Below are 72,089 nucleotides of genomic sequence, written 5' to 3' on the forward strand. Positions count from 1 at the left end.
TACCAACACAACAAATAAGAACATGTGGACAAATAGATAGATGGGTAGATATTTATTATAACAATTTTTACAGATTTTTGTAATAGCCAATTGATAAAAATCAGTGATATATTCAAAGCTAACACGACTATTGGAAATTGGTTTGATAAAGAAAAATGGTAATTTTGGAATGTGAATTGATGAAATGCTATATCATGGTATACAACACCTGTAATCAGGATTGCGTCGCCAGTTTCCATCCGTTTAATTTGCCATTTGTAAATAGTCTGTATACCAATGTCAACATAAAGCCTAAAGATAATAGAAGTGAAATCACAACAATTCTGACTTATTGAGTAACATTCGATTGACTTCGGGTATTGTATTATGTTAGCTCACTGTGTTTATAAATGCATACGTGCTTACGTGTTAAAACTAAACGATGGTACACTCTTGTGTGTTGTATATCTATTGGTATTTCTAGTCGCTATTCACTAAAATCTAATAAGTTATAATCATTATTAGGTTACAAACTAATTATTATAACTTTACATATCTGCCAGTTATACCGTCCTATGTCGTGTTAAACTCACATTAATGTTGTATACACATTACTCTCGCAGTACAAGTTACAACTGGTACGATAATATACAATCATGACAAAAAAACGAACAAATTATAACCGAAATGTTGTTTGAAGTGCTGGTTTGCACGCCATCGTGTTCATTACCATGTTCGCCACAAGGTCTCGTAATAGGAATATCCGTAAACACCATATAATAATCGTGACGTCAATCATCTTTTCTTTCCTATTTAGTGAACATAAATGAAAAGCGCTTTCACCCGTGTATAATACGACGATCCAATTTGTAGTGGAGAAATCGACCATGAAAGAAACAGCATATTAATATATATGTTCCTACAGCTATTCATTACTTTATTAATATTCTTTTCTATAGTGAATATGTAGCGTACATTTCAAAGGAAATTAACGTCTACTATACCTTTGAAATAGTTGCATGTTATCAACAATTCATGCTACACTCCTGTTAAAATATGTTTCACGTCAGCCGTCTTAACTCACTCATATCAAATATAGTTGGAGTATTTAAATTCTTGATATTTGCGTTTATCACAATGTTCTGTGGGTGGGTAAATAAGCTCTGTTTCTCATCTTTCGTTCGGAACCTAATATACGTGTATTGAGGACAGGTAGCTATAGAGAGAGAGTGTTGCCTTTAAGGTATGCTCTCTAGTTGACTCAAATCCACTCGTTTCGAGACTAGTACCTGATTAATGAACCAATTCTTGTAACAACCTCTTTATATTTCTGTGTTTGTTTGTTTTTCAAGCGTACTTTGTTCTGCACTGATCTCTTCTCTTCTTTTAACTAATTGTCCATGCATGGATAGACCCAATGAAGGGATCTAGTTTCTACGTCATATTTGCCGTAACAGTGCCACACAAACGGATATGAATAAACGGGTCAATCAAAATTGCACACAAAACAGTATACTATAATAGTGTGTTGAATAATGAAAAATTAGATTGTTCATTAAAATATTTGTATAACCGTAAGGAACATGTGATATATTTCTGCACCCGTAAAATGTGTGGTGGTACTCTTCTTCTTTGTGGATCTGAATACTCACAGTACACATTTGCTTTTAGAACACATGATATTCACATGGTAATGTACGTTTCACCACACAAATATCTTGTGCACTTTACAGACCTTTCTTGGAGCTGCTTTTATAACACTTTCTAATTATATACGATACTGATGCTCAAATTATAAGTGGCAGTAGTCATTGTTATAGAACATGGCATAAGTTTATCATTATACCGTTTTGGTTTTCAGTAAACTTTCATTTCACTTGACCATGCAATGTTTTTTTGTTAGGTAATACCTTGCTCCAACATCGGAACAGTAACATACCTTTTTTTTCTTTTGTAGATGTATTACGTAACACATGACAAACTTTATGGAATATAAGATGAATGCAGCTTTTTTTGTATATGCCAGTGTGTATTTTTAATTTGGTTTAATTCATTTTAGTATTATTCTCTAGACTTACAGGAACACATACATCAAGATTTTTTGATCAATAACTTAAAAGCTTTGAAACAAAAATGGCATTAATTGTTCACCCCTATTTAATAGAGACCAATCCTCGGGGGCGGACATCCGGGCATTTTCCACCGCCTGGCAACCCTCGCGGTGAAAACAAAGACCAAAAACTCGCAGAAAACGGTACTTTGCGATGGTTATTGAGAGTCCCCTGAACAGTGTAATAAGATTAGCTCTAAGTGTGTAACTTATATGAATTTGGTTGTTCAGGATTACTTCAAAGTTGAGTTTGTGTTGTTTTCTCCGGCTCCACCGGCGTTCCATAGCAGCGCGCACAAAGCCCATAGAAATACGTGGTACAGTGGTGCGCGTCTTAGCAACGTAGAACGTCCGTGACGTAGCTCCGCCCCCGAGGATATAAGCGAACGACTTTATGAGGGCGCTAATGCAGTTCATGTACATGTACAAATTATTCTACTTAAGAGCGCACGCATGACTTTGTAACATGCTGTCTGGAAAAAATGCTAATTCATGATCAGTACAGGCACAAGCATTTATTTACCATAAGAGGGCGCTAATCCCTTTGAGAGGCACGCATTGTTAGTTACAGCATTATTGTTAATAAGAACATTGAAATTACCTTGAGGATGTGAGATTATTTTATCTGCTTAAATATAAGCATCTAAAAATACTAACTCATACTAACAATTTTGAATTCTAGCACGTGTTTTGCTATAAAGCTGTGTTCTAAAATGTTTGGATAATATTTAGTCAAACATTTATCAAAATGCGGTTTTGTAAAACACACAGAAATTCTTTTTCATGTTACCATGGAACTGTAACTTCATGATTGTACATAATAAACTGATAAACATATTCATTTATTTTATGACCAATTTTCACACAAAATACGAGACGGTTTCTACCTCAGAGGGCGGTAATTCAGTTGTGTTTAAGCACACACTACTTTCGTTGTAATAAAAAAACACACGCACATCAAAAATAAAACTCTAGAGGGCGCTGAATCGCCCCTTACTTTCAAAGTGACGTATCAATTAATTAAATCGCATTGCAAACAATTCCACATATGTATTTCTATTCAGGGGTGTAGTTTGCGCTGATATACATATTTTGAAAATTAATCTTTGTTCTGTTATTATGCTTTTTGCACTATATAACTTTTGTGATTTCTACAATCGTGACTTCATTATACTGCTTTGCTCATATTCACTTATGCAGGGTTAGGTTGGTATTTCAGAGTTCATTGAACTTCCGTTTATTTTGTGTTCATTCGTTTTGCCTCTGCTGCTGTCGTTACTTTTTTTCAAATAATCATCTGTTTCGCATTGTCTCCTGAATACAAAACATGTCATTTGTTTGTTTGTTTTCATTATTTTCTCATGTATGTAACCTTTATTGGCGATTGATTAAATTATACTTTTACATTCTCACAGGTTAATGACCTGTTGATTCTCATTCAGGGTGTACAGTTGGATTGCGAATAAATCATTATGCTGATAAATAAAAAAAATTCTGTGGAGTACTTGTATCTGTACAAAGAAGAAATTTCACTGAGCGCCCGCCCATTCCACCCACTCTCTGTCAGATTAACTCCGTACGGTGAAAATATACTTTCCTTGTACATGTAATATTATGTTGTGTAAGAGTCAGGTCATTTTTACTCGTTCATATCATTTGAAATATATAAGGCATGTGTGTGTGTACTTGTTTGTATGTTGACTACAATTAGTTTGGATATTCACAGTGACGTTTAATCGCGCAAAATCATGCTTTAAAAATAGTATTACGTGTGTAGAATGAGCATACTAAACAATAAAATGCAGTTGTTATTATGGTCAAAAGATGACAAATATACGTTTTCGCTATATCTTACCACATGAGCCGTACAATCATCCGTCTGTGAAATTAACAACATGGGTGTGGATTGCAATACTTGTAAGTAGTCGATTACACAGAAACAATGGGATTGTCAATAGCAAGTAGTACTTTCATGATTTACGTGGTGGAAATTCTCGATTAATATCGCTCAAATCTCCGTTTTTAAAAGAAATGGCGTTGAAATCTCTTGTCTCGGTTGAAGGGATAGACGGACAATTTGCTGTATTTCAACATCCCTGGCTGACCGACTGCCTCAATCAGTGCCCTTGTAAATAATCAACAAACGACAATGCGTTACAAGTCATAAAATCCACAGGTTAAATACTGGAATTGTTCACAGTGGTCACGCCATAAGTAATCGCCCGATGGCCGACGACTGCGTCGCAGCGTGGACAGAAATGATTCATTAATCATAGATGTGCTAGAAAAAAAAATTAAAAGAATCATTGTTTAAGTGTTTAACAAGGGCGTTCGCGATTACCGATCCGGTATATGTTATTGATGACTGGAGCACAGAATCGCTGGAAATAAACAATTTTAAACATTCCGTTCTGAGAGCTATACAGGCCATTAAACGTAAGAAATTAACACTAATGTAGCAAGGTGGGTTATTGACCTTATATTAAACCAGCGGTCGTTGAAGTTGCAATATACTACGGTGTAAAGTTCACTTAGAATCTATAATTTCAATGTCGATTGTTTTAATTACGATGTAATATAAATATTGTAGTATAAATATTGAACCATTAAGCTAAAAAAAACAAAAAAAACAAACATTTAATACCAACAAATTATCAACATCAATATACTATATGTATATCAAGTAAATTATATTCTTTTTATTTTGGTAATCTTTGCTTCTTCATTTAGTCTATACGCCCATGATATGTAAGAGCACACCGCTGAGAGATATCCACGCTTCCAGATTTTCAGTCCCGTCATAGTTTAATGAACAAAACTAAAATATATCAATTAAATTTTAAATTCTGGACGTGGAGCAAGGTGTATTAACTGCGTGTAAATCGACAATCACTTGGTCTCGTCGCATCAAGCGTACACGTCGTATTTTATTGATGTCAATGTATGGTTTACAATAATCATGGTTTTAAACATACCGCGATTTCTTGAAAAGTAAACAGTACGAATTTTAGATACAGTCTGATTAAAACTCGATTTTGAACCCAATGACTACATGTGACGTCATAATGAGCTGAAATTGTAATTTAGTAAAACTCGTTCAAATGAATGCAATTTTTGCAACTTTACTCGTATAATGCTCTGCCTGTGGTTTGGGTTAAGGTTTCATAGTGCTTTCGCATTAAGGCAATCTCCCAAACATACAACGCATCGACACACGAACGACTTTAGTGTGTTTTACGTCCATTTACAAACAGTACATGACAAATTTGGCAAATATCTATCTTATCACAGTACTGTAAAATACTTTATTTCAGCTGGAATTAATATTCGCTGGAAAGACATTTTTAGTGTTTTGTATGGAATTTAATTTCACTGATTTTTGACGAGTTGAACGCAATATATTCTGACCCTGTATTATTTTTTGATTCCGAGGTTATTTTTTGACCCAGAGTCAAAAAGGCACGCTGAGCGTAGATAAGTCCATAGATAACATAATTTCTCTGCAACAGTGTCAGTGTTGATCACTTTGTAGTAATCCGAGTGAGCATTATCGATATTGACAAAATAAAGTTCTTGTCATATTGTTTTGTTGTTTTTTTACAAAGAAAATCAAGAGTGGTCTCTGCCCTCCACCGGTGCATTTTTGGGTAAAAAATCCACTTTCTTGCGTTAAGCCCTCGGCTCAGCCTCATGGTTGTCTTGTTCATGCAGTTGCACATATAGTAAAGAGGTCATTCGAGAATAACGCCGGAGACGGCATGTGGTATTGCTCGGAGCAGTACTGATATTTTTCCCTGCGCTACGCTCTCGAAATATCAACACGGCTTCTCGCGATGCCACGTGTTAACCGCGCATAACCTCTAATTATTTCTTGGTTTTCACAAACAAAAGGTTCAACACCCTCCTGTCCGATTGGTTTGGTATTCGGTATTTTCCACTTGGTGTTTCTCATCAGTACGGCGTCAACTTAAATCTTAAAGAGAACAGAAATGGACATATCAATCACTCGAATTGTGACGAATACAAAACATCGAATTAACCAATGTTGATTGAATGTTTAACGGTTAATTTGGTGTCCACATCCAATCCGTGGAATACATAGTACTCCCTGATGACGAAATTGACATGCGTTTCATGCCAGGGGAAACGTATTTTTGTGTTCTGTATATAAACGGCATCACAATGAATATAGGTCAATAGTCTGTCAAAAATGCTCCGTGATGTTGCAACAAATGGTGGAAACGTTACATGTCGCATCATGAAACATGTATACTGCCACCAGTGGTAATTTTTTAATTCTTTCTTTTTACTAACAGTAACTGAAGGAATAAGTATGGGTATGCAAATTCGTTATTACAACAAATATAAATCTTCCTTCGTAAAATGCGCCATATTTGAATATTTTCTATTATTGTCTGTTTTTTATCTCATATATTTTATTGAATCCAGGCTTCAAGATTCCTGGTCAGAGTGCAACCCCATCGCACATACATGTGTACATCGTATTTGTCTAGATCGAGAAAAAGCCATACGCTAAATATGTAATCGTCACCAAAGCTGTGAATCAATGCCAAGAAAAATGCTCTAAAATCCATCAACGACAGTTTAGATAATTAACGACACTATGTATTAAATTAGTATTATAAATGCCTGAACTTTAGATCGCTAAAAATGAAACAGCGCCACCACAGTGACTGTCTACGTTTTTTTACTGGAGTTCCAAGCTGCGAAAAAGTTTAGAATCCGCAAATCGTCCACAGGCCATACAAAATACTGAGGGCTTACTATAATAAACATGAGGGACAATTGGACATTTAATTACAATAATTTTGATTTAATTATTTAATTACACTGTTTAGTTTGTGAAATGAACATGATAGGAGATGAAATCACAGTGCCGTACATTATTAGGAAAAACGTTGGATAATAAACAACTAACTTATGAGAGTGGTTGGTGGTTGCGGATTATAGCCATCGAAGACTAAGTGAAAAATAAAACATTTATAGGGAATAGTCGTACATAAGATAATTAGATATATGGGTATGTGTCGAGGGCCATACAAATAAATATACAGTGCATGAGCTTAAATATTAAAATATGTAATATGACAAACGACAGTATAGTCATGTATAATTGTAAACACAGCAATCATTTTAGTTTTTTTAAATACATGGGACGCAACTTTCCTAGAAAGTACAATGGCATGTTTAAGAACAGTTATTACATGAAATGATGCAACACCTACTATCACCTGACCAGTGTAATATGGACCACACACAGGTGTAAACAAAAGGGGTCGTAACGTGTCTTCGCTAATCCACGAAACGCGACTATAGTTGTTAGTCATATCCACGTTATTCATATGGCCAAATAGTATACACAAAAGTAACTGTCTACTGGTGTATTCCATTTCTATCACATGCCATCGCGATAATGGGGTTTGTATTTTTCAATTGGCTATATTAAATAAAGTTATCTCTGAATTGTTGGAGTTTTTGAATTTAGTTGTTTATTTGGCACTTCGACACCGCCATTTTCATACAGAACTGAAGGGGAAAGTTCTGGGTATCTTTAATATTTTCTTGATTGTTTTTTTTTTAATACACTTGTTTGTGTGATTACGTTGTTATGTGAGTTCGTTTACTTTCGACAAACTGTGTTCAATCACATGTTAGAGGATAATCATCATTTTTGTTTGTCGATTTCAAGAGTTTTTAATTAGAGATGACGCCATGGGAAAACTTGAAAATTTGGCTTTCAAAGTGGACATAAACCGTACTTAGACTATCTGCAGGAGAGCATCGCGAATAAACAAGAAATCAATAGAGTCTATAGAATTCTCCATCAACTCAGAAAGTCCTAAACATTTGACGTGTTGTTTTTTTATATTTTTACCCCCGTCTACATCATTATAAATTCATTGTTTATCTTCAGAATTGAAGTCCTTTATAAGGTGGTTTCGTTCATTCAAAGTCTGTAAAAGAAGTGAGGTTTCATGGCGGGATAATCAATAATTGAAAAACAAGATATTGGTTCTACGATTTATGCACATAAACTTAAACAACATTGTGCATAATATGATAAAAGACAACAGAGTTATAGGCAAGGCATTATTAGCCGTGTATCGAAGCTTGTGTGATGTAGAATATATGTTATAAAGTGTCAATTTCAGACGTTTCAAGGGAGCAAAAATAAAACATAACAAATGTATAATTCGTTACATGTTTAATTGCACATATTTATTTTTGTTTTACAAACTGATACCTGATACGCGGACTAGCAGATTTACTGCGTCCAGTCGTCGCTATCTAAGTCATGTATACCGTGTGGATTTTTGTCGGTTGTATTGTGGTCCGATCAGCTGACTAGTAGTACTGTATGGTGCCTCTTTCTATAAAAGAAATTGACCAAATCCATCATCAAGTTCATTCTTTAAGTCACAAAAATAATAACGAGAGCTATGCAATGTACATTCCAGTCATTTCAAAAATTCCGGTGCATCACCAAAGCGTTCAATTGAAATTATCTGGAAATATGCGAAGATGAAAACATGACAGTTTTTCCAACCCTACCGATGGGTCTCGTTTTCATGAACTACAATTATCGTCTTCAATTGATTAGCAAGAATATCTGTTTATGACGACTTCACTCTAATAACACAATTCGGAAACGAAGACGGCCAATTCGCCGTCAACACATCGGGGCTTCTGGGCTACGCTGACTTTAGATGACGTCAATTTTACTAAGGTAGACCGCACTGAATCAATAAATACCATCGCATATCGGAAACGTTGTGTTAGTTTGCAGTGACCTTTCCAGACGTATAAAATGGGTCATTTAAAAATCGTTCTATACTTACTTCACAGTGTTTTACTGAATGGCGTGCAGTTCATAGTGAATAATGAGTTATTAATTAATTTTTCTAACTGATACTATTCAATGCAATTATAAGTTTGTCGATTTCAAGATCTTTAATTATAGACGACTCCTTGTTTAATGAGGTCTGCATATTGCATTTTATTAATTTTAAGTGATTATCGGCCCACTTTGCGCAGAACAACAATCAATCTCGTTGATGGAGAGTCGGTCGATTTGGATATTATTATTAGAATTTAAGTCTTGATAACTAATGTCCCACACATACCCAAAATGTAATTCAGTACACCATCAGCAACATCAACATCATTAGTTGCGGCACCAGCAGTACCCGCGTCATCACTTTTGATTTGATGTTAATATTTCGCACCCACGGCCAATCGATGATAGATTGTGACATTTGTCTTAATGATAGTATACATTGCTATGACAAAGTGGAAATAACATACCAAACCTTAGTTCTGTAAACAAAAGTCACGTGTAAGGTAATTTACAAGTACAAGCACACCAACAAACGACTGGCAAAAATCCACAAGCAGGAAACAAAATCAAATCAGTAAGAAAAAGACAAATGGTCCCCATGGTAACAAGAAGTGATGTCATGTGTTTCGAAAAGAGTGAGCACATCCTGCTCTACATTATGGTACCCGCCATGTGTAAAATCAATGGTTTCTGTGTGAATGCACATATTTCCTTATTACCCTATATCATTTTCTTTTATTTGCTGACAACTTTCCATTATTTTCGAATTAAACTATTTGACTACACAAATAATCACATTGTACTGTGACAAAAAAGAAATGTATTGTCTTTAAATGTAATAGACGTTTAACTGAGAAATGGTGTTTTGGGAGAAGAAGGTTGAAAATGTGGCACATTGCGAATTACCTTGGTATAACGCTTTTCTTGTATAATAAATTGCGCACCCCTATTGGCGCAGTAAACGAATATGATGTGTATAATTATTATCTATAAATATGTTGCTTTCATTGTCTTATGGTCTATAGATTTTAAAATGTAAAACACCGCGTTTCTTCCGACATTGACAATATGGTGCGGAGGTATGGAGCTTCCAGGTGTATGAACATTTGAAGCAAATTCAATGTCTTGTTGTGTGTCATTGGTGTTCCAGTGAAGGCATCCAATAATATTGTAATCGTGATTGTGAAGGGTTATTATACATACTGCAGGGAGGTGTATTACATATTGGGCGAAATATGGCAACTTCGAGTTATCCTAGAAAATAATATTGATAAAAAAATGTCTGGGACCAGAACAAAGTTTTGGTAGTGTTAGGAGTCCCCTTTTCTGTGTAACGTGCACCAAATATCTTTTTGTTTTCTTTACCAAAGTAGAGAGTATTGATGAATTCATTATTATAATAATTCCTCATGTGAGGATTATATTTGCCCACATTATGTATGTTCGCGTCCGTGCGACATGCAGCGCGTTTACGGTGTCATCGTTCACGCATTGAAACAAGCAGAAGTTACAATACTGTAATTTGAAAGTACCGACAAATCTCGTGACAAGGAAAAACCGTATTCTTTTAAGTCAGATTGTACAGTCTGTTTTGAGTTATATATATTTATATACGACTTGTCTTCAATCTTCCAATTGTACACAAATTCCTAAATTTACGTATTTCACAAAGTTTGCATGTTCTATGATACTTCGGTGGGATCGGCTGTAAATCTACGTAACGTAAATTGTATTTACTTGTTTTAGACCCAAAGCTATATAACTGTAATTCTATGTATACCGACGTATTAATATCATACATGGTTATAGTCTACCATGCACACCGCCTACTGATACCAAGAGATGTGTCTATAAAATAACAAAATAGCGTTTTGAACATTTTGAATTTTAGCGATAAAAGCAATATGTATGTATTTTCAAGACTGTATAATCATATATAGTTATCTGAATTGCCTCATGTTGTACCAATAGTCCTGGGTTGATTTTCTGTAGACCCTAAATCAGAAGAAATCTGCATTTCTATTCCAACATAGGATTGTTTACTTAAATAAGAAAGGGTTATAAAAGAAACTGATAGCAGGGGAAAATGAATTCTTGTTTTCATAGTTTTGTGTGTTTTTTTTTAAAATAACAAATCTTGTGATCACAATAACTCGACATTTGTGTATCTGGTATTTGCTCAGTTAGAACATTTTTAGTTGCAATATGCTAAAAATATACATTCGGGAAATATTAAAATTGAACTTGAGCGTGAACACATGCTTGTACATACAATGTTCGATAATTACAAGTGGCGAGACTCTTACGCTTCCAACAAAGAATGCGCCGGTCACAATAAGTTCTGCTTTTCTTCATATTCAACTTCAAAGTTGTACACTTAAAACAAAATTTAAAAAATATAATCGTATGTGAACTGTTATGATGTGTGTGTTTTTTTCTCATTTTTTCTACCTAAACTTTGCAGACACGTAAACAATTAATATACTGTTTGGTGTGTTGTGCGTTTCTTTATGCCTTTCACCAATGACCAAACCGTTGCGTGGTTTTCAAGTTTATTTAAAAGTAGCAAGTCATAACATGCGGTTTAGGTAAATTAGATTAAAGTAGTCACCCCCTAAAACCATCTCTTTCGAAATAAGACGTTAATATTTCGAGGCGTTTTTCGGTAATTAGATAAAGCGATGGTGGCGGGGACGTTCACAGCTGTCAACGCTAGAACCATATACAGCGTGTTATGTACTGGTATTTTTTCTCGTCATTTTTTTATACATAAGGCATATATTTCACAATAATGTGTACAATCTTTCGTCTGTGTAAGATAGAAGTGTATGAAGATATATAATATTTTCCGAACGTTTCACCAGAAATTCCATCCATCTATCAACCTGCATATTTCGTAATATCGTTCCCGTAATGTCCGGATGAGACTCGAGCACGTGATTACAAGATATAAATATATTCGCATGTGTTAACAACTTATTGTTTTGCATTCAATGTTTATGTACAATATGATTTTTTTTGTTTTAAATGAGATGGAACCTATTATAAATATAAAAACATACACCCCAGACTGTTAACTTATTTTCGTTTCTCGCCCTGCACACGTCACCTTGGCCTACTTCTCTCGAACCGTTACCAATGATGCCTACAACGAGTATACGGGTGGTGTAGTTAGTTAGTGAACGACAAGCATTGCCGCTCGCACGCATAAAACGGCGACAACTCCAACGTTCAGTTACGGTATAGCATTGCCGACACGCCAATTTCATGCGTTATACTTGTCCCCGTCATGTGTTCCGTGCGTTGAGAGAGAAAAGTCGATACTGACGTCCGTCATGAAGGGTGTCCATGTGTTTGCAAGCACAACATATTCCGTTGTTGATACGGGGGGGAAAGTATCTTAACGGGGGTCCAGCTGACCCGTGTTTGAAAAACATTGTACTTGGAAATGCATTTATTTTATTATAACTGACGCGTCTCGGCGGGGAGAATAAGCCACATGTGTTAGCGTTTAAAATCACATCTATAATCTCCACTATATATTGCAGAGCTGAATATGTTTACAACCCACCTCAGGTAGTGGGTGTTGACAACTGACTCATCTGGCTTATTCGTGAAAACGGTTAAATTATTTCACTGTCCTGTCCCACAAATATAGATACAAAAAATGTCCATATATCATGAGCCATAATTTTGGGAGAATAGTTGATTTGATGGCACTCTATACCCATACTCCAGTTTTAGCGAAAACGATGGATTTTGAGTGGTCCACGCTGAGCTTTAGCGGTGTACAATTGCTGATTTTGTTTCAAGTCATTTGTTATGTGATCATTACAGGAACAATGATTGATTGATTGATTGATTGATTGATTGATTGATTGATTGAGTGATTGATTGATTGATTGATTGATTGATTGATATTCAAACTCAGAAAAAGTTCAAAGATGGTATGTACTGTACTTTTTTAATTCACATTTAGTATTACACGAACGTTAAGGAGTCAACACTTTCACATCAGTATATCAATTGTCAATAACCGCAAAGCACGCCAGTTTTACTCAAAACGAGCTTAAAAATCATTTGATATTTAAATAAGTAAATATACTAGAAGTACATCTTGGTGCCAACTAAGGCCAACAAAAACGCATGAGATTGAACAGCGGGAAAACATGGTACAATTGCGTCGAAAAACATAACACTCATTTTTTTTAAAAAAACACGAATATACAAATAAAACAGAAATATCCTCGGAGAAACCGGAGTCGTGTTCTCGATCATGTCGGTATCACGAAATGAACTTTAAATACAGTTTTGAATTACATCAGGATATGTACATGAAACGCGACATGAATTCCCATTTTCCGTTCATAATTGTGTGTGTTTTAATATTTCCAATAATGGAGTGAGATTTAATAGTCAAAGATCGATAAGCAACGCTTGTTGGGTAATAACATTGCTTTCCGTAGACGTGTAGTTAGGGAGTCTCGTGGTCATGAAAAAATAAAATGGAAAATCAATTTCAGACGATCGTGTCGTTCAACACCCTGACTGCAGACGAAGCGTGAACCACGACGATTAGTATTGCAATGAACTTGATGTATCCGAATAACACTAATATATACGCCGTTTCTATGCGTAGAGGTTCATCTATATCACATATATAATCATATTACTGCTAAGAAGTACGTAAAATAGCGTAAATGATGAAAACAAAATTTGACAGTTATTTGTTTAATTTTAAATTCTCCCATTAAAAAGTGTTTCATGTCTCGAAGTATTATTTGTCCAAAAGACGCATGTCGCAGCTGTCAGTGTTTCTGTAAATGTGCACATACATCTGAAAATAAAGTATATCGTTGAAACGACCCAACCGACTGGGTGTCACCAACATTAAACCGATACAGTAATTGAATTGAATTAATTAATTGTCGATTCCTAATCTAAAGTCTGCGATCAGAGAAATGTATTAGGTGTATACCACTTAATTAAACTACGAAAATAAAGTAATTGTGCCTTGGTATTCGACAATATGTCAAAACATGATATAGGGACGCGAAGTGTTCGAAATATCTATGCGCTTTACCGAGTATGAATGAAAGTCAATGAAATGCTCATCGCTTCACAGTAGTGTGCCGCCATATCGACCTACCATAGATTAATGGGTCGCAACACGTGAATAAATAAATGCAGACGTGTCGTGTCGTCTGGTTGTGTTGAGTATTTTCTCGATAGATTTATGATATTTTGCCTCAGAGAGGGCATAATGTTTTTTATATTATCCCAGACAAAATCCATCTTTAAGTTAGCAAAATCAGTATTTTTTTTTATTTAAATATATATTTTTCGATTCCCTTGTTTAATGCAGTGTACAGTTTTTCTAAGATGACGGTTAATTGTCGCTTTTAACCCAAAGCCCGAGAGATATCACTCTTGTATATGTAAACAATACACGTATAACGGGCGAGATCAGCTGGTGTGGCGATGAAACACTACCTGAAATTGAGTGTTGTACATTTTACGGTAGTTTCAAGGAATAGTATCAGTAACCGAGTGGTCCTTTCAACCTGTGTTGCCAGACTTCTCCCAATCTCATTTTTTTCTCACCCATGGTCTTGCAAAACGCTGGGTGGTCCAGGCTTGTTGTATAGTGTGTCCCTATTACGTTACCGGCCCAACGTGGTTAGTTGACAACTGATTGCTCATTATAGAGATCGACTGGCCTGCACTTTGGCTGGACAAAGCAGTTAGGTCCATCGATAATAGCAATGACATTTATAGTATGACGGACTGTTTTGCGTCATTGTTCAAAGTTGATGCAAATTTCTCGCTATAACCCGGATGTTAGTTCGGAAAACTTCGGAGGAGAGGACACGAAATAAAATGACATCGGCGAAGTCATGAACAGAAAACGTGATTGGGAATGATTGTCAATGTTATGCCTGTTTCTCGTATATTAATCGGAGACAGAAGTTTTGCTAGAGGCGCTGACAAGCTCTGAAAGGCCATGGCGGAACAAATGCAAATCACCTGGCAGTGCATCTAGGTCGCTTTGTTACATTTAAGAAATGTACAATTCGTTGAAAGTCACAAAGCGAAACCGTTGGAAAAACAGCCCTGAAAACACACTTGTTTGCACTTTTTGCTTACGGTTTTACATCAATACTGTTGCACACATATACCGAACAATGTCCCAGAGGGCTATTCATACTTGGCTATTTCCATGCATATTGTGACAAAAAACAACAAAAAACATACAATCATGAAAATGTTACAGTTTCCGAGACTCAAGTTGCTCCAAACCAAACGTACAGGCCGATGTGGCGGCCTCGTGTATTTCTATTATGATTCGACAAGTACCAAGACGGTATAAAGTAGACAGTAATCGTTGTTCAAAGTCAATATTAAAGGGAAAGTTCAGACTAACAGAGGAAAGAGCTACACAAATGCAAAGAGAATGCAATTTAAAGCTTTTTCTGTATGCTTTTTGTTCCATGAATATTTAACTTTTTAATTAGTATACGTTGTCCATCCTATTGTTTTCCCGGCATAGAATTATGGGTAAAATGTGACATCACATCAAAATGAGAGAATAATTTCATCTATAACAGAGAAATACTGATTTAGTCCAGATTTTCAGTCTGCATATCACTCGTTTACACAACCAAATAATTGGAATGTTGCATAGACATCTCTAAAAGTGTAAAATAAATAAATGAATGAGAGAGAATAGAATGATTATTTTGTGTTCCTTTTGCTGTCAACAGTTAATATATTCTGTATAAAATCTATGGATAATTGAGCATTTAGTAGAAATGTAAAAATATAGTTCTGTTACCATGACAACTATTTTATATGTATGAGTCGCACCGGTATTCTACCTTGTTTTAATCTTTCAACTAATTTGAAATCCAACTTTAGAAGTTATAGATGAAATCATTAACTATTTTTTCTCACATCAGGTGTACGATCCAGACTTTACCCGCAATCTCATAAAAGTAACCATTTGAGTGACTAAGTGAATTGTTCAATTTTAACACCAACTATGGACTTATTTCGCGGAGGTATTAAACCCAGATAACGATGTCCAACTTTCGTTTATGCTTATGTGGAGATTTTTCAGTCCCTTCGAATCTAATAAATTCGAGATTTAGGACTTTGTCAAAATTTACATAAAATTGGAGATTAGGGATGTTGTACACTTTTTTTCTATAAATTGAACATTTTTTTTTCCAATCTTTATATTTACCTTACCATGCTCTATTGTGAGGGCAAAAACATAAATAATTGTAACCACACCTGAAACAGGTCATTGATAAATGAACTATTTGCATATTTGCAAATGTTTTACACAACGTATTAAATATTGAAGCAAGCGCGAGTCTTTGGAATTATTTTCATATGAATAACTATACACCATGTTAATTAGAAAGTGACTTTTTGGGTTATAGTAGATTGTATAGAAATTTGAATTGGCAATAGAGGAAATATATCAACTAGCTATTGGTATGCAAATTAATATATATCACTGTTCTAATTAAAAAAGTAATTAACAATGAAATACAAATGAATTGACCTAGAAATGTACTTACTTGATTAGACTCAAATTTGCAAATAAAACAGCATTTCCGCAAATTGACTAGGGATTTGGCTTTCTTGTTTATAGTTTTAGTTGTACGGCTTTGATATGAAATGACTGGAACAATCTGAAGGACATTACACGGTCAGTACTTATGATATGAAAATGATTTCTTCATCAAACACTATTTTATGCAACTTGGCACGGATGAGGGTTTCGGGTATAAGAGTTGTATGCTACCTCTACCTCCGTAAACAATTTTTTTGTTGATTGCAGCTTTAAAAATAATATCATTTCTGTATTTATAGGAACAACACGTGTTTACTTTGGTTTCTAATGTGGATTAGTGATCAATTTCAAAATATTTGTACTAGGAGCTTTCGGAAACTATCAAACAAAGTGGGATTAGAGGAATATTTTATTTTTAAAAAACTTGGTTCAAAAAAACAAAACCAAAAAGGTGTACAGTATTCTTAAACAAAACAAATTGTAGTTGTGTATTCTTTTTTATGGACGCTGTTTTTATTGTTGTTGCTGTCGTTGTTTTCCCTTACTCCAAATTGTCGAAAATTATAAATATACTACCCCCCCCCGCAATCTTCTCTTTTTTGTACCGAATAGAAAGCTTCCGAATGCAGAATGGCATTCTGTTTGCTTGAACTCCAAAACTATTTTAAAGTAAAGTACACAATAGACTAATCTTATGGCCAAACTTGGGGTGTCCTTTCAACCCCGACCAAAACGGAAGGGATTTTCTCTAGTGATGAGACTTAAGTAGAGGATTTGCTACGATACGGATATCTGAGCAATAAGGGCAGTAGGCATATTGTCGGATAGGTAGATAGACACATCAGAGGCCACCTTGAGATTGAGGGTGCAGTTTTGGAAACATAAATGCGTTTATTTGATGAGTTACCATGTTTACATTTTTTCTATCACTACCGTGTTACGTATTATCGTTTTATGTTTTACTGTCTGGCGACTGATAAAAAATAAGCGTTGGTCGTGTTATCATCGTGTCGGGGAATTGAATAATGTCGCATATACTCGAGGCTTATCGTCGCTCGTGGTATCGCAAAGTGATGTTGAGTGTCTCAAGACATTGCATCTTATGTTTGTCTTTATCTAGATAACGAACACAAATGAGAGAAAATGCGCAGATGTGATTTCTATAAATTTTCAGATTAAAATGTGTTAAATACCGTTTTTAAAAAGTATGGTATTCTTATAATCGTTTTTATAAAATTATATTTATGCAAATTATTGTCTCAATGAATCAAAACAAAACTACCCTGAACATTTTTCAAACAAACAAACGACAATTTTTTCTCTAATCTGTGTATTAAATGCAAGACAAAATAGAAAAACAAACCATAATTCTGTAGATGTACCATAAATGTCCAGTTATATAAATTGTCATACTATTATGAACATTTTGCTGAATACACATCATTTAATGGTGCATCAGTCGTACGAATATAGAGATTTTTGTTTACCATGAAGATGAGAGATTCAAGTTTCATTTCAGTTGCGTACAAATATTTTAATAATTACCACGGCAAACTGTTGTGATGTTAAAATTATATAAACGTCATCTTTTTTGAATGAGATGTTAGTTGTGAATATAACGTCTATAACAACTCTTTCAGTGCAGTAACAAATAGAGTAATATTCTTTCCACAAATAACTTTGTAGTTATAATTGTACATTCCATTCTCCGTAGTTTAACTTTATTCCGTGTTCTATTAAATGTTAAATGTTGATATAATCTTCAACCAGTACTGGTTTACCTTTACGAAAACGTTTTTATTTGGGTTGGGGTTATAATCGCCACGTGCCCGAATCGTGTCCTACCAACCAGTCACTTTGATAGAAATTGTACAAAAAAAACCGCAATCGGTAATTGTTATTTCATGATTGACAAGATGACGTCATAAATGTAACATTAATATCTTCGTATAGCTTTATTTTTCGATCATCGGCACGTTCTGTGTACGTTAAAATTTCAACACGTACGCCGTGATGGTACTTTCCTGTTTCCCACACTCTCGATATATTCCTCTCCCAAAAACAACGGTGCTTTTTATTCGCATGCGACACCGGAGTCTCAGCCAGAACATCCCTGGACAAGGTGAGAGTGTGTGCGGACGGGGTATCGGTTGCAAGTTGGAAACTTGGTCGCTAAGTCAATGAATCAACAAACCATCAGTTAAGATCCATATAGCTTGCAGGCTCTGATCTATGCAAATATCCGTCTACCTGTGTTTCGTTTAATGTCTGTCTATCCTTGACTTCAAAATAGAAAGATGTTTTGACTGATAAAAAAACAAAGATGGACCGGGAGTATCGGTGTTCCGGTTTGCTTGACTGCCCAATCAACACCGAAAGGCGGTGAAGTATTCTGACATTGGTAGTCACCACGGTTAGACAATCATATTGCTCGGATGGAATATTAATGCAAATCGATTAATTAACATGTGTTGCTTTAAAATAAATATCTAATCACATTTACGATATGAACACAAATTGTTGAGCCGCATTTTCTGCGATCTGAGCATGAATAGAGTGGACCAGTGTTAATTTGCTTGAAAGCTAGGTCATAAAATTGGACACTTAAATTACCAATAGGTGAAATCGTATGGTAGACTGATTGGAGACAAGGGTTCGAAAACAGATAAAACACCGCAAACTCACCTTCTTAGTATAGTCAACGAATGTTGTCATCAACTCCGCCTCCGCGTGGCGAAAATATTTCCCCACCCTTAACAAAAATAATCCCAAATATGTAAACATTCCGCGCAACTGAGGCAAACTGAACGACATCTCCCTCGGTAAACACTCGCCGTTAACAGTTTATTGGCGAAAGTGCGAATTCGACACCCGGACAGAAAGCGAAGTTATTGAAAGAGGGACAGAAAAGACAACGCACTTAGCCATTAGCTGTTTCATTTTAGGGCGAAAAACTTCCGGACTTAGTGGATAGATTTGGATACGGCGAATGACAAATACGAACTCTAGCCGATTCTTAGCATACCGCGATCAAACTGATTCTGATTGTGTTAAAGATGTGAGCAAACATGTTCTTTTGATAATAACTTAAACTACTTTAAAATTCGACACTTGGAAATCGTGGGAAAGATTTCAACAATTTCTAGCAAAACATAATATCACAAAGGCCATTCCGATAGATCAACGACATCCGCTACTAATTAATCCAACGATATTGTTCTTCTTCTTTTTTTTTTCATTTAGATACAAATTGAAATTCGACAACATGTAACATTACAAATATGCTCTTCATTTATTTTCTGGAAACTGAAGAAAAAAAAATGTTCTTCAACATTAGACGAGTGAATGAGTATCTCGATCTTGCGAGTGTTGCAAATATTAAAGATGGAATTGACTAAAGTGAAGTATTCCAAAATAAAGTCTCCGACTTTTTTTTGGCAAACTCTTATTACAAATTGATATAATTATGAATACGTATATCATTAATTAGATGTTCCTCATTATGTACTTCTAGGCTCTGGGACTCTTTTGTCTGATTATCAATATAATCACAGAAAACTTAATCAACAATTAGATCATCATTATTCTTATTAACGAAATATACTTGAATTTAGTATCACCCTGGATAATAATTATGTTTTGGAAGCGATTGGTGTGATGCAAATTTTTTTAACAACAATTATTGATGAAAATTATTTAAAATATTGCTTTGCAGATTTTAGAGACAAAATTGATACCAACATTCTGAAACACAATTGTGGGATTTTCAAGTTGCTAGTGTGACACCGATAACGATTTCGAAAGAAGTTTTTTTTTTTTTTTCGTTTCAACGCTCTTTCTGGGCGAGTGTTTTTGTAAATCTTTCTCAGTACGTTATGAAACAGTAACAACCCCGTAGTTACGTTGTTAAAAAGATGCGATCAACTCACGTATTCGATTGCTGAGTTTTTTTATAGTTAATTTAAAAACGAAAGCCGTAACCTTTACTAAAATCATTTTTTTTTCACCTAAAACGATAATATAAATGTTTTGGTAAAATTGACCAGAATTTTTCGTTACTATGTTTGTTTATTTTCAGTTATTTACTATTAATCATTTGTTTATGATTGTAGTCATGGTTTTATATTTTTTTGCGAGATATCCGAAGTGTTCATCTGCGTTCAGTGATATATACTGATTTCGGTGAGACGAAAAAAAAACGCCATATCATTTCTAAGATTTGTCATTGAAAACACAAATCCTTGGGGACAACAAACTTACACATAAAGAGGGAAGGCTTATTATATTACACTCAATGTAAAAGGTGGAGATTTTAATTCCAGTGATGTAAAACGGACCCTAATTCAAGAACCCCAACCCCCCCCCCCCCCGTTTCTTAAGAAGGTGTTTGGTCTGTTTAAAGTGGTAGTAAAATGCTACACATTGAGAAAATGCCTGTATTCACAATGGAGGAACTTACAGGTGAATTGTAAAGTTAAACTCACGAGAGAGAAAAAAGGGGGAAATAATAGAGCTGGGAATGTCTCAAATACGGTTAAGTCTGTGTGTTGATAGGGCTTTAATGGTGTTAGGCGCTGACACAATGCGGATAACTGACAAGCATAGCTACTAGAGTTACACTAAGCCCACCTAGGGGAAACGGAACCCCAATCGGAAATATTGCGCCGATGATAGACGGCTCGCACCTGACAATACCACTTGTTTTTAATTTTCCACGGACAGGTGGGGAAAATCTGTTGTCATGGCGACGTTCAATTTCCACTGAGATAGGAACAATTCGAGAAGAAGAAGAAAATGAATAGTGTATGTGTCACAATGATGCTCCAATTATCCGGTAAACAGCGGGAAAAGCAATGAATGTGAAGTGTTCAACAAATTGTTTCCTTCGAACAGTGTCCGGCATTTATCGCATGACCATGCTCGTTTGTTTGTTTGTTGAGGAAAACAATTTCCACGGGCCCCTAATGTACCTCAATTGTAATTCTATCCGCATTGCTTAATTGCAAGCAAACGGTATCGCTGCAGTATATGGACAGTGCGTGTTTGTCTTTATTGTCGTGGGCTTGAATCAACAGGTCACTTGGGGTGACACTAGGCTTTTGTTCCCACAATGACCGCGCATAGACTACGAACAGTAGCCAAGAGAGCCCCACACGAGAGCTTTGACAGCAAATGGGGGGCTTTCAAAATGAATGATGATGGGCAAATAATAGACAGTCGGCTACCTGCGAGAGTGCATGATGAAGATATTATCACTGAAGAGGGGGGTAGTAAAGGGACTCCCAAGAATTTCAAGTACGTCGACAAGCTAGTCTCTTCGGGGTTGGTCTCCAACCCTTCATTCACTGTCACGGATCCAAGTACAGCGTAAAGTTGTTCACTGCTTTTACGAGGCCCAGTCACAAAACGCACCATAGTGCTCTGTCACTGGAGCGTCCCGAGGGGGGAATTCTGTCCCGCCTTAAATGTATTCATCTGAAAGTATACTTGACATCACCGAGTATTATGCCTGTAATCTAAGTCCCCTCATTGGCATGTTCCATTTCTTTGCCCAACTGTCAATGAAATGAGCAGCAAAACAGAGAGAATACGTACATGTACTGGTAGTTTTGCGATATATAAGGGGGGAGGCGTTGCAGTGGCAACCAGCCCAATCACGACATGTTACGGCGCAGTTCTATCGCTGTGGGTATCGATTACGGTGTCCATGTCAGGACTTTAGTCATTGAACGGGCTTAAGTCAGTGGCATGAATGGCAAAGCCCCCCTCTAACAATACCCCTAGTCTAACGGTGTTTTTCCAACACGTCATTGAGTATGGATTTAAGAAGCGGGAAGGGAAAATATAGGCATCAATTGAAACTGACTGACTGGCGCTTGCATTCGAGATCATAGGGCGTTGGAGGTACCCATCTGATAATAACGCTAACCCAGGTGAGAGAGATGGTAGTAGGCGAGGAAAACGCCGACCCGCTACGATACGCCGTGTTTACATTGACAACTATAAAACTATCCAACCGCAACTCTACCCCTCCTTTCCTTCACTGTATCATTACATGATGCGATACACATGAAGAGAAAAACTCTAGTCCCGGCGCTTACCAATCCCCCTCCTCGTCCCACCCTCATAATACCCCCCTATCGGGAGTTCTCTTCCCCAATTAGAAAGTCCCACGAACTCTGTCATCCGCGCTGTCTGAGACCTGAAAGTTATCAGTCACGTTGGCATGATATTGGTAACCGAGCGTTTTTGTACACAACACGAAATGCTTGGTGTAACGTTCAGTAGCATGATTAGTACATGCAATGACAGCTTGATGTTTAGCAAGCCAGCCAGGAAAAAGAAAAAAAAGCGCGTCACGCCGCATGAAAATGTGCGAGTTGCATGGGAAATGTAAATAATTTCCACCTGAACCACAAGAATGTTTCCAAACTTTATTATCAACATCATGGAAGTTATATCAGAAGTAACTTTTTCCTTCTCTCTTTCTCTATCCACCCCCCTCTCTACCTCTACCTCTGCTATCAACGGGTATACACTTCGCCATAGTGTACGTGCTCCATTCAAAACCTCCCTGAAAAATCCATTACTTTTTTGACCAAACCAAACACGCAAACACGATTAGAAAACAACTGTGTGGACAGAGCTGAGCGTCTATCCAATTTTGTATTGATTTAAAGGACGCTTTTAACCCTACTATGTTTATACCCCCATCATACTGTAGTGCATTCGCCACACAAAAAAATAGAACCCCCCGTTTACAGTTAAGCGTGCACGCGTGTGGCTTTCTACACTTGACGTGTGATTGACAACTTTTCACCCGGCGACCAATCAGAGAGACTCTCGCCCAATTAATTAGCGTTTTTGTAAACGCATGGCTATGGGGGGGAACGGCGGCGATAGTGAGTCACGTCGAGCACAAGAGAAAGGGAGGAATTGACATGAGTACGTAGAGACGGTAGTAATTCTTCACAAGATACACTCTCATTGGCGGCTGACTGCGTGTTATTTGGTCGAGGGCTAACAGTGAGACCAGTGAAGACACTCCCGTTATTTCGACAACTCGTTCTCAGTCATCCAAAAACTAATAATATCGACGAGTGCCGCCACTTGTCACACCGATATCAAGCAGCGCCAGCGTGTCTTCTCCAATTCAAGCTCGCGATCCAAGTAACTGGCCGGCTTTAAGTCCTTTTCGCCGTCTTCTACGCGCGACCATTACCAAGAAACACATCATCGATGCATTACGGCATGGGTAAGACCAAACTCTTTATTTCTCTGCACGGATCACTGGAATTGTCAAATAATATACACGACTCGTATTTACAACGATGATATACACACTGTTCCATCGAGCGAAACAACGTTATATGTGTTTTATTATTATTATTATTATTTGAAGAAGTGAAGACGGTGATTATAAATTCAGTCAATGGTGACGTTGACAGTTTTAGCGATTTTAAATGTCGACTTTAAAGCTGTGATTGTAAACGATAATGGAAACAAAAACTCGCCATGAGAGAACCGATCGCTTCCAGATGTGTTCAACGTTGACCCAGTCGGTGACGACCCAGGCCTTCCAGGCGAATTCGACGAGACCGAACAAATATACAAAAGTCACGTGTTTGGGTCACTAAAAAGTTATTATTTTTCGAATGTTGTTTGCCCATATCCGACAATATATATATATATAAGTTAGTGGCGAGGCTACAACTATGTTGACGTCACATGGTTCTGGGCGCTAGAAAACAAATATATCATGATATAGAATGCATGTCACGATTTTTGTTTCTTATTCTTGTTTTTTAAGATAATGAGATAATGTACATGAACTCGAGAAATGGCGCTGCGCGGTGGAAGCATCCGCGGTGATGGGTCAGTCACGGGGTACGGTGCGATACGGTGCTAGAGAAGGCTTGTTAGCTACTGTTTATATCCGATATGTTAGTATAGGGTTGAGCTGAACCAAAACAGAACAACAACAGACCACATAGGTTGTACGTGGTCTGATACGTACGCGGGACTTCTCTTAGTGAGTGAGTGCCGACTCACTGACTTACAAGCCTGTGCGTCAAACTAAAATTATCGCTAAATTGTTATAGTGAATATGAAGTTGTCCTCTCTAGGAACAGAAACACTAGCTTACACCCGTCCGAAATCGGTATGTGTCCTGATTTCAAGTCGGCAAGCGAGCACTAACTTGGGGACGGTGATTGGATTTAGCTGTTATACGCATATAAAGCAACACTTTTTATTGAATCATATGAAATATACCTTCAGTTTATTTGTTAAATTAATACCTCCAACAGACAACTTCCATTTCGTCGCAGAAATAAGTCAGTTTCCAAACTTAGCAGTTAGTGCTTTCCGGCACCTCGCATTTCAAGATGGCGGAATCAGTCAACTAACTTGAAGTGACTAGTCATACAGCTTCCACGCGATTTTATACTATCATTGTAGAAGAATTATACTATTTGATTTGTTTCATGTTAATTAAGTAAAATACAGTTCCATGCGTATATCGCAGTTCGCCAGGTTTCAGCTGTTTCGTTTTTTGTTTTTTTTTGTTTTGTTTTTATAAAAAAACTTCCCTTCTCTTTATTCTCACCAAAACAGTTTATGGAACGTTGAAGCGAGAAGGTGGCCGGCATCACCGGAACGTAAACTCGTTCGTTCAACCGAAACAAATAGAAACGCAATCAAGCATTATTTTAAACTCTTCCAAAACATAATCTTTAATTAGAAATGTTATTGTTTTGTATAACCTTTTGATAACCTTCATAATACCATGGGAATATTCCCAGTCGATTCATGTAATCGAGTCAGAAGTTAATTTTAAACATCGGTGTTATGGTCGTTGGGTAGACTTTTTTGCTAGAAATAAGGACGTGCAAGTTTCATATAGGTTTAGAGAAAAATTAAAATAATGAGCAGCGATGTAATCGATTTTTCTATGAATTATGAATTCCCTTCACAATAAATTTTTTCACATCCCAACAGATTGAAAATGACTCGATTTTGTTCGGATAAAAACAAATCATACCAAGAATGCCAACGACAATGTGTTTAATTTAATGCATTCTTTTAAAGATATTTATTATTAAAAAAAAAAACATTATGTTTTATTCTTCCTCATGGTCTGAGTTGATCCATTTCTTCTTGTGGATCTGGAAATAACTGACTGTTAACTACACGAGACTACAGGCCGCGGACTTCACGCATTTTCATTTAAATGGTAAACAATTTAACGTGTTTTATGTCGGTTCCGCGTTTTTCACAGTGATAACAGACAGTTCAAGTTTATGTGTCCGAATACTTGCCACTGTGGTTAAGAACGGAAGGCTGGTGGTCATAAATAAGCCATAACCGCATTAGAAATAAACAACGTGGAAATCAACGGTATATAACATAACTTGATATAATCAAATTTTGTTTCAAGTCTGCTAAAAGCCTATAATATCCTTTCCTGTGACGTTTGCTTTGAGCTAACCACATTGGGGGTCATTTGCCAATAAAATTAAGTAACAACAAAATTCATATTCGTTTTGTGTGATAACTGATGAAAAGCTTGAACAATTGTTTAAATATTGCCCGTATTTAGAGAGTTTGTTCGCCGAAAGTAGGCATATAATGCGTAGAATTGTTCTTAGAAGTGTTCTTAGACAGTCTGGCACTTTCGTGTCAGTAGATTCGTCATAAAAACCGAAACATAATTGTGCAATTTATAACACTACAATTGACTATTAATTACTGGCTCAGTTTCACTATTATAACTATTAACAAAAGTCAAAGTATATTGTAATAATTTCAACTGCTTCGGAGAAAAACAGCCTAAAAAGTTAAATCAGGGCACCACTCACCACTGTACGAGTAAAGTACGTTCTCATCACACGACCCGGGGGTGAAGTTAATTAATTTTCGACACCTCCTCACCGTGGCATTCAGTGAAAATAACACGTTCAGTATTGTAAATTTATAACAGTTCATAGTCGTTTTTTACACGTCAAGGTTTTGTAACTTTCCGTAATCTGGAAAGCGGCGTTCAATGTATACGTGACACACGCGTTGCAACTCTCTCGCATCCAGTCAACTCACCGTCACCGAATGTACTTATCGTTTAAAAAAATGCAAATAGCTCAAACCAGTGTGTCAACAGGCAGCGGTAATGGAAAGCGGAAAGCGATTGTATCGTGGCCAATACTTGTGAGGCAATCGACAAAACACTGACAGTTCAGAGCCTCTTCGTGACGATTGTTTCTAAATTGCCTGTAACCGAGCATCGTATATTATCGTGGCATTGGGACGCTTTGTATCACTCGTACATCTCTCTGATCCGCGGTATCGCCTACTTCATCTCGCAATGCGGCGTTACTAATCGATTGGTGGCTCATATGGAAGGCTCTGATCGGATATGAGTCTTCACGTTAATCAAATATTATACAATCCCGTCGTGAATTTTCCAAGGCAATTAATGAAGGCTGGAATGTGTAGAAGGATGCGATTGTCATAGTAATCGTGGAGTCAAGGCTGTGTAGTGCTTTACTGTTATTGTTGATAGTTGGGGGAACTTGGAGTCTGAGAAGAACTAAATGCGGGATGGGGAAGTTATTTTTAGTCTGAGTAGGTTGGATAGGGTGTTACGGTAAAAGATGCTATAGTTTTCGAAGTCTGGGATAGAATTTTGAGAGGTAGTGATGAGAGAGAAAAAAGTTTTGTGTGATGACTTTTAAATACCTTTGTGTTGTTTCTTTTTATGACAGAGCAAACGTTCGGGGAGGTGAACCAGCTCGGCGGCGTGTTCGTCAACGGCCGACCGTTACCAAACGGAATACGGTTGCGAATTGTGGAACTGGCCCAACTGGGAATTCGACCTTGCGACATCAGTCGACAACTGAGGGTGTCCCACGGGTGCGTCAGCAAGATCCTAGCTCGCTACAACGAGACCGGTTCGATACTCCCTGGGGCCATCGGGGGAAGTAAACCCAGGGTGACCACGCCGACTGTCGTTAAACACATAAAGGAGTACAAACGGATGGACCCGGGTATATTTGCCTGGGAGATCCGCGACCGGCTCATAGCCGACAATGTCTGTGACAAATACAACGTCCCTTCTGTCAGCTCAATCAGTCGCATACTGAGGAACAAAGTCGGCAACAACACCATACAGCATCTGCAGCACAGTGGTTATGACCCGGTGAAAGACCACCACCGACCGATGTACAACCCGCTGTACCCGTATCCCTGTGGACCAGGGCCTGCCAATACAAAATCTATAACCACTAACCAAGCCGCACTCAGGTGGCCGTCCTCACATTCAGTTCACGACATCCTAGGATTTCGACACGCCGGGATGATGGGACAGGGGCCAGACCACCAAGGTATGTACATAAAATATTATAGAAAATATAAGTAATTTTGAAACTACTGGCCCCAGTAAAAGAGGGACAGGTGCAAAGAAACAACCCTATACGATACAAACTCAACGCTCGAAGACATTCCGATTTGAATTCAACGACCCGCCCGCAAATACTCATAAATTACGATGTTGAATGAATATGCGCAATGTGATCATATTTCAATAACTAATACATTACCTACTTGGTACACAAACACGTGATTCAGTGACCCATCACAAAAACATTAATTTTCATATTACATTCAATACCTTCTACATAGTCTCTGAAATTCTCTCCTAAACTGCCAACATATCGCGTCATTGGTTTATTAACCAAATATCAGTGTCGCAATACGTGCAAATCTCTACTTGTGTATGCATTGTTATTGTCCACTTCTAGATAATTCAGGGTGTAAAAACCTTGTAGTGGAGCTGTTGCCGCTCGAGCATTCATATATAATACTGTCACAAAATACAAGAGCATTTTGCAGTATTGTTACTAGGCCAGCGTACTACTGAAAATAGCGTGTACATTTCCGTTCTTAAAATTAAATGCAGATCAGAATGCGATTGAAAATGACAATCCCAGAGATACATATAACCAATTATTTCATGTATTACAGCAGTGTTTCCCTGTTGTTTCGTCGCAATGCCGTTTGAGACTGAGACGGGGGAGGCGTACCTTAGGCATGATGTTTGTACCAAAGGGTGCATGGGTGGGCCGGGGTATCACTTTCTTAACAAAATATTGCAAAGTTGACTTGCAATTTGCTCAAGTCATCGAAGCATTTAAATCATCAATATTACTACCGGGAAAATGTTTTGAAAAGTTCATGTAAACTACGCAGGCGCAACAAACTTTCCGCGCTGCGAAAGGGAAAATTGCACCACGCACAAGTTTAAAGTACCATTTTTTTTTGTTTCTTACTTTCTTTTATCACGGGGTGGTATGTTCTACGGCGTGGGCAGACTGACAAATATAGTTCCCCATTCTTTAACACTTTAAAATAGAAAAGACATGAAGAGGCTCGCTCCTTTGGGGCATGCCATTCATTTTTTGACTGACTTCCACGGCGAAAAAAAGAATCATTTTTTCTACAGCTCTCTGAGGTAAACAAGTAGCGTAACCTTTCATTGGGAGAAAAACCAACTTGTTTTTTGCAACCAGTTAAGAATTTGAGCCAAGTAAACACATAAAGCTGAAGTTGGACAGTTATATCGTGAATAGTCGACATTATCTCGCGAGTTCTATGGTGTTTGTCATCACTTCCAACTCTTTGTATGTGAAGTATCAGATAGATCGCCATACACGCCCACTCGATCCCCAAATTCTTTTCCCTTCTTTGTCGCCTAGTATTTTCATTTCTTGCACCGTGACTGCCCGTATGGCAGCCCACCAACGTTCTAGAGCCAATCGAGATTCGTCCGCCTTTCACTTACGCGGACGAGGATCTAAGACTTGTGGCATCGCCTTTTTGCGTGTGTAATTTGTGCACGACCTCGATCACATCATTTCTATTCGCTGCGTCCCCCCTCCTCCTCAAATATTTGCTCCTAAACCCGTGCCTAATTGCTAGTGTTGAAACATCGATTAACCTTTTCCTAAGACCGGTGTCCATGTTTTTCGGCAGATCAAACGTTTTCTTAAAAACCCGTATTTTTGTCTTTTGTTTCCTGAAGATGGCTTTGCTTCTCCCGGTAATGCTTTTATTTTTTAATCGACTCAATTTCGCAGTGTTGATTCAACTTCTCTATCCCCCCTGACGTCCTCAAAGAAAATGAGACCGACATTAGGTAACCATTTATTTGTGCGTCCTTCGTACGAGTTTGATTGCTTAGTTCGGGGTGAATTCAAAAGTCCGACGATGCCACCACGCCGGCCATACAGAGCCTGACAAGCAAACTGCTACTGTTTTTTTGTCTCTCATTCTTGCTAAATGTTGTTGGGATCCCGCTGTGAATTTAGAGTGTATTTGTCGACCAACCGTTATATTGCCTTTTCAACTTTGTAAATACGGGTGTATAGTCAGAATCAAGATGCTGTGTATAAGAGTTGATGATCCACATCTACTTGGAGTTGATTGTGTATTCCAAGGACTGACAGAATAGTTACTCTCTTTCTTTCTTCGACATAATCTCCTTAACTTAAGAAGAAAAATTAAGATGAAACGCATCAAGGTAGTGACCTAGACAGTGTAACCATGAATATTTCGCGAACTCTAGTGTATTTCAATCTTTCTAATATATGTGAGTTTAACTTTGAGGTTGTTGACAGGGTGCCAGTTGACACCACTCGCAGTAGTGCTGTTCTTTAAATTTCCGATTACTGAGATGTCAGTCGCGCCGAACGCTGGATTATGGGCTTCTTTTTAAACTGGCTTATTCCTCGCATCGAAAGAACCTCTATGATGAAATATTGTGTATTCAAAATAACTGGAACAAAAAGATATTCTTTATAAGTACCACACTTTGATGTGTGATATGCCACTAGTTCTCCACCTTCGGAATCCAAATTATCTAAAATGTGAGAAGTAGATGAAAAACTAATTAAAAATTACTCAAAATCACGGAGGATCATGTAAACTATGATAAATTGACTTTTCGTAAATGGCCACAAATGTCGCGGAAGAATGATACTGCCAACTTTCTTTCAGATATTATTGAAAACTAACTATGCCAATTAGTAGTATTCTCCCTTGAGCAGGACAGACATAATCGACAATAAGTCGAAAGGTGAAAATATCTGTAACATAATTGTTATTAGATTGAACGTAAGTAAGTGCAGCTACAATATTATAGGACATCCATGGCAACCAGTAACAAAATACTGATAATACTTTAGTAGTATGTCGTATAAAAGTTGTGGCCCTGTGTTCAGAGAAGCGTTGCGTTGCGTTACGCGCGCATCGAACGCGGATTAGTGAATTGTTTTTTAATTAAAATTATCACTATGCATAATTTCAAAATTATCACCAACAATTATTACTCCATCCTCCTATCAGCTAGCGTTGCCTAGTTAGTTCATTCGGTTGCTGGAATGTAGTGTGTTTTTCATATAATCGCTAGGACGAACATCGTATTCGATATTCTTCAAAACTTTGAACCCCGCTGTTTAATACCTCAAATCCTATAGGGAATAGTTTGAGAGTAAAGAGTGGAAGCACTATTAAAAGTTAAGGAAAGATAGGAAAAGACTGGGAGCGAAACTTCGATTGCATAATAAAAACAGTGCGTAGTTCAGGGACAGTCTGAGACGGTTGAGCCATCTCATTTAGTGTCAGAAACCACTGTAAGCGAAGCGTTCCGTCACAGACATGGGAAGCTCATCGACGTGTATGAAATAAAAACGTTCTAGTCACTTTTCCGTGGTGAAGTGCGCGTGTAGCGGAGCATTAGGAAAAAAGTTTCGTTTTTCCCAGCATCCTGCGAATGTAAGAAAGGGTCACAGGAAAGTTAAAAAGAAAAGCAAAAAAAACGCTAAGGGTGATTGTTATAATTTCGAAAGTTTGCATGGTACATTGGAAGGTAATACAAGTTTCCTGTGGCAGTGCATATCTCTCGTCGCTCAGATCCACACCACTGACACTACACCCAACAGCAAATTTAATGAATTCCGTGTTTGCTCTTATTCATTCCTATTTCCTGCTATTTTCGCGCTCAGGCGATAATTGCACACAAAAGAGGCGCTTTGCAATTGGTTGAAACGTTTTCTGAGCGAGTTGAAATAATTTAAAACTGAAAAAAAAAACGTATGTTACCATTTTTTGGTTTCTCACGGTCTCGGTTTTCAACTGTCAACGCAAATGTGATTTTGGGAGGGGGACCGCTGAAAGGAACCAATCAAAAATTCCAGGGAAATGACGACAACAATGGCACGGGCATACCGAAATGCCACTCGGAGAATGCCAGTCCTGTAAATAGGCTCACTGAATATATGAAATAATAAAGTCAGGTGGCATGTTCTTTGTCCGCAACTTATAGCAGGCGGATCGATTTCAACTGATTCATTTCAAGTGAAATCCGACACGCACCTCTACATGGGCGACAAATCAAATTTGTTTTTTTAATATCATCGTCAAAGATCCTCATTTTCTTGTCCGTGGCGTCGAGTTGCAATAGGAAACTATTTTGCATTTTGTTTTTAGATTTAAGCACAACTTAAATGTAAACAAAGCTTCTTGATTCTCTTTAAGTGGCTTAAACATCGCATTTTATGTTCGGCAGATTATTAGCAATGGTGCAACAGGTGTCCCCTTGTATTTGGTGAAATGGCATCCGAAAGTATTCAAAAATCTGTTTTTTCTTTCAATGGATCGGCTCTGTGTCTGCAGTAATTGTGGTGGCAGGGGGAAAGAGACAACAAAGCAAAGTTTCTACATCTCCCATTTTGTACTAAGACGTTACGATCAGATAAGAAAAAAATCCCTCGACTAACTCTAATTTGTTTGGTTAAAAGAAATTGCTTAGTTGACAAATGTGACTGGAGATTTCCTTTTAATGTCTATTTCCCATGACGTTTAGTCAATATTTCAACAAAAGCTTTGGAACAATTCACACTTTGAAAACCACGCAATGGTACTCTCGACTCGAACAAGATCATACATTTCTTAAAAATTAGTTGAATTTTTGTCTTCAAAACTTGACATAATGTATTATTCCAGAAGTTCAAATCACATGGAAAACAAATTTTCCAAACGTATTTACTTTTTGGCCGGAAATGCAAGAAAGGGCCGCCTTTTGTCTCTCGACTTTACTCGGCGCGCGGTTTTCTCTATATATATCCCGCGCAACGACAGGAGCTGAAATGGAATCGTACATGTTTGATCTTAATGTCTGAGGTTTTCTAAGTGTCATATCCATTTGATTGATTTAGAACGGATTTCTACGCAGCTACCGTCTTTACTGCAAAGCAAATGTATAAATATTAATGAGCTCTGTATATGAACACACCGAGTCAGTGGCATGCAAGTAAGACACTTTCGTCAGCAACAATGCACTGTTTCACACGCCGTGCTTTCTCGAAGCCCATGTTTGATGCATCAATGTTAAATACCGGCAATTGCATTCATTCATTCATTCTTCGGAAACTCTTCGTCCGAATCCCGGGGACATTCTATAGACTGAACGTGACGTGAACGTGCCGACATTCGGGCGTGAATTGTTTTAACTCTTTAGTCGTGTAAATGTGTAGCAATTTTTCACTTTTTAATATAAAATAGATTCAATCGGACATGTTTTGTTTTGCAACATTTATTTTCTGAATTGAAAATGTGCATTTATTTCGTGTGTTTTTTTTGTAGAAATCTCTAATATTTCCGAATCTTAAATGTTTCGCCGGAGCGTTCAATCCCCATAATGCAACGCGTCAATGTGAGCGTTCCGCTCGGAGTGCAAATCGTCGCAGCTTAATTTATTCTGTTTCAATAAAGTGATATAAAATGAGGTCTGTGAGTCGAGATAGACACTTCTGCTAAAGAAAATATGGTGGTATACACTTTGCCTGCCCGTACCTAACTTTTTGCTTGAATGATGGGTGGATGGTTAGTCGGAAGGTTTGGATGACGCGGCTGCTTGGAAATCCAGGTAGTATACCGTCGCCAAAAAGACGTGCAATTAAACGTTATGCACACTTCAAACTTCAAACACGTTATATGTATATTCCATACTAGAGCAGTCACGAGTGTGTTATTATGAGCACTTTGATCTTTATATACGAGCTGTGCTAAGCTGTGTTTTAAATTGAAATTAACGAGTAGCTTTTTTTTTCTTTTCTTTTTTTATAAAATGTCAACTATGCGTGAGCCTCCGTGAAATTCACTTTACCACTTTTAACGCAACTTGGAATAAGAATCGACTGTACTGTTTGCACACAAGTTATAGACTCAAAAATCGATAAATTTCCTGGACAATAGTTCTTCGAGTCCCGTGTGTAAATGGAAACAATGAGAACATCTGAATTAAACTGAATTGCTATCACAGTGCGTACAATGACAACAATTGGGCCTGTGTGTAATTTTTTTTTTATCGCGGACGGAGTTGAGTAGGTAGTGGGGGGAAAACGTGCGTGATAGAGTGTTGATCCGTGTACAAGGCTCATGTAAGTTTTGGGACTATATGTTTTGTCGCTAGAGTATCGTTTAATTAAGAAACGATTGGCTATGTAAAGCAAACATTCGTCTTGTCAGGCAGCTCTGCGGCGGCTCACGGAGCTCTGTGGTTGGCTGGTGCTTTAGTACCGTACTTGAAAGTAATGTGATTTACTCGACTTCGTAAAACAACAATCAATGCGGGGAGCTATCCCCCCGAGGACGGTCAGTGTATACGTTCGACAGCCAGATTACTTGAATTCCAATTAGTAATATCATATGTAATTATCAAAGCAGAACAAATTGGGTGTGAAAACAATACCGAAAAGTGTCAGTAAAAATGTATGGAATTGTTTGCAGGCTCGCGGCGCATCTTGCTGCTGTGGAAAACTGTTTCCAATCATAGGCAATTTCCCGTTTCAATATCGTTTTTCCACGTGGCCGGCGTAAGCAGTCACTCGTTGAGGCTTGTGGGCTTCCAGTCGGGTTTCCAAGGTTTAGCACGCCTGCAGTGGATGTGTACTATCGGAGTATTGGATAATTTGTTACGGTTATAATTTCCCAAGAATTTGTACTACTTTTTGAACTCAAGACAAAATTAGTCTACGGGGTTTCATCAACTGATTATTATAATCTTACAGCAATATTTTCAGTCACATTTTCCACTTTTCACCAAATGAGCCTGAATCATAATTATTCCTATTTTTTCTCAAAAGTATCAGTGAGATATTTGTTCCAAAATTAACAAATAAATTGTAGAAAAAAAATACATAAAAGTTTGCAAAATGTTGTACCAAAATATTATACAACATTTTGGCGGGAATTTGGTTTGTTGGTTGTTGACAGCGAGGGCGGCGTTTCATCTTGATGTCACCACCCCATACACACAATTAGCATGTCCCGTGGAACAAATTCGACCGGCTGGAATTACATTACAGCGCTCCAGATTATAGAACGTTTCAAAGGTTAGACAAACTCGCGAAATTCCGACGGAAACGTCTTGTCATAAACATATATAGTCGCGGCATTTCGGTGATCCCATCCTCGTCCCAGTGCATGTGTAATCATTAGACATGGAATCTAACGGACAATCAATCAGACCCGCGTTAATGGCAAATTGATTCCGCCGCCCAGATTGCCATAATGCCACGTATTTGCGATTGGCTTGTTTTATTGGTTATTTTCACTGGGTTTTAAAACGCTGAGTCCGTGGGGGTGATACGCAAGACTCCGTGAAGAGTTGTTGTTTCGAGTTGTTTCACTCGAAGCATATGCATGCCAGGTGGCGATGTGAGAATTACGTCTCGGCCACACTGCAAGCGTTCAGAACTTTTAACCCGCAAGCAATTTGCTAAAACAGATTTCTCTCTCCATTAACATGAGTTGATTTTACATTCTGTAGTATGTTTTGACTCGTATTTAATCGATAATCACGATCATCCAGGAAGCAAACGCTCATTTGTACTTATACATATTATTATTTCGTGTTTTCGCTTTTCTGTATTAAGCATGGTTTGTCGAAAAGTTTGTCTAAGTGATAAAATGCTATAATTGTATAATAATAACAAAAATAATGATTGATATTTATATTTGAGAATTCCCGATTCAATTGAAGACATTCATCCCGTCTCGTTTTCTTTTTATTGAGTGCATCAGTCAAGTTACTAACGCAATTTCACGATTGACGACAGTAGTTTTATCTACTAAGAACTTTCTAGTTATCGCTTAAATGTTTCATCATTGCTTAGGACTCGACAGAGCACGAAGATTGATATCGTTTTCTCTTTAGTGAAATCTGCCGCCCGCATTTCTGCCGTTTAGTGACATCGGTAATTCTCGTAACAACTAGTAAATTGAACGACCTCGGTGTAATAAAATGTACATTTCGCAAACAAACATGTAAGTCAGATATGAAAATGCGTCATGTGTGTCTGATTTCTAACTTTAATTTCTAATTATATTGGGTATTTTACTGATTTGTTTCATTACTAAATTGTAATAACTTTTTTTATCATCACCATAATAATACTGAATGTGTAATATATTAGATATTAAGCAATAAAGTCCATTTTATGTTAATTGCTTTTAATTAAATTCTGCATAATATTTTTCTTTTATTCTTCGTGGTTTCAATATAAATATCTACAATCTCCGCCGCCGTGCTACCAACTCTTTTCAACGGTTCCGCACCATTGATTTCAGTAACCGCCGTACTTACAGACGCCGATTCGTTTAAGAGAAACAATATTTGAAGATGAATGAGAGTTTAATAATGCCACGATGGTAATTATACTGCGCGCTTAATTGACTCTATCAAATGGGGGGAGAAAAATGCCGATAGCGAAAATCCGGCGATTAAGAACAATCGCACTTCGAGTCTGAACGGTTATTAAAACTTGTGTGTTTTGGCTATAATATTTGAAAACACGCTTTAGAAAGAAAGAAAAATATGAATATCCACTGAGATTTCCTTCGACAAAGCTCAAATTAACCGTTCATTTACGTTCAATATTTGCCTAGTGTGAAGTCTGAGATTTCGGAAGGGGTAAAAATTATTGCAAAGTCACGAATGAAAGTGGACAGAAGACTGACATTGCCGTAAAAATTGAAATCAGTCAAAAAACGAGACTTTTGAACGTGTCCTTATCTGCAATAAGATTCCCCCAATTCACTTCACATAGCTGAATGACGTGGAGTCAGTGGCGTTCGGTGCGCATGGCCCACTGGCAGAGTTTCGAGGCTGTTATGATTCCCCGCACATGCCGCGAGAGATGAGTACATGACCGAATAGTAGGGCAACCGGGGTCACGCACTGGAGTTATGTGTTGAGTAATGGCTGGGTATGGGAATAGAAATTATCCAGCATTTACCAGTACTTTTAAGACACAATAAAATAAATAAGTCCCCAGTGATTAATTATATTCCAAACAAATTTATGTTTATTTGTTTTGCCCCGGTGAAGAGCGTTTGACGAATGACTAGCATCGAATCATCCTCAGAAATAGTCGTATCTTTATTTTGATTGCGACGGATTTTTTCGATGTCTGCAGATCAAATCGGCACCCTCAATCGAAATCCACGACAGTAAATCAGCGGACTGCCTCATTAGGGAATCCCCGCCTCCACACAAGGCCGAGTGATTGCCAGTGAACTTGATCCTGATAGATCATGTCTTGATATTTAGAAGTAACTGTGACTTGAATTTTAATGCTGAAATATTATCTGTTTTTTTGTATTCACCAAAAATCTGCACGTCCAGCTAAAGGTTCATAATCAGAATTTGGTTAAAAGAAGTTAAAATGTCCGGCTTATTTTCGCACATATGTATCTGCAGCGAAAACCCACTTTACTCGTTAACAGTGTGTAAACCATCGTTATTTATTGACTGTCAGTTAGTTTCCATGTAAGCAACACGTTCCAGATTTCAGTAATGCCACTTTTAACGACGTTGCATCCACCTCTTTCTAACACCATCGGAGAATGGTTGCCATTTTTAATAGGCCGATGGGGCCTGCGCCTTCAAGATTCAGCACATTTAGCAACACCACGGGGATTGGTTTACAGGCTAATATCTATTTGGCCGAGGAAACGTGATTTTGCTGAAGGGAAGACACGACGAGGGAAATGTGTTTTATTTTCTTTAGCTGCACCACAAACAATCATACCCAGTGATATACTCGCAGTGGCCGCATCTGTTTTGGACGTGTAATAAAGACGACCGTAGTCTCCCCCAGCTTCGAATGAACGACTTTTTTTTTTTTCAAAAACGTACTCGCTTTCATCGCTTTGGGCCAGATTTTGCTTCAGTCATATTCAGTTGCACCGAGTAGTTGGATAAATAAATACAAAACCACGATCGATGCCGTATTTTGAGTTACACCAAGATACATGTGTGGTTGGTAAATGTTTTCCATGCTTCGATGCGGTTGGTTGGCCGCTAACGACACTGTTAGATGGCGTTTAGCATCAAATCGACACTGACTCGATTTCTCAAACATTGTTTACAATAAATAAAAACTCTAAAAAGGCCATAAACCAGGTCGGTAAACGTCGATGATTATTAGCTGCATGGTGTGTTAGGAATTTTTAGAAGTCGAGCGGTCGTTCCAATTCGTTTATTCTGCATCGTGTCGCAGTATAGTGGAAGCGTTCTAGATACCCTAATGCGAAATAGACAACCGACGGTGATTTGTTTCCCTCGGGGGCACGGTGCGTCCGTAGAACAATGCGTTTTGAAGACCGTGTAATTGACGGAGACTCGGCGTTTTAAGGAGAATATCGCAGCTTCTCGGCTTAGACATTGAACTGGTTTGCCACTTCTTGTCTATTTTAATTATTGCAAATTTGAGTCATACTCGTGATGTTTAATTTCATTCATACCTATACTTACATGTATATACCTTTCCCTAAATTGCTATTAAAATCGGTATTGCGAAACTCGTAATCCGTTTTTTTTATACTCAACTAAGAAACACCTCGATATTTACAAATAAATTTTCATATTTTAGTACATAGTCTATACAATAAATAGTCGTATCAATATTGATGTTATTGATAATCGAATGTATCTCGATGGTAATTGGAATCTTATCACTGTTGTTAATATAAAATTTGCATCCATCGTCACGGTGTGGTAAAAGGAATTTCAACAACTTTCGCAAAGTCCACGGTAATATTCAACAAAAACAAATTGCGCAACGTTTAGTTCATTGAAATTATATAAAGAAAAAGATTCCGATCAAGAATTACATTTTAATCAGTTTAAATAAATTAAAATCTAATCAATATCAAGGGGAATCACATTTATTCGTGTTTCCATGGTAACAACAGCACAAACCCTCACGAACCCCATTTAAAACTTGCACTGTCTAAGAACACAGCATTAGGTTCAGATGTTTGTATATTTCACCGTGGCGTTGTGATTGTAACCACGGCAAACATTTTCATGAAAAGATTTCACGGCGAAAATCGATAAAATAAATACAGAATGACTCACAGTTAGCACGATATCCTATATTACTGTTTTTTTCAAGATGAAATTCAAACATGCATTTCGTTTTTTTTTTCCAGGGCCATTTGCCATGTATCCAGATAGCACCGGCCATTCGCACGCTGCTAGTAGTCTGGCTGACTATTCGAGACCACCGCACCATGCTACAACGGGCTACCCTGGACCAGCAGACCACCAGCGGAGCAGCATGCATTGCGAGTCGGTCAAAGCAGAAAAATCTCACTTGGAAGGCGATACTGGCAAGATGTCGATCTCGCCAACGGTACGTTGAAAGATGGGTCTATAGATAATTTTTCTCTCCCATAGTGGCCATCTTTGTTTATCGTCCGCGCACGGTCGGTGCGATGTTTCCCTGTGAATACAGCAATGTTTTCGTTCGGGTTTTTTTTTCTTTGTATAGTTTAATAGCGATAAGATGACAGTGGAAAAATACCTACATTCATTTCTATTTTAAGGAAAAATGAATCTTTGGAGAATATCCCAGTATTTTGAAGCAGAATCTTAAATGCGATGTGTTTGTTGTTTTTACAGTCACGGTCGTTGCCGCGTGTTCGAACTTGGTGAAATGTACACAACTTTCAAGTTGGCAGGCGACAACTTGTGTGATACAAATTTCCGTTTTCAGTTGAATAACTTCGAAAATGTTTTACTGAAAAGAATGAGTTGATATTTGTAATTTCATAATTATCATTTTTATATATGTTATATTTGATTGTGAGTTTTATAAGTTAGTAATTAAATGTTGTTGTTTTTTTACAATTTCAGGACCCCTCTCTTCCAAATGTGGGTAGCTTCGTGCCGTCAACTTTAACGATATCGCCATATCATCACCCGAACCCCACGTACGTCCCTACATACGGTGCTACTACTGCCATGTCCAGCTCCCTCGGCCACAGTGTCTGGCATTCCGGTAACGGCTTCCCTTGTTCATCGGGGACCAACTTGAACTCAGACGTGCTCAGACCAGCGGCATTGGCGTACAAACCCGTGGTGACAACGTCGTCGTGTTCAGGTGAGTCAGGTGGTGAAGTTCAGGTTATAAACGACGGGGTTGGCATTATTTATTTTAAAAATTCTTGAAAATACGTTTCTTATTTAATTTTACGGAGGTGCAGATTATTTTTTGTTCCCATTCTACCCCTCTTCGGGCATATCGTTTCATAAATTCCGTTGTCATGGACACAGAGAGAACATTTTACTCACCCATTTTCATTGTTTGCTCACCGTTGCCATAGTAACCACATTCTTTTTTTTATTTATTTCTTTCTGTAGTCGTGGAAAATGCGTCACACCAACATACCAATTCGATGGCACTTATCCAGTCAACGCAATCCAGTTAAAATCGATCAGTTTAAAACAAGAAGCATTCTTCAAGAGACTAGATGCGCTGTCTTTCATTCGACGAACTTCGGACGTTTTTCTTTGCGAGCAGTTATTCACACGTGATGCAGAGTTGTCAGACCGTCGCATATAGAACGTGCTGCACCCCCCCTCCTCCCAAGAACTTTGTTACTGAACATTACCTAACAATAATGAAACAAAACGCCCCACTCATCTGCAACTATGGATTACAATTGTATTACAATTATGCGGCACTGACAAGAACTATCTTCCAAACGAAGTAAAATACAGAGAAAAAAAATAGACCGGAAACTCGACGAGAAGAACGGAACGCGTTTACATCATATTTGTAGCGAGAACTGTCAATAGTACGTATTTCAAAAGACCGACAAGTATTGTAATAAAACAACAATGACGTCAGCGACATGAACTGTGCCATGTGCACGTAAATTATTTTATTTGATGCAGTAGATCTGTTTTAATATTCTACTTGTAACCATAATGGTGTAGTCGATTATTTTATTTCACCTATTTTAGCCGTAGTTTTAAATGATAGTTGTTTATAAAGAGCCATAAGTTTAAATATCATGTGCTATATTTTAGATTTCAGAAAGAGAATCAAATATCGGACTTTGAATTGTTTATATGTCTATATTTTTGCATATTTGGTGAAGTATATATTTTTTTGAAATGTTTTAGTTTGTAAAATTATGTTAAGTTGGCTGTGTCTTATAATTATTCTGAAAGTTTACGTTGGTAGTATTGATCCTACGGTGACGCACTATGCGTGAAATGTACACAGACGCGCAGAACTAATGAAATAAAACGAAAGTTTTTCAGTAATCGGTCTCGAGTGGCGCAAAGCTGCAGACTCGAATAAGGAACACACACTATTTCTCGTCATTTTTTTTTTATAATTTGCTTTCTATGTTTACCCGCGAGAGATTCGACTTATAAAAAGTTGAACAAAAAAGAATATATGTGTCAATTTATTTTATGTACTTAAGAAAAGTTGCATTGTTCGTTTAAAACATCCGCTTTGTGTGCTTAATTGATATATATTTTGTTTTGCTTTTATCAGTATTTGTTCATAATTATACACGAGAGATTTTTTTGAATAAATAAATTTGTAAAACTGAGCTTTTTGACTTTTTTGAATAATTCTAACTTTAGTAAATGCCGACGTTATTCAAGTAACTGAATGCTTAGAGTGAATCTAGACCTACTGTTAATTGTATTGGCTTTGTTGATTCGAGTTTTAAGTGTAATACGTATGTCAACATTCAGTTTGTATTGGGCATTATTTATACTTAAAATACCAGTATCAAAGTGAGATTATCGTACGCAGCAAACACTCTTGAGATTTGATTTCCACGATATGATGACTAGATTCTCACAACATAGTACATTTGATAACTACGAAGCAGTGTTAGGATTGTCATTCAATCAATAGACTAGGCGGTGTAACGTTGAGCGAGGATGTTCGATGTTATGAACGCAGCAACCAGCTTAAAGTGGAAATAGTAAGGATGTGTTCTTCGCAACAAACTGTAAAGTAGAAATAGTGTGATTATCTTAAGAAAAGAAAAAAGAAAACAATTAATTCTTATGGAAAATTAATATCAAAGTACAAATTTAAAATAAAAACAAATCGCGCACCGAAATTTGTTTTCTTTATCAATTTGAAATTCAGACATTCACTAAATTCCAGTATTGCGTGGTTTGATGGTAGCTTTCATTGATTTAGCTAAATGATTATTGTTGTACTTCGCCTAAGCCCCATACTGTTATTGGCTACCTGTAGCGACGTGGTACCAATGCTGTGTGAATGTTTGACAAAAAATAATGACGTCGTGTGTTACGTCATTTCCATAACGCCAGGTAAAATTGGCAGCACATTGTCGTTGATAAGAGACAACCATAATAACAGAAGTACCACATTATTAATTGAAAAATTGTGTGTTAACAACTTGTGTCGTCTGTCGTGATAGCGTCCGGGCCTTTTCTTTCTCTCAAAGTTCATCGACCGCCATGTTGTAGTGTGTACATTTCAAGTCGAGTGAAGATGTTTGTTGAGATCTTGAGCGTGCTTTTGGGTGAACAGTGTGGATCTCGGTGAATTTCTAGTGCGTTGAATAGAATTCAAATTGGATAACACCCAAACAAACTGCCACGAGTCTCGAGGGCTCGGCTTTAACAAATGCAACTGATTCGATTGCGGCAAAGTTTTGGCCCGGGACGATTGAAGAATTTAAAGTATTATTATCCGCATGTAGTATTGGAAGATTAACTTGCTTATTATGGAGTATTTTCAACAAAAAACTATTACGCATTCATATCTTAAGTTTTGCGTCAAAGCCGACAAAACCAACAATTCTCACTTCAGAAAAATATCGGTAAAACCACATTCCTCCTATCATAGAGTGATATGGGGATTGTGGTAAAACGTACATTTTTTGAATTGATCTAGTTTGGAATTTGAACAATACTATTAAAATTAAAAAATAAATAAAAATAAAACATGTTAGCATTCAAACATAGTACTGCTACCCACACATATAGAGACGGCTTCTTTTCCTGAATGGTCCCGAAAATCTATTCAAACATAAACCGTTGCAGATTTCGTTTCGCCTCGAACGGCAGTCTAGCAAAAAACGTCCACTTACTATAACTAACTAGGGTCAAACTCCGGGTCATCTCACCTGCCAATCTGGCCACACAATGTACGTTTGTTTCATTCGGAAGAAATGGCCGGAACTGGTACAAGGGGGCCCGGTCAAGATTGAGTTATACATTCAAGAGGTGGTGGTTGTATACGTTAATGTAAGAGTCAATAATGTACAGTACGCAATTTGCCGCTATATCAAGATTCTTTGATTTTTAATAGTGGTTTTAGCAATTTACGGATCTCATCAAAACGGCGGTTTAGTATTGTCCCGATTGTCTGACATAATATTTACGTTGACCGCAAATATGTTAAGATCGCCTACCATAAGCGAGTCGTTTTCAAGTTTTTTTTTTTTTTTTTTTTAATTTTTCTTTCATAATAGGTGAACAATGTTTATCTGTAGCTACGTTGTTATAGCAACAGTGTCTGCAGAGACTCGCACAGTATAATAGGTGTTAGTTACTCGATGATACCTGAAGCGAATTGATTTGAGACGGAAATGAGTAATTTTTAAGAAAACAGACTAACACTAAATAAACTGGGATGAGCGATGTCGTAATCACCGAAAAATGTACAATATTTGGCATCTGAGACCTAAATATTTTTGGCATGATGTCATCACTTCTATTGTGTTATTTTTGGCATCAATTAATCTAGTGAAAACAAAACTTAAAGTTCAACGGCATGTAAAAAAATGTTGTCATACAGCGCATAGGGTAAAAGAACGAAAAACGGTGGGAGAAATTAAATGTCACCAACCCTTACAGCGACTGACCTCGGACGACGGTGACGATCTATATAATATTGAGTGTCGTCTGCATACTTGCGTGACCCAAGACCGCCTTTTTTTTCTTCCACGGTGCCATAACAGATTCCAAACAAGAAAAACCAACCGCAGGAAGCGACACTATCCGAACTGATATTATCTCGTGTTTTCTTTTTTCGCTAATTCCTTCCCATCCATCATCCGAACAATGTTTGAAAAGCTTACATTCTGCGCCGATTCTTTTTTCATAGCTCTTTTCTTCCGATACAAGGGCATGCTTCCTCCGTTATTGGCGAGTCCGCCCCGAAGAGCGATCAAGTTTCACACTCCTCAACAAAGCCCAAGTATGTAGATGGCTCGGACGTCGGTGCCTTCCTTTCTTTACGAGGTATTTCGGGCCGACGGTCAGCAAATAGATTTAACAGTTTATGGGAACGCAAAGTAAACTTCTTATTGAACACCGTGTAATATATCTTTGGGAAAATACTCGAATTAAGTTGGTTCTCAGTTGCTTTTTTTTTTCTTCGCTCTAAAGCGCCGTAATCCATTAGAAGTTGAAGTGGCTTTGGGGGGTTGACTTTGAATAATTACTTCTTTATAAGTTAATTCTAATTAAATCAACCGGTCGCGCAGTTTTTTTTTTCAGAGGCAAAGTTTGCTTATCCCACGATTTTGAAAAGATTATATTTAGTGTAACATTCTAATCTCCGATACATTTCCAGTAGCTTGTTGGTGATATCGTGTTTGTATTCGACTCTTAAATTATTAATACAGACTCTCCCTCCCTCTCCGTTGGTACAGTATACACCGTCGCCGTATGTATTTTAGCGGGAAACGAACTGTGATGACCTTTGTTTGTTTTTGGCGGTGAAAATCTCTGTATTGCCGCCCATCTTCTAGAACTACACGCTGTTTGTTTTGTAATCACGAGTGCGGCTTCTGTGTCGTTGTACATTTCATACGTAAACGTACGCTGAATAATGTCTTATTTCACATGCAGTTAAAAGCCGCGGCCCCAAAACGTGCTTTTTGGAAGAACTGTTGTTGGCATATTTTAATTCATGTACTGTGTGGATTTTACAGATATACTTTTAATTCGGAGGTATAACTAATATGCAAGTTGGGGAATATTTACGCGTACTCCCTAACACACCATGTCTGTCTATTTGGCCGAACAACGGACATTTGTGCTCAGTACAACGCGGATTAAAAAAAAAATAAAACAATTGTAACTCATGACCATTTAAGATAACATTCTATTTTCCAATTTATATATTACTTTATTAAAACTGTAATATATTCACAATTCATACAAATAATGATGGTGGCAAGACTCGCGCATGGTAACTATAGGAGGCATTTTAATATGAGATTTGCATATCATAATTAAGTAGTCTTACAGTAATTATAAACTATACTATAATATGAGGCTTACTAAGCCGAAGCGTACAATTCCGTACTTTTACCACGACAAATCGGAGAAAACGCGAAATGTTCGCTCGACAGTGGACTCCCTGTGGCATGAGTGGCGTAGACTTGAGCATTTAGTTGGCTTAATCACAAGTGGACTTATTGAACGATTGATCGATTTGTTCATTGATAGTCTTATACTTGTGTCGCACCATTAAAAGAACAAAATGATTTACGATACATTTAAGTTGAATTAGAGGGCCTCTGATGTGGTCGAAGTCCTGGGTTCGACACCACTTTTGCAATAGTTCAAGAAGAATTCTGTTTCCATCTCTACTGCGGTCTTACATCGTACCTAGTCAGCTCTGCATATGAATACAGTTTTACAATCTGCATATGAATACAGCTTTACAATCTGCATATGAAGAAAACAGAAGCCGTCTATGTTCCTAATGTGAATATAACCAAAGTGGTTTATAATATCCATAAGAACACAACTATAGCGGTTTACAATTTGCATATGAATATAACTACAACGGTTTACAGTTTGCATATGAATACAACCATTGTAGTTTACAATCTGCATACGAATACAACCAAAGTGGTTTACAATCTGCATACGAATACAACCATTGTAGTTTACAATCTGCATACGAATACAACCATAGCGGTTTACAATCTGCATACGAATACAACCAAAGTGGTTTACAATCTGCATACGAATACAACCATAGTGGTTTACAATCTGCATACGAATACAACCATAGTGGTTTACAATCTGCTTACAAATACAACTTTAGTGGTTTACAATTTGCATACGAATACACCAAAGTGGTTTACAATCTGTATACGAATACAACCATAGTGGTTTACAATCTGCATATGTATACAACCATAGTAGTTTACAATCTGCATACGAAAACAACCATAGTGGTTTACAATCTGCATACGAATACAACCAAAGTGGTTTACAAACTGCATACGAATACAACCATAGTAGTTTACAATCTGCTTACAAATACAACTGTAGTGGTTTACAATTTGCATACGAATACAACCAAAGTGGTTTACAATCTGTATACGAATACAACCATAGTGGTTTACAATCTGCATATGTATACAACCATAGTAGTTTACAATCTGCATACGAAAACAACCATAGTGGTTTACAATCTGCATACGAATACAACCAAAGTGGTTTACAAACTGCATACGAATACAACCATAGTGGTTTACAATCTGCATATGAATACAACCATAGTAGTTTACAATTTGCATATGAACACAACCATGGCGGTTTACAATCTGCATACGAATACAACCAAAGTGGTTTACAATCTGCATATGAATACAACTAAAGTAGTTTACAATCTGCATACGAATACAACCATAGTGGTTTACAATCTGCATATGAATACAACCAAAGTGGTTTACAAACTGCATACGAATACAACCAAAGTGGTTTACAATCTGTATACGAATACAACCATAGTGGTTTACAATCTGCATATGAATACAACCATAGCGGTTTACAATCTGCATACGAATACAACCAAAGTGGTTTACAATCTGCATACGAATACAACCATAGTGGTTTACAATCTGCATATGAATACAACCATAGTAGTTTACAATTTGCATATGAACACAACCATGGCGGTTTACAATCTGCATACGAATACAACCATAGCGGTTTACAATCTGCATACGAATACAACCAAAGTGGTTTACAAACTACATACGAATACAACCATATTGGTTTACAATCTGCATATGAATACAACCATAGTAGTTTACAATTTGCATATGAACACAACCATGGCGGTTTACAATCTGCATACGAATACAACCATAGCGGTTTACAATCTGCATACGAATACAGCCATAGTAGTTTACAATCTGCATACGAATACAACCATAGTAGTTTACAATCTGCATATGAATACAACCATAGTGGTTTACAATCTGCATACGAATACAACCATAGTGGTTTACAATTTGCATACGAATACAACCAAAGTGGTTTACAATCTGTGTACGAATACAACCATAGTGGTTTACAATCTGCATATGTATACAACCATAGTAGTTTACAATCTGCATACGAAAACAACCATAGCGGTTTACAATCTGCATACGAATACAACTAAAGTGGTTTACAATCTGCATACGAATACAACCATAGTGGTTTACAATCTGCATACGAATACAACTAAAGTGGTTTACAATCTGCATATGAATACAACCATAGTGGTTTACAATCTGCATATGTATACAACCATAGTAGTTTACAATCTGCATACGAATACAACCAAAGTGGTTTACAATCTGCATATGTATACAACCATAGTAGTTTACAATCTGCATACGAATACAACCAAAGTGGTTTACAATCTGCATATGTATACAACCATAGCGGTTTACAATCTGCATACAAATACAACTAAAGTGGTTTACAGTCTGCATACGAATACAACTAAAGTGGTTTACAATCTGCATACGAATACAACTAAAGTGGTTTACAATCTGCATACGAATACAACTAAAGTAGTTTACAATCTGCATACGAATACAACCAAAGTGGTTTACAATCTGCATACGAATACAACCATAGTGGTTTACAATCTGCATACGAATACAACCATAGTGGTTTACAATCTGCTTACAAATACAACTGTAGTGGTTTACAATTTGCATACGAATACAACCAAAGTGGTTTACAATCTGTATACGAATACAACCATAGTGGTTTACAATCTGCATATGTATACAACCATAGTAGTTTACAATCTGCATACGAAAACAACCATAGTGGTTTACAATCTGCATACGAATACAACCAAAGTGGTTTACAAACTGCATACGAATACAACCATAGTACTTTACAATCTGCTTACAAATACAACTGTAGTGGTTTACAATTTGCATACGAATACAACCAAAGTGGTTTACAATCTGTATACGAATACAACCATAGTGGTTTACAATCTGCATATGTATACAACCATAGTAGTTTACAATCTGCATACGAAAACAACCATAGTGGTTTACAATCTGCATACGAATACAACCAAAGTGGTTTACAAACTGCATACGAATACAACCATAGTAGTTTACAATCTGCTTACACATACAACTGTAGTGGTTTACAATTTGCATACGAATACAACCAAAGTGGTTTACAATCTGTATACGAATACAACAATAGTGGTTTACAATCTGCATATGTATACAACCATAGTAGTTTACAATCTGCATACGAAAACAACCATAGTGGTTTACAATCTGCATATGAATACAACCATAGTAGTTTACAATTTGCATATGAACACAACCATGGCGGTTTACAATCTGCATACGAATACAACCATAGCGGTTTACAATCTGCATACGAATACAACCAAAGTGGTTTACAAACTACATACGAATACAACCAAAGTGGTTTACAAACTACATACGAATACAACCATAGTGGTTTACAATCTGCATATGAATACAACCATAGTAGTTTACAATTTGCATATGAACACAACCAGGGCGGTTTACAATCTGCATACGAATACAACCAAAGTGGTTTACAATCTGCATATGAATACAACTAAAGTAGTTTACAATCTGCATACGAATACAACCATAGTGGTTTACAATCTGCATATGAATACAACCAAAGTGGTTTACAAACTGCATACGAATACAACCAAAGTGGTTTACAATCTGCATATGAATACAACTAAAGTAGTTTACAATCTGCATACGAATACAACCATAGTGGTTTACAATCTGCATATGAATACAACCAAAGTGGTTTACAAACTGCATACGAATACAACCAAAGTGGTTTACAATCTGTATACGAATACAACCATAGTGGTTTACAATCTGCATATGAATACAACCATAGCGGTTTACAATCTGCATACGAATACAACCAAAGTGGTTTACAATCTGCATACGAATACAACCATAGTGGTTTACAATCTGCATATGAATACAACCATAGTAGTTTACAATTTGCATATGAACACAACCATGGCGGTTTACAATCTGCATACGAATACAACCATAGCGGTTTACAATCTGCATACGAATACAACCAAAGTGGTTTACAAACTACATACGAATACAACCATAGTGGTTTACAATCTGCATATGAATACAACCATAGTAGTTTACAATTTGCATATGAACACAACCATGGCGGTTTACAATCTGCATACGAATACAACCATAGCGGTTTACAATCTGCATACGAATACAGCCATAGTAGTTTACAATCTGCATACGAATACAACCATAGTAGTTTACAATCTGCATATGAATACAACCATAGTGGTTTACAATCTGCATACGAATACAACCATAGTGGTTTACAATTTGCATACGAATACAACCAAAGTGGTTTACAATCTGCATACGAATACAACCATAGTGGTTTACAATTTGCATACGAATACAACCAAAGTGGTTTACAATCTGTGTACGAATACAACCATAGTGGTTTACAATCTGCATATGTATACAACCATAGTAGTTTACAATCTGCATACGAAAACAACCATAGCGGTTTACAATCTGCATACGAATACAACTAAAGCGGTTTACAATCTGCATACGAATTATGTATACAACCATAGTAGTTTATAATCTGCATACGAATACAACCAAAGTGGTTTACAATCTGCATATGTATACAACCATAGCGGTTTACAATCTGCATACAAATACAACTAAAGTGGTTTACAGTCTGCATACGAATACAACTAAAGTGGTTTACAATCTGCATACGAATACAACTAAAGTGGTTTACAATCTGCATAAGAATACAACTAAAGTAGTTTACAATCTGCATACGAATACAACTAAAGTGGTTTACAATCTGCATACGAATACAACCATGGTAGTTTACAATCTGCATATGAACACAACCATGGCGGTTTACAATCTGCATACGAATACAATCATAGCGGTTTACAATCTGCATACGAATACAACCATGGTAGTTTACAAACTGCATACGAATACAACCAAAGTGCTTTACAATCTGCATATGAATACATCCATGGTAGTTTACAATTTGCATATGAACACAACCATGGCGGTTTACAATCTGCATACGAATACAATCATAGCGGTTTACAATCTGCATACGAATACAACCATAGTAGTTTACAATCTGCATACGAATACAACTATAGTGGTTTACAATCTGCATACGAATACAATCATAGCGGTTTACAATCTGCATACGAATACAATCATAGCGGTTTACAATCTGCATACGAATACAACCATAGTAGTTTACAATCTGCATACGAATACAACTATAGTGGTTTACAATCTGCATATGAATACAACCATAGTAGTTTACAATCTGCATACGAATACAACCATAGCGGTTTACAATCTGCATACGAATACATCCATGGTAGTTTACAATCTGCATATGAATACAACCATAGTAGTTTACAATTTGCATACGAATACAACCAAAGTGGTTTACAATCTGCATATGTATACAACCATAGTAGTTTACAATCTGCATACGAATACAACCAAAGTGGTTTACAATCTGCATATGTATACAACCATAGCGGTTTACAATCTGCATACAAATACAACTAAAGTGGTTTACAGTCTGCATACGAATACAACTAAAGTGGTTTACAATCTGCATACGAATACAACTAAAGTGGTTTACAATCTGCATACGAATACAACTAAAGTAGTTTACAATCTGCATACGAATACAACCAAAGTGGTTTACAATCTGCATACGAATACAACCATAGTGGTTTACAATCTGCATACGAATACAACCATAGTGGTTTACAATCTGCTTACAAATACAACTGTAGTGGTTTACAATTTGCATACGAATACAACCAAAGTGGTTTACAATCTGTATACGAATACAACCATAGTGGTTTACAATCTGCATATGTATACAACCATAGTAGTTTACAATCTGCATACGAAAACAACCATAGTGGTTTACAATCTGCATACGAATACAACCAAAGTGGTTTACAAACTGCATACGAATACAACCATAGTACTTTACAATCTGCTTACAAATACAACTGTAGTGGTTTACAATTTGCATACGAATACAACCAAAGTGGTTTACAATCTGTATACGAATACAACCATAGTGGTTTACAATCTGCATATGTATACAACCATAGTAGTTTACAATCTGCATACGAAAACAACCATAGTGGTTTACAATCTGCATACGAATACAACCAAAGTGGTTTACAAACTGCATACGAATACAACCATAGTAGTTTACAATCTGCTTACACATACAACTGTAGTGGTTTACAATTTGCATACGAATACAACCAAAGTGGTTTACAATCTGTATACGAATACAACCATAGTGGTTTACAATCTGCATATGTATACAACCATAGTAGTTTACAATCTGCATACGAAAACAACCATAGTGGTTTACAATCTGCATACGAATACAACCAAAGTGGTTTACAAACTGCATACGAATACAACCATAGTGGTTTACAATCTGCATATGAATACAACCATAGTAGTTTACAATTTGCATATGAACACAACCATGGCGGTTTACAATCTGCATACGAATACAACCATAGCGGTTTACAATCTGCATACGAATACAACCAAAGTGGTTTACAAACTACATACGAATACAACCATAGTGGTTTACAATCTGCATATGAATACAACCATAGTAGTTTACAATTTGCATATGAACACAACCATGGCGGTTTACAATCTGCATACGAATACAACCAAAGTGGTTTACAAACTGCATACGAATACAACCATAGTGGTTTACAATCTGCATATGAATACAACCATAGTAGTTTACAATTTGCATATGAACACAACCATGGCGGTTTACAATCTGCATACGAATACAACCATAGCGGTTTACAATCTGCATACGAATACAACCAAAGTGGTTTACAAACTACATACGAATACAACCATAGTGGTTTACAATCTGCATATGAATACAACCATAGTAGTTTACAATTTGCATATGAACACAACCATGGCGGTTTACAATCTGCATACGAATACAACCAAAGTGGTTTACAATCTGCATATGAATACAACTAAAGTAGTTTACAATCTGCATACGAATACAACCATAGTGGTTTACAATCTGCATATGAATACAACCAAAGTGGTTTACAAACTGCATACGAATACAACCAAAGTGGTTTACAATCTGTATACGAATACAACCATAGTGGTTTACAATCTGCATATGAATACAACCATAGCGGTTTACAATCTGCATACGAATACAACCAAAGTGGTTTACAATCTGCATACGAATACAACCATAGTGGTTTACAATCTGCATATGAATACAACCATAGTAGTTTACAATTTGCATATGAACACAACCATGGCGGTTTACAATCTGCATACGAATACAACCATAGCGGTTTACAATCTGCATACGAATACAACCAAAGTGGTTTACAAACTACATACGAATACAACCATAGTGGTTTACAATCTGCATATGAATACAACCATAGTAGTTTACAATTTGCATATGAACACAACCATGGCGGTTTACAATCTGCATACGAATACAACCATAGCGGTTTACAATCTGCATACGAATACAGCCATAGTAGTTTACAATCTGCATACGAATACAACCATAGTAGTTTACAATCTGCATATGAATACAACCATAGTGGTTTACAATCTGCATACGAATACAACCATAGTGGTTTACAATTTGCATACGAATACAACCAAAGTGGTTTACAATCTGTGTACGAATACAACCATAGTGGTTTACAATCTGCATATGTATACAACCATAGTAGTTTACAATCTGCATACGAAAACAACCATAGCGGTTTACAATCTGCATACGAATACAACTAAAGCGGTTTACAATCTGCATACGAATACAACCATAGTGGTTTACAATCTGCATACGAATACAACTAAAGTGGTTTACAATCTGCATACGAATACAACCATAGTGGTTTACAATCTGCATATGTATACAACCATAGTAGTTTACAATCTGCATACGAATACAACCAAAGTGGTTTACAATCTGCATATGTATACAACCATAGTAGTTTACAATCTGCATACGAATACAACCAAAGTGGTTTACAATCTGCATATGTATACAACCATAGCGGTTTACAATCTGCATACAAATACAACTAAAGTGGTTTACAGTCTGCATACGAATACAACTAAAGTGGTTTACAATCTGCATACGAATACAACTAAAGTGGTTTACAATCTGCATACGAATACAACTAAAGTAGTTTACAATCTGCATACGAATACAACTAAAGTGGTTTACAATCTGCATACGAATACAACCATGGTAGTTTACAATCTGCATATGAACACAACCATGGCGGTTTACAATCTGCATACGAATACAATCATAGCGGTTTACAATCTGCATACGAATACAACCATAGTAGTTTACAAACTGCATACGAATACAACCAAAGTGGTTTACAATCTGCATATGAATACATCCATGGTAGTTTACAATCTTCATATGAACACAACCATGGCGGTTTACAATCTGCATACGAATACAATCATAGCGGTTTACAATCTGCATACGAATACAACCATAGTAGTTTACAATCTGCATACGAATACAACTATAGTGGTTTACAATCTGCATACGAATACAATCATAGCGGTTTACAATCTGCATACGAATACAACCATAGTAGTTTACAATCTGCATACGAATACAACTATAGTGGTTTACAATCTGTATATGAATACAACCATAGTAGTTTACAATCTGCATACGAATACAACCATAGCGGTTTACAATCTGCATACGAATACATCCATGGTAGTTTACAATCTGCATATGAATACAACCATAGTAGTTTACAATTTGCATACGAATACAACCAAAGTGGTTTACAATCTGCATACGAATACAACTGTTCACAAACTGCGTAAAAACAAACGGGAATATACGTATGCATGGGCATTGACAATTAGCACAAAACTTAGTCAAGGGGAAAATATTCATATATTTATTTTAGTTTTTCTGCCATCGTCCCACCCAGAGTTTCAAATTGCCCATCCCTTATACGATCTTTAGTGCATGCTATGTACAACGGTCATTATACGGGACTCGGCCTTTTATATTTATATTCACTGCACGCACTAGAGATGCTAACAAGATTCCTTATTTTTAGATTTGAAGTATGAACATACAAAGAGAACACTTCAATTCGCAAGCCATAGCTACTATCTCGTACTGGAAGGAGTGCGCAATGACAAAACAAATCGTCGGCGGTCGGCCGGCTGATATCTGATGATTCGATCTTCACTGTCGGAACACGTAACTTTGTTATTGGCATTCACAGTGTCAGGGTAACGACGATAGATGACCAATGACGATTATGGTAATTTGGCATGACATTCACCCAATATATCGAAGAGATCCGTATCTTCTTGGTTAGCAAACCGTTGATGGCGTTTCTGTCATGCGCGATTGACTGACAAGAGAGCGCAAGTGATATAAATGTGTCCAATATACCAGTAAATCGCCACCAGCGACAAGATTCGAAAATCAGTCGCGCCTGAACCTGTATACGAATGATCTTCTACATACAGACTACTAGTATCATGTATTATATACGTTCGAGCGTAGAAATTATAAATGGATTCTAACAAGCCATTGTCAATGGAATAGTCCCCGTCTGCATTTGGATGAATTTACGTACGAGAGCACAATATGGAGGGATAATGTCATTGAAACAACAAAATTGGCATAAGAACCCATTTCATTGCGTTTGTGTTAAATGTGCCAGAAAAGGGGAAGGGCAAATGAAAATGGAACAACAATTGGTAAGAAAATCAACGTGGCTGTCAGTCGGCCATTTTAATTCAACTCACAAAAGCAAAAATTCGAACATCAGTGATCCATCAAGTTTCATTACAATCGGCCCAAGCATGCACGGAAAACAGTTGTTGGCTTGTTTAAATTTTGTGATTTCAGTGGCAGCCTTGATTCGGTCAAAGGCCAACGAAACAAAACACAAATTGACTTACACGTGCGTTTCTTGGCCAACTTTGAACAACATAGATTAAAGTGTTTCTGACAAACTTTATATCACAGTTGTGAAATATAGACTCGTTCCTGTCGGAGTATATGTTGTATAGCAGTCTTTGGAAGACGCTGTGAATAACCTATTGAACAGTACAGTGTATCACAGGAAACAAATATGAAACTTCGCCCAGCCTGTTTTTGTTTTGTTTTCTGTATTTCCGCTAGCCACAGACCAAAATAGTGATATGTCAACTTTTTCAAAAAGTACGTAAACCAATTTCGTTCATCACTGAAACCGAAGCCAAACACCCCTCCTCACAATTCTGTAAACTGAAATTGTAATCTATTTGCAGCATCGATCCTTCAAAACAGAAACTATCCTATGCACACATTTATGTTTGTGAAAACGAATGATGTTGGATATAGAATAAACCACAATTAAAACTGTCATTATTTTTCATATCCAATTTCCGTATCTGGTTAGATTTTATAGTTCACAGTTTTGTACAATACATACAGTGATGTGGTGACGTTTTATTTTTCCTGGTGTTAATGAATGACAGCAGAAATCCACAGTCAACGTGACAATTGTCTGTCTTTATGGTTTTCAATTAGAAATGGACGTTACATCAGCAAACTCGATATTCGCCACAGAGGGCGTAGTCATGGTGTTTCCCAGGCGATTTGTTGGCGAATGGACAAGCTTACATTAGTGTTGTTCTCCGGTTTCAAAAGAATGACATTAAATTTAATTTAGTTAATTCCAGGTGGACCATTTGAAATTGAGAAATGGATAAATTGAAGGAAACCGCATGTTTTTACGCACAAAATGTTGTTTTAATTTTGAAACCACCGGTTCAATTTGGTTAAATTTACTTTTCTGCAACAGAGGAGCTTTTTTCTCGTTTTTATCATTATAAAATATGATAATATATCAGTAAATTACCACATACAAGAGACATAAGACAAAAATATAATTTATAGTACGGTTATCGAATACCTTATATCGAATACGACCTTGATAAATTTGATTCGTGGAAATGACACCTACATAAACCAGTTCGGCAATCCATTTCTTACAGAAAATACAACAATTCCAAGCAATGATGGTCTGAAAACAATAATATTATGCAATTTTACATTTGACATTCGAACAATACTTTCGTCTTTCTAATGAGATTTCATTTCATTTCTGATACATTTGGTAGTTGTTATCTTCGGATATTGCGATGTTATCGACACAGAAGAGCTATGATACTTCCCATAGACTTGTGTAACACAAACGTGTGAACCAAATGTATCGCGAATAAAAGCCGATAAAAATCATATTTTCTTGTATCAAGCCATGGTAACTATCACCATCGATAACGTGCTCATGAAACACTCTTTTCCCGAGATTAGTCCGAGACAAAACGTAACTGTAATGGCTGCCACCTTCTCCAGGTCGGACGGGGAATATTATAATTTTGTCTTTCTTGTTTATGAGTTGTTAACAAAAAAATAATAATAATCTTCCAAGTAACCTTTTGATATTACACCAATTTTTGAAGGTGATCGTCCGACTTACAATACCACAAACTCCTGGAAATGTGCGGCCATTTTGTATACATTTGAGTAAACACGAGCCGTTGAGGGCAAGCTTCACATACAACTTTAAACAAGCTTGCAACGGTCTGTAATCATGCGAACGTGAACCTACAAATTGCCTATTGAGGCCAAAAATTTCCATCAAGAGCTGGAAACTTTCAACAAATAGTTTTGCCGCCTTTAGACAGACCAAACAATGTGGCATCTCCTGAAATGTACAACGACCTTAGCCTCTATAATACTAGTATTATTTTATTTATACTATTTTTTGGTCATGTGACTCATTATTCTGGCTGCACGTTTTTTCTTGTAAATCCGCACACAATCCCACAATGATTGAAAAAGTTAGCCGTTGTAAAGATTCTAACAATATCCATTGCGATCCTGTTGTGGTTGATGATGTTGGTTTGAACCCAATCCATGGTCATCTATTCCATAGTTGCCAAGGTGCAAAGTCTGGTTTATAATAGTGGATTCACAAAATATGTTACAGTTATGTAGCCAAGACAATTCCAGTTTACAAGTTAAGTACAGTTATCTGTAGTCATTGCAAGTGTACAAATGACATTCTGCATATGAATACAAGTGTGACCGGTTTAAAATCTTGAGAAGAACAAAAGGTTTACAGAAATAAACCAACCATCAAAACAATAGGTCACATGATCAAGAGTGGTTTGATACCTGTTATACCACACTTTGGTTTATTGATGTTGTTCTAGCTATGCCCTTTTCAGAATCTGATACATGCAGCAACCGTGATAGATTTTGTAAAAAATTCAACAAAAATTGGTGAAATTGACTATAGAAATTAGTGAAACTTGCTGAATACAGTATATAAATTAGTTAACCAACCGGTTATCCAGACACTTACCAATTAAACAGAATTTTTGTTGGTGAAACTCATCAGTCATGCAGTTCTCTAAATTTCACATAAAATCATTTTTTTTTTATCCAATGAGGGTTCTCATACCAGTTAGTAAACTCATAGTAAACCCGCAGTTCTCATTGTTTAAAAACATAATCACACATCCCCACCCACTCAAAGTCAAGTTTCAAGATACAAGCTAATGGTATAATTGATAACAAACACTTTTATTCATATATTAAAATGTTTCCATATTTATTTATAATAAATTCAGATATTTTAATTATCATTAAAAACATTCATAAATTTGTGGCAAACATAAAATTTCACAAGAGACAAATGTTCAGCGTAATTTGTTAAAATTATGTTAAAGTTAAAATTACTCTGGGGTCATACCACATGGAATGTACGTGACTTTTTGGCTTGACGAATACCATAAAAATCATTAAATCGAGAAAATTGCCAGCAGCAAAAATTAAGTGGTTTACACTACCAGAGGTCTTGGAAGTAAAACTAATCATAGTACATGTATTAACCTGTTATTAAGTATTTTCACTTTGACACATTTTTTTTACAGCTGTGATAAAAATAACATATTTGCTCTATTAGTAAAGTCCATCTCCAATAAAAGGCACATTAACCAATAATTACATTAATTTAAAATATGCGTCTCAGACACGCTCAAGTCATTTACCCAAGTTCATTTGCTATTAATATAACAATACAGATTTTTTTTTTCCAAAATTTACACAAATTGCAGTATGTATTTTTAAAATAGACAATTATTATAAGAATTTATCAAAATACATTTAGAAAATTTACCTGAGTGACATGCAACCCGTATAATTACAGTCACTATTACTATTACGTAATCACCTGAGAACCTATTTATCACATGACCGAGTGTCAAAACGACAGTGAAATCATGATTTTAATGAGCCATGCTTATGAATCATATGCTAATTTATGCTAATTAGGCATGACGTCTAAGCAGGGTAATGAATGCGTATTTGCAGTTAAAGTTGCAAATATGGTTTTCAAAATCGGCAGAAATAATACCCTTCCTTGCCATATTTTTTCAAACTAACTTAACTAAACGGTACAATCGCACAATGTGATACTCACTGCATATATACTACTGCAGCATACACAGACTTATGATGTTTATCATGCACATGTTTAGTGCGAAATAAACGTCACTACCATGAATGATTCGCACCATGGTCATTCGATAAAGCCCTTTAAATGTTGACTAACTTAATTGGGCCAAAGACCAAATCTCAACGTTACAGCATTCACCAGCCATCCTGATCAAAACCTGACAAATTTCATTGTAATCGACTAAGTTATCATTGTCACTGCATTAAATCTAGCCACCATGCATTGTTTGAGAGCATATACTACACACAACCATTAACCTAGCAAGTATGTAATGAGCATATTTTTGCTTGGTCTATCTCTTAATTATTAAGGGAGTGTGGTGTACATCGCAGACCATTCTAACTGAAAAATGCTTCATATAGAATTTTTGTTTTGCCATATTATCAAATCTTCAATCGGGAAATCCTGTGTGCGGTTCAGAAATTTGATGAAGCCATAGGAAGTTGAAAACTCAATCGAAAAAAAGATCTTTGAAAATAGTTGGTAACGTGAGGCTATACATGAGTAGTTTATGATTCCCCATCCCCCACCCCCCCGGTACCATAACAGATACATTTGGTAAACGGCACAGAATACTCTAAATGACAAGAACTTTCAATAAAATATTGGCAACACTACATCTATAAAATATCATCATGTATTTTTTTTCAACCATTCATATGAATATTCAAACACCAGCAGCATAATAGCACCACCCGGTCCTAGTCGCATGACTTTTGGTAAAAGTCCTCTGTACAGTGCAAAGAATCTAACAAAAAACAAAACAAAAACTGAAATATAAACGCTTTTAAAATTTTTCTTGGAATGCAGAATCTATGAAAACCACCGGATTAGGGAAAATGCTATTGTAACATATCAAATGAAGTAAGATGGATAGAATCAAGAGTGGATAAAGATAAGGGTGTGCAACTAGGGTAATGTAATGAGGGCGCTTACGTAAATATGAATTCCACACCTCCTGCCATGCAACACAGATTTCAAAATTATTGTCGGCTCATTTCACATGCAACAATATGACATTACATGCATGATTAAGTAGGTTAAGCAGGCCTTTATTTATTATCTGCTTCTGATGAGTTACCAATATGCACATCTGTTATCACAGTACAGTAACAAAGTCCTTGCTAATTTATTGCTACAACAGTTAAAATATACAAGAAATGACATACTAAAAATCGCTTTAACATGGGCACCAGAGGGCAAAAAAGAACGTGGGGGAGACCGAAAGAAAATTTGAGAAGAACTGTGGAAAAGGAAAGAAATCAATTGGGATACAAGACCTGGGTAGAGGCAGAAGTAGAGGCTCAAGACAGAGAAGCATGGAGGAGGAGAGATGCTGGCCCTATTCTCCTCCAGGAGACAAAGAGATGATGATGATGATGATGATGATGATGATGATGATGATGACGATGACGATGACGATGACGATGACGACGACGACAATGACAACGATGATGATACCGCTATTCTCATTTTTGTTCCTCAAATGTCTTCATGGTTAGTTTATCAGATTATGATTATTTACGCTACTGTAGTAAAACCGTTTTGGTCATTTTGTTTTGATTGCTGAAAAAATAACACAATGGATTCATTCTTAAAGGATGCATTATGAACGAGAGTACATATCAAGTTTAATATTGTTGTTAGATACTGTACATTGACAGATACACTGGAGTATATGAACTGAAAAACCTGTTCTTGTAGCCCACATATTTGTTTCAATGAAAAAGTATGTCTTTTTTCAATAAATACCATCATTAATCATACATACCCTTCTTCCCTGTACACGGTTGCCATGGTTTTAAAACATGTTCGGTATTTAATTTCTCCAGGGACAGGCTGTGGTCCCTGTATTCGGCTTTTCGCTACATCGAACGGTATATTCATGATAGAAGATAATGTACCCGAGACGAGGCCGATCGCGAATTTCCGACAAAATTCTAGTTTAGGATCCTGTGTAAAAAATGAAAATAAATTTTTTCCAATCCTTATAAATATTAATAAATAACTCCACAATGAATACAAATATAATTTTCAATCCAAGTTAAAAATCGCAGAAAATGCCATTAATGGACATGCATATAGTAAGATAAATGTATGTATGCAAAATATACAATGAAGATCTTGTATGAATAAAAAAAATTTGAAACATCGCAAGATAAACCTGAACATTATAATGTAAATCGTATAGGGAGTTCATCTTTGCAAAGCGTATCATGTGAAATTTGCACTTTTGAATGTGATTATAAATCTTGCTCATTTCTGTTTATGCAAATGATCCTTTCTGAGCATTCTGCATTCAGTACGTTGAATACGTTGAAAACACATGCGTACACCAGCAACTAACAAAACTTATTGATTACCAAGTACCCTGAAATTGCAAATTGCAGCAACTCAAAATATGATTGCAGTTTTTATAGATAAAACAAGATTCTGGCAGTTATCAATTTGTGTTTGGTTTATCTGTTTGATTAAAAATCAGTGTGTATTAATTTTCTGCACATACACCTCATTTTGCTATAAGCAGGAACTCTGGTAGTGTTTGAGTGGGCAGCGAGTGACCGAATGTAAATAACGACAATTCTGACAATACTGTGTATCCAAAGTTGTTGATATACGAGTCTGAGGATTACGAACCAAACTTGAGAATCTCGAGTAGAGAATTGTAACTGAAAGCAGCAACCACAGTAAGTTAACACCTCCAAAAAATTAGAGCAAGACAGATTGATAATAAGTTTGATGTACCATAATTTCTTACCTCCACAGCTGGGATCCATCCTTTCACATTGTGATAAAAACTGAAATACACACAGTTGAATACACCGTGTCTTCCCAATGTTGCAGTTAAACCTTTATTTAAACCTTTCAATCCAAAACCGTTCTCTCTAACAATGATTCGAGCTGTGGCAAAGGCTGACGGTTGCTGAGGTAGATAAACAATAGGAAAGAATTTGATAATATAATGCCCCTCCCCTTTCTCTCAAGATGTGAACCAAAACCTGCACCTATTTTTTGGATTCTGTCCATCTATCGTCATTTCTCAGGCATGCACCGATCATTTCATTCATAGTTGGTTACAAAGATAAGATAGAATGTTATACAAAAACACATAAAATTGCTTTTTGTTTGACCAACTGCCAAACTATCCATAAAACAGTTGCATCATAATTTTTTTTATAAAGCTACATTTAGAGCAAAAATCTTGGAAATATTGTCAACAAAATGACTAGAGCAAACAACAACAATACACATCTCCATATACTTGACCAGTAATTGTCTTCCGGTCTAAGATTGAGTCAGTACATATATTTTTTTTAATTGTTTTGACGCTATTCAACACGTATCTCAGTATTCATTGGAAGTCTTGCATTACCGGTAATGTTCGCTTGAACAGACATAGCCGAATCATGTAATGATTGAACTTCAATTACACATAGTAAATCAATCATTAATTTAGTTTGCAATGTTGATTTTATGGTGTCTGAAACAACATGGCAAATGATAGTACCCAAATGATTGTCATTTTTCAAAAAATAATCAAATTTCAACATGGTATGAAACCATTTCTCAGGCATTATTCAAACTTTGTATGAAAAATAATGCATGATGTGTGATACGTTGAACTCACTTTTTTAGTTTCATCCACTAAACATAGTGAAACAATAAAAAGCTTGCCTAGATAATACTGTTGTGAAAGCATGTGTGTCTACATTAAATTATGAATTCAAGCCATATGTGAATATATATAACAACAAAATAGAAAACAGAATTCCTACACTGCCCTCATAGTTAACAATTTATAAATAGGATTACTTTACTTCTGCTAGAACAGTTGCCCTTTCAGCTTGCAGTTTAACCTTGACAACTTCAAATGGGTTGGTAACAAACGCTTCTGTTAGACCTGCACCAAGTCCTGCTAAAGTAAACGTCTACAAAAAAAAAAATTGTGGCAACTTTTGTATGCTAAAAGAAATGTATGCATCATGGTTATACTTTTCCCAATACAAAGCCAAGGAACGATGGTAAATGAACGCAATCATGACCAATAAGTCATCATGAATTTGATTGGTTCGATAACAAATGCAGTCGTTCAGCTGAACAGGATGGGGGGGGGGGGGGGGGCTTCGTACTTGTTTTGTATTTTTTTTGCTTTTTTTCAGCTGCGATCAATGAAGCCATCCCATAGAACATGACATTTTAAGACTTTGTATGGCTGATAAAAAACGACTATCATTTCTAGGTGTTATAGGAAAGGTCTTGAGATTCCTTCCAGAAGTTCATGAATCTTAGACTGAAAATTAAAAATTCTCTCGACACCACGTACCAAGGCGTTCGGTTCCACTGCTCCAAAAAGGAATATTTTCTTGTATTGTTCAAAGGTGAAAAACTTGACAGCTCTCTTGGGTGCTTCGGCCATAATTGGCGGCAAGATACCCTTGTAGAAAGAGGCAATCCTGAAAAGAATGAAGTTGCATGAATATAATCAAAAGTAAATTATAGGAAATAGAATCACAGTACATTTATCATTAATCAGTAGTTACTGTAGGATCTCTATCTGGGTCACCTGAAACTTGCATATATTATGATCCACCTGCATTATAATAACAAGCATCATATAATATTTTTTCTTTATAAGTTCTTTGTCAGTCTTTGTCTGTTAAAGCGGGAGGGTCGTCACCTGAGCACGCGTGGGAATTGAGTCCCAATCGATGATAACAACACACGCTAAAAACGCTAAGGCTCATGGGTAGACGCTTGTTTGTAAACATTGACACACTATGGTCATCTGATGCATGCGCAGGTGACGACCCCCCCGCTTTAAATTTGTTTTTTCTTCAATATATGGGATAGAGTATTTGAATATTACAGAGATTTTGTGCCACAATATTTGAATACGACAAAATGAAAACGTACATGACGCTAGGCATGAATAATTAACCACTGTCACTCATTTGTCATGTGACATGAACATATACATACACACATCATATACACCTGTCCATACCTCTAATAAACAGCAAATAGATTAGATTGTGGCTAGCCTCAATATATAAAACAACATTAAACAGCGCCCTCATAGGCAACTTTGCACTTACCCCTCCGACCGGTAAATAGTTCGGAAGCAGTCCGCCAGTGATTTGTACGCTGTTGGGTCATTTGCAGCACCTTGGATTTGAAATCTGTGTGGCATCAGGAAAATGGGAAACAAATGTTAAGCTAAGCTATTTTATTTTGATAGAGACATGATAATTATGAACAATCATTGTTGTATGAATACTACTGAAATGAGTAAACAAGATGCAAGAAAATCAAACACGCTTCTGCATTGCAAAAATTGAGCAATCACACTCAAGACGTCATTTGTGTATCAAATTGCATGAGCTAAAGTAAATGCCAAATGATAAAAATGACATGTATATAACGATACCATGATTTTAATGCGATATTTTTCACATCACACATATTTTAAATGTATTGAAGCAAAGGTGTGACAAAAACTGCATGTTTGCTGATGGAACTAATATCAAACAAAGCAATTGGTTCGGCATAATTCTGGCATATTTACATGTGTGCATTTTATATTTCTCGATGTCCTTACCTGGTTTTAATCAAATCCAACGGATGCATCAGACTAACTTCAACAACGCCTATCAAATAGAATGTAATAAAGTTGTATATCTGCTAAAATGCTTGACTCAAATCAGTTGTTACGGCATTCATGAGTTATAAGTATCGGAACTGATTTATTCTTCATCTTAAGAACCTAAAATTATGTGATGCAATGAGATTTAGAAACACGCTCATTAAAACTCAATTATTAAGAAGTACAAAATGCTTCAAGGTCAACATTTACTTAAAAGCAAATTCCAAATCAAAGAAAACTTAGAAAGAACTCCCGTGTGTTGAGAAGTAATGGAGACAAATTAAAAACTAAATCAAAATTACTTGTACTTGAGATATTGATGGAAAAACTGAAAACTAATAATGCAAATCAGGTAATTAATATGAACAGATTTGAGTGTAAAACTAATGTGCAATGTAACAGACCATCTATGTACTAAGTTTCAATGCAATATGTTTGAAACCAAAAAATTATGAATTAATATGAACTGATTTTAACCCAAAATAAATCAGTCATGTCTATTGCCCTAGAGCATTTATGTTATAAGGTTTATTGAAATGTGATGATCAGTAATTTGAGATATCAGTGTGAAAGTTGAAAATTAATTAATTATGTTAATTAAATGATTAATATGCATAAATATTTACCAAAAACTAATTGGGTCTCTGCATAGTCTTAGTTTCACTGAAATGTGATGATTACCTGTACTACTTGAAATATCAAACACTGAAAATTAATTAATTATGCAAATTAGGTAATTAATATGTACTGATATTACCCTAAAAACTATCAGGTTTGTGCAGTGTCCTGTGACATCTATGTAGCAAGTTTCATTGAAATGTGATGATTAGTACTTGAGATATCAGTGAAAAAGCCGAAAATTGACTAATCATTATGTAAACTAGGTAATTAAAATGCACAGATTTTTACTGAAAACTATCAAATCTGCACATTAGTTGAGAGCATCTATGTACCAAGTTTCTCAAAAATCCAATGCGTGGTTATTTATGTATCAGTGGAACAGGCATGGAACAGCAAAAATATTACTAATTATGCAAATTAGGTGATTAATATACACAAATATTTGCCCAAAAACTAATCAGGTCTCTGCATATCCTAGAGGATCTGTGTATCAAGTTTCATTAAAATGTGATGATTAGCAGTTGAGATACTAATTATGCAAATTATGTGATTAATATGCACACATATTTACCCCAAAACAATCGATCCCGGGCAATCGATCCCTTCGCACACGGGAGTAAAAAATGTACCGTATCACAAATTTACTAGGAAGGTGCCTAAAATGCCCAGATACTGGAGAAACGCGAGTTTATCACAAACTAACTTATGTGAAATGAATTACTGTAAAATACTTTATTTTAGCTGGAATTAAGGTAGAAGTCTACTCATCATTTTTGAGAAAGTTGGTCATAAATCACATGACAATGTCCATTGGTTTATTATGTAAAATCATGGAGCTATTCTCCCATGACACTATAAAATAGCATTCTTTTGTATGTTACAGTGACGTATTTTGAGAAACTTTTTTATTTTTCAAAAATAGCTATTTTTAGAACAATTCCATAGAGCACAATGTTAAACAAGTATTGCATTTTTCGACACTTTTTAAAACCCAGATTTTTGAAAAAATTCAGGAAAACAAAAAGTAGGCCATCATTCACAATATATTATTTTTTCAGCCTATGTCACCAGCCATTTGAGATATGGCATAATATCTCTGCCATAGGAACCTACGGTAAAAGCTCTATAATACTGCCAAAATGGCCGCTATTCACTAAAATACAACCATGATTTTCTCGAAAATTAACCTGGTGACCCCAAACTTTTTTTAAGTTAATATTCTTATATTGCCCAGAAGTACATTTTATTAAAAAATGAATAAATTCTGGGTGTTTGAAATTATGAGTAGGCTTCTACCTTAATAATTAATTTTCGCTGAAAAAAAATTTTTTGAGTGTTTTGTACTGAATTTATTTTCACTGATTTTTGTCAAGTTGAATGTAAAATATAGGAAAAAAGGTATATTAGTATACCATTCTTTCAGAGAAAATAGCGAAAATTAATTCAAAGCGAAAATAAAGTATTTTACAGTACACTGAATGTGGATTCATTAGGGAGACTAATTCAAATTATCAGTCGGGAAGTCTGCAATTGAACTTGATGTATTGCCCCCTAAGGTACTAACAACTGAATCACAACTGATTTTATGGAAATATTCAGAAATGTTTGACAAATTGTAAACAACTTATGAATCTTATGAATATTGTGATTTTTGCATTTGATTTATGGTGCATGCTACCCCGTACATCAAAGTCTACTAACTAAATATATACTATAAATCAAGTTTAAGCAGTAATACAAATAAATAGGTCTATGAAAAAGATTTTTTGTTAAAAGTGGCATTGTCTACAAATTGATTTTTATGCACTAATTACAGAGATAAATTCCAGGTTATCATAGTAATAGTGATCTTTAAGGATATAATATTTATATATAATTGGATATTAATTTTAGTACAATAAAGTTATGAATGATATTTTATGAAAATGTTATGATAAAGTTCATGATAAAATGTATGTATAAAAAGAATGAATAATATTAGTTCAAATGTCTTTGCATCGCAATAGAGAATATTTAATATTATTTTAATATTTATACGTCTACCCAGGTTATTATTATTATTTTTACTTTATTTGTCGAAATCAGCTCAGGACTGGCTGGTAGTATGCGTTAGCCTAGCTGTGATTTTTGTCCGCTTGCCTGACCTGACGGTCTATATTTTGTTATTTTGGCGATTACAGAGTGTAGAGGCTATATTGCGACTATATTAGATCAAAAACAAGCCAGATAAGTAAAAAATCCGTTGAATGTGACGGAAACACCGAAAAAAAATCACAGCTAATACACAATCACGATATAACTAGAAGGACTGCGGCTAATACGAACACAGGGGTGTGTTGCCTGTAGGTCCATGGTCCAATGAATGGTGCAACTCATCATACGTTCTCGTACTTACCGGCGAGTCCTCCAGCGGTAAGCTGTTGAGCAGCCTGTTTAGCCTTGCTTTCTGTCATCGTGGTGTATTTTCTTCGCTTATATATTTAAAGTGCATTTGCCTTCAACTAAGACTGACTGACCAAATTATGACACAGTATAGTGCGGGTTCACCAAGCAACGCCAACCACAAGTCCTCCCATGCCTAGGTCAGGGGTCATTAACGTAGAGGTATTGTCGTTGGAACTGCGCATGTGCGCAACCCCGGGCGCAACCAAGCTACCAAATATTCGAATGTCCCACGCAAAACTATTTTGCCGAGCTTTACCGCAGTCATAATATTCGAGTTGTTTATGATTAATAAAATATTAATGCGACCACGACTTACATTTGTAAGTTTGTCACTCGCAGTAACTATTGATAATGCGTGGTAATACATTACCACGCAAATAACCTGTTTCCGCATCCTATTCGGGCCTTCACATAGGTAAAAAATAATATGGCTTCTCCCCACTTCACTTTTTATGGATTTCTACAGCTTCACTCTCCACATTTTATAACAAAAATCAATTCACTTCATTTTTTATAACACAAGTATTTTTCACTTCACTTTATATTAGCATTCAATTATTGTACGGATTAATATTAACTAGAAACTTTGCATTTCAGATAAAATGATTTATTGCATTACAGATGTTATCAAGGCAAATCTTCATACTAATAAAGCACTATAGATTGTACTGCTGTTTCTGTTAGTCCCCAATTTGAATTATCGGTAGTTGAAAAACCGGCATATACCATTTACCTTCTGTGCATCCAGTCATAACTCAGCTCTATATTATTTTTGGTCATCTTTAGCACGTACATCACATTGAGGACATGATGAATGTGCAGGAGTTCATGATTGGACCGAAGATATGTGACTACATGTATTTTATTTGTGTGACTACTGGTAAATGAGAAGCATATAATAATAGTAATATTTATTATCACCGTAAAGAAAATTTGACATTTCGTTTTTGGTTTATACGTTACATGTAATAAAGTTTTTTATCATAATTCAACAAAATATGTTAAAATAATATAATGTCTAATACATATGTTATCGACATATAATTTAAAATTAAAATGTAGACAAAATCTTTCCCTGCAATATAGTAATATCATCTTTGAAGTTCAGAAACAAATGCATACAATAGACATTTATCATGATGCAATCATTTATTTAAATCTCCTCATAATTGTTACATAACAACAACATTTTTCATGTTACTTTCTGTTTTAAAGCAGGATGAAATGTTGTAAACATAGGGACACTATTATAGCCATGCCGTAGTTGATTGGTATTCTGAGTTGGTAATATTATCAATAATCATTAATAAATTTCAAAACAAGAATATGATCTGACAAGCTTAAATAGGTAGAAATCCCCTGGAATCATGTTACAGAAGAAGAAACTTGAAACTGACCTAACTCAATTGCAAGTTTCAACACTAGGAAATGTTTTATAATTATGTTTCCCCATGGAATTACATTTGTAGTCTACATGTATTTGTATCTGAAGTTGACCAAAGTGGAGAATGTTTTTGACAATATATTACAAATGTACATGTTTGGAAACCCAGTTTATAATCAGATGCACACCTCATACTGCTCAATAAGAGCTGTCATTCTCAGATGCATTGCATCAAATCTTTTAATGTGATTAAGCTTCCAAATTCCTAAATATCAATTTTGACAAAAATTTCAAAGCCCAAATTTTAATTAGGTTTGAATCTCACATGGCTTTATAAGATATATTACTCTCAAATACACTGCATAAAAGGTCCAAAATATTAATTTTGACCAAAAATGACAAAAAACACACCAAAAATACATGTTTCAGAGTTTTAAAAAAAATCATCAAAACTTGTGTAATTGAGCTCACCAAGAAGTACTTAAAACGTAAATAACTGGTTATTGGACAGACAATATATAGCACAATAGGGACACAATGTTTCTGTTTCTACAGCTGTATTTTATGGCTTGCAAGTGTGGGACCTTGATCTGTGCTGGCTGTGCTTGTGACTCCTACGGTGGTGGTGTTTTTCTTTTTTCTTCCTTCTACTTCTTTGATTATTTTTTTCATTCATACTTAGCCTGAAATTACACATTTTATGTATTAATATAATGTTACAGTCCCCTGTCCAATATTGGGAACTTTTAATACACTCCTTATGCTAAACATAATTTTCACGCTCTTGTTGACTGAAATCAATATTTGGTGGTTGAAAAATACCACCTAAAAGTGCATGAATCATCATAAAACATCACCTGAATGTGTAAATAAGTTGTCTTAGTTAGTACATGTCTATCCAAGTAGGAGACAAGACATCATTTTCACCTCAATGTTTGCCTCAAACTAACCTTTTTATGCGTAGTCGTGCAGTACTGTCAGTGCTTGTTGTTCAGTGGACGTCAGTCGTTCCGCCGGACTAGCTCGTCTGCAAAATTATTCCGTTTTAGACTTAACAGACATGCGCAATCGCGATTGACATCAGAGCTAATTATCTACATTACATGCATTCTGATTGGTGTAGTAGTAGTTTATAAATAAATAAACGCTGCTCGGACTGATAAGTATGATATATTGAAGATAATATTTGGTAATCGTAGTCCTAAATAACTGCCATGAATTTGTTTTCGCGTATCTGTTAACCGACTTAATTAACTGATTATTAGCGAATTGCTGTGTTATGTCTGTCATCGTTTAGGTCTATTTGAAGTTTTGGACGGAACTTGGCTCAGTGGTTTGGAACTAATTACAAGATACCGTCGCTATTCGGACATCCGTAGTTATTAATGTAGTGAACGATTAATCAAAAGATATGACGTATTCAGTACTTAGTATGATTGGCTTTATGATTGAAGGTTACGCCCTAGAGTCTTTTACTGTTTTGTAATTGGTTAGAGTTTTGAAAATGAATAAAGAGAGTTTGAGTTGGTCTTGGCGAATACTCCACGACAGACGCAGTCTGAGTCCGAGAGAGTCCAGGGGCGAGCCTTGAGGCAGTCCAGTCTTGGGCGAGTCTTGGTTCAGCCTTGCGAGAGTCTTGGGGACTTTTCCCCAGGGCGCTGTGTCTTATAGAGTGTTCCAAAAGATCGACTAAGACGAGAGCTGAAACGTATTTCGTTGTGTGTGCCTTATTTGACTGTAAAGTTAAAGTGACTTTCCCGATCCCGTACCTCAAGGGGACGCGATAGAGAGACGAGACGAGATTCCCCCCTGACACGTGTGGAGAACCCCGTGGAGAAGATTTACCCCTGATATAACTATTAAAAATAGCTAGACGTTTCGAGCAATGGCTCTTTATCGATAGCATAGAAGCAAGTGTGATAACGTACAGGTAGAACATAGGAACGTAAGAACGCGCATGAACTATAAGTTAGAATCACAAAAAATTCCACAATAGAACAAATAACGCGCCTTAGGTAGTGAGCTCAACAAATGAGTTGAACTGTTTGTTAATACCACGGGGTTCTTTAGTACCAAGGCGGAATATAGTTTCCTCCTCGACACGCCTGAGCTGATTTTCGTTGCCATTGACAACACATACACCAGAAATAGACATATCTGTAATATTATGTCCACTAGAATTAAAATGAAGTGAAACCGGATAATAACGATTTTTCTGTCTGTCTGATTGGTGTAGGGTACTTGACCATCATTTGACAAGCGAATAAAGATGCGGGTAACATATTACGCTTTTAGTCCCTTTTATTACCAAGCCAGATTCTGTTGCGCAAGATTCGGCGATGTTCGGCAATGTATGCCATGTATGATATTTGTCTCGCTTCCATATTTATAAGAAATTCACTTCAGTTTCCTAATTTTATAAAATAATCACATCGATATTCACTTTCTATAACTCAAACAGGTCACTTTTACAATTTTTATAAGATTTTCCCTCGTTTTTTACAGTTTTTAAAAAGCATCACTTCGATTCTTAAACCTTTTGAAACTGTTACTTCGCACTTCGTTTTTTACCCATGTGGAGGCCCCTATTCAGTTTCGACCTCATATTGAGTTATCGAAACTGGGGTAACGGTCGTTAATATTCTGTTGGTTTGGAGGGTGTTATTTGTTATATTTGTTATATTTTAGTTGAAAAAATACGTTATTTTTCCCGTGACGGCGGTCAACCAGACGTTTATTTTTCTTTTCTCTCACGAATTTGTCCAGAATTTATAGAATTCTGCCGAAACGACGTAAAGCCGCCCGACCAGTCGACCGTGACTGAAATCGTAATGGAATTTTCGGTGGAAAAATTAAATACTCCCCCCCCCCTCCCAATACCAACTAAATCATACAAAATGAAATTAGTACGTGTGCTCAAAATAAAATTAAAAAATACGATTGTTCATATTGATTGTTTAGTTTGTGTGTTGTTGCCAGTTAAACCTAGGTGTATGGAAGTTGGTCAATACAAAAAAAAAACTGCGACAGGCAGGATTTCCCCAGCATTAGCTCTGAAAGAAATGTAATTTGCTCAAAAGTCAAATTTGAGTTGATTTATTCA

The 72,089-nt window shown here is 36.4% G+C and overlaps 2 protein-coding genes and 2 long non-coding RNA genes across 4 annotated transcripts; 1 reads left to right on the forward strand and 3 right to left on the reverse strand.

Moving 5' to 3' along the window:
* Window positions 1–5,367: 5,367 nt before the first annotated feature.
* LOC146748664 (uncharacterized) lies at window positions 5,368–19,352 on the reverse strand. Its single transcript, XR_014931431.1, has 2 exons — window positions 19,219–19,352; window positions 5,368–6,062 (listed from the first exon to the last, which is right to left on the reverse strand). It is a non-coding gene; the product is annotated as an uncharacterized LOC146748664 (long non-coding RNA).
* A 4,092-nt stretch (window positions 19,353–23,444) lies between these two features.
* pax1/9 (paired box transcription factor pax1/9) lies at window positions 23,445–41,505 on the forward strand. The gene is given in 5 exon segments (NM_001164936.1): window positions 23,445–23,788; window positions 27,294–27,911; window positions 39,085–39,287; window positions 39,791–40,037; window positions 40,298–41,505. Coding segments are annotated over 5 exon segments (1,152 nt in total). The 5' UTR covers window positions 23,445–23,772; the 3' UTR covers window positions 40,366–41,505.
* Window positions 41,506–59,497: 17,992 nt separating this feature from the next.
* LOC102805760 (mitochondrial 2-oxodicarboxylate carrier-like) lies at window positions 59,498–67,736 on the reverse strand. The gene is made up of 8 exons (XM_085494305.1): window positions 67,553–67,736; window positions 64,492–64,540; window positions 63,989–64,072; window positions 63,217–63,346; window positions 62,711–62,821; window positions 61,651–61,815; window positions 60,664–60,845; window positions 59,498–59,640 (listed from the first exon to the last, which is right to left on the reverse strand). Exons 1-8 carry the CDS (start codon window positions 67,608–67,610, stop codon window positions 59,526–59,528), a joined length of 894 nt encoding a protein of 297 aa, XP_085350431.1. The 5' UTR covers window positions 67,611–67,736; the 3' UTR covers window positions 59,498–59,525.
* A 1,878-nt stretch (window positions 67,737–69,614) lies between these two features.
* Window positions 69,615–70,027, reverse strand: LOC146748665 (uncharacterized). Its single transcript, XR_014931432.1, has 2 exons — window positions 69,937–70,027; window positions 69,615–69,669 (listed from the first exon to the last, which is right to left on the reverse strand). It is a non-coding gene; the product is annotated as an uncharacterized LOC146748665 (long non-coding RNA).
* Between the last annotated feature and the right edge of the window lie 2,062 nt (window positions 70,028–72,089).

The sequence above is a fragment of the Saccoglossus kowalevskii genome, chromosome 2 (genome assembly GCF_978046115.1).
Source record: "Saccoglossus kowalevskii chromosome 2, keSacKowa6.1, whole genome shotgun sequence".
NCBI lineage: Eukaryota > Metazoa > Hemichordata > Enteropneusta > Harrimaniidae > Saccoglossus > Saccoglossus kowalevskii.

Excerpts from the sequence above, each read along its gene's own strand:
- LOC102805760 (XM_085494305.1), bottom strand. The coding sequence starts at position 67,610 with ATGACAGAAAGCAAGGCTAAACAGGCTGCTCAACAGCTTACCGCTGGA. Across the intron at positions 63,347-63,988 it reads ACTATTTACCGGTCGGAGGG|GATTGCCTCTTTCTACAAGG; the intron begins GTAAGTGCAAAG and ends CATTCTTTTCAG. Across the intron at positions 62,822-63,216 it reads CAGTGGAACCGAACGCCTTG|ACGTTTACTTTAGCAGGACT; the intron begins GTACGTGGTGTC and ends TTTTTTTTGTAG.